Below are 72089 nucleotides of genomic sequence, written 5' to 3' on the forward strand. Positions count from 1 at the left end.
TTAAAGTAATTTTAGAAAAATCGCAGATCCATCGGTTTGCTGTTCACACAAGTGAAGCGAGTCTTGCCAGGTTCCACACTGAGAAGGCCTGACAATATACTGTCGTCACCTGCCGATGCGCCCCGCACATGCTGGCAAATGCGCCTCCCTCCTCCACTCACTCTGTCCTGAACTGTCAAAAGCCGCAACTCATTTTAAACGCACTATAACTCTTCCCCAGATAACAACAAACTGACTGCAGACAAACAGCCTCATACCAGCAACACAATGCTAGCAGCTGGTATCACCTGCAATCTGTCAATGTCTCAGCTCCAACAAATGAGCCATTTACCAACCAACTTCAATAAGTATTTCTACCAACACCATTACATCGAGGTCTACAGTGACCAATAGGGACAATGGCAGTTGATCTATGGATATCAAACAATGACAAAGGGGTGAAATTTACTAATCTTATTCTGAGACACAGATCCTGCTAACTAAATATCTGCTATATTAGGGAATACATTTTTGATTAATTCCAAATGTTTTACATATATGTGTCCTCAATTCTTGTTACATTACAATTCCTGCTCAACTTCAAGTAGGACCTACTTACATTTGCACTTTCCAATCTGTTACCTCATATGTTACTATATCAGTAGCAAAACATAGCAGGGACATTTGGTTCCCACAAGAGTTGTGAATCTTAGTACAGTGAGATTATATCAGGCGAAAAGGGATGTGAGTAGACTGTGGCCTAACTGTAGAATATGTACCATTTTTATACTACCTGAATAACTACGAATTTCAACAAAGTTCTCACTACAAGTAACCATTCTGAAACAAAACCTAGCACACATGGGACATTACCACATCCGCCTCCTGCCCCCCCCCCCTCCCCTCAATCCAGCAACACCGCACCCAGAAATATTCGTGGTAGTAATAATACTAGTAGTAACAGACTAATCTGTAGTCTAGCCAAATGTTTTTGTTCGTGCCATATTTAACACATTTTTCGTTACAAAAGAGTAAATTGCAAATTCAGGAAACCCATATTAAACACTGGATATGGCTTGATGAATATTTTTATGCATAACACGGGTCGACAGAAGCGTCCGATCCCACGCGTCGGCTTTGACCCGTGACGTAAGGGTGTTGTGTGTGACCTCATGACGGCGCGGAGTTTGGTTTGAGTGTGGCTGTCTCCAGTTCTGTTTTATCTTATTTTATTTACTTTTCTGATCTGTTCGTTCTATCCCGTGAGATTTTTTTTTTAAGACAAAAAACACTAATCAGCTACTGAAGCATCTTTATCTTCTAAGGGTTGCAGGGGTTACGACCCCTGGGGAGGTGGGTGGGTATTCATGCATGGCTCTCTTCACTTACACGTTGTAGATACGCAAGGCGTCTAAATTTGTTTATATTTAGTTTGCCCCCCACCCAAAACACCCCATTTCCCGCGCTTGTCCCGTTAGCGTCATTAGGCTGCTTGTGGAAAGTGTGTGTGTTTGTTTTTGTTTCCACCATATTTGTGACGTCATGGGTCAAAGCAAACGGGCGGGATCGGACGCTTCCGTTACATAACATTTACTATTATTGTCTGTCTTATGAAACCCAAACTATTTATGAAAGCAATGCCTTACTGTAAACGCATTACAGGTAACTTCATTCTGTACATGAATAAATGAATTCTTAATCTTTACGAAAATCCGCCTAGTTCACATATTCAACCTCATTTCCGCTTAAGCGAAATTGAAGACCACATGCTGTTCGAAACCACTTGGCTGTAAAATTAATGATACCGATTACAAGTTCGCAAGGAAGGCCAACAAAATAACTATTGTTACCTACAAAAAAAATTGCATCAATATTACCTTTTCCGTATCCTACTATCAGGACGCACAACTTCCTTGAGCTGACATACATCACATCATCTATAGTAACTATTACGAGCGACAAAGCGCAAACACACTGTCTCGTTAACGTACCATAATCTTGCAGCGGACGAATCTATAATGTATTTCATGCAGAATGCTAAAGTAAGTTCTCGCATCAGAGAAAAATCCTTTGTAGTACGACTACAAAAATTAGGACTCAACTGTTTCAATGACTGACGAACTCAACCACCAGACAAATGAACGGCAAACAGTAACTAATTTTCGGCTAGTCAAACCGAGTCCCAGAATACAAATGAACACCGATGACTACGAAATGACAGCAGTGCCTGCAGCACCGCGAATTGCTTCAACTTCTTTCCGGTATGGTCGAACTTATAGGTACGTCTTTGGTTCTTTGTTGCGGTCTAACTCTTAGTTTTTATTGGAATTTGCGCAGCTGAATAAGTATTAAGGAGAAAAAAAGGACATTTTACTAATAACTATATTTGCACATTCAAACAAACAAAATTTACAGCGAACACAACAGAATAATTAGCGCACACAAGGAGTGTTAGACAAAGACAAAGAGGTCTATTTTACACAGTGCACTTTGCGCCGTAACACACGAAATATATTGTTCACACAATTCAAACACTCCTCCTTGAACTTATATTTTGTGTGTTGCTTCCACAAGATAAACCAAATAGTCCCACAATCTTCTCAAACTTCTCCCTTTCCAAGGGTTTGGTCAGAAGGTCAGCTAACATGTCTTCTGTGCACAGATAGTCCACGGCAATGTTCTGTCGCTCTATGTGGTCCCGAATGAAATGGTGCCGTATATCAATATGCTTTGTCCTAGCACTAGTAACATCATTTTTAGCTAGGTTTATGGCTCCCTTATTGTCACAGAAGATGGTTGTAGGTTCCTCAATTAAATTGGGTTCTATTTCACTTATTAATATTCGTAGCCGTAATGCTTCCTGTGTGGTGTAGGATAGTGCCATATACTCGGCCTCTACGGTGCTCAATGCAACAGTTTTTTGCTTTTGGCACGACCATGATGTGAGGCCCCCCATTAATTTAAAACAGCAGCCAGGGGTGGAGTATCTGTCTCCCAATTCACTCCCCCAGTCCGCATCGCTATATGCCTCTAGTTTTGCATTATCATCTCTATGGTATTTTAACTCATAGTTTGAGGTTCCTCTTAGGCATCGGAATATCCTCTTTACATCTTTCCAGTGCTTTTCCTTTGGGTCTCTGCAATATCTGCTCACTGCATTGGTGGCAAAAGCAATGTCGGGTCGTGACGTTTGAGACAAATATAACAGACTCCCTACTGCTTCTAAATAAGGAACATTCTTGTCACATTCCACATCAGTCTCATTTACACTTAACTTCATTCCTGCTTCCATTGGAGTACTTATGGGTTTGCAAGCACTCATGCCAAATTTCTTTAATATTTTTTCCGTGTATGATGATTGACTTATGCTCAATTCTTGTCTTTCTTCAACCTTAGTAATCTGCATACCTAAATAACGTTTGACTTCTCCCAAATCATGCACCTTAAACTTGGTTTGCAGCTGTTTCTTGAAAATTCTCATTTGGCCTTCACTTTCAGTCAAGATAAAGAAATCGTCCACCCATATCGCCATTATTATTATTTCTTCTTTTCTCCCTTTACTCCCTTTATAGTAAATGCTGGGATCTGCCTTGGATTGCTTCATATTCATATTTATTAGAGTTTCATGTAGACATCGATTCCAGCAACGTCCACTTTAAGTCCATAAATACTTTTTCTCAAACGCCAAATCTTTTTACTTTCTGACCTGGTTTTATGGCTTCCCTTGGTGGAATGACATATATCTCCTCCTCCAATTTCCCATTTCAATATGCCGTTTTAACATCCATATGATGAATTATTAAATTTCGTTTTACTGCCAAGGCTAAAAGATATCTCAATGATGCATACTTGACTACAGGTGAAAAAGTTTCTTCGTAATCTACCCCTTGTTTTTGTGAATATCCTTTTACCACAAGTCTTGCTTTGTATTTTGGTGATGAGCTTTCAGAGTTCTTCAGATTGAATACCCATCTTGCCTGTAGTGGTTTCTTATCTCCTGGCATATCTACCCATTCAAAGGTTTCGTTCTGATATAAAGATTCTAATTCTCTCTTCATCGCTTCTTTCCATTCTTGAGAGTTTGGGCCACTCATTGCTTCTTCTGCTGTTCTTGGCTCATCATTAAAAGACTGTGCTGTATACATCTCAAAATATGGATATTCCTTCGGTTTTGGTACGCGAGAAGAACGCCTTACATTGATTTCTTCATTTTTTTCATCCTCTAACTCGTTGTCATCATAAATTGTATCCATTTGTCCTTGGCTGTCGTCTTCCTCTTTTGCACTTTCTATTTCCTCACACAAGGTTTCACCTTCTGAACTAGGTGCAGTTGACTTAGTGGTTTTGCTCTCTTTTGAGTCCTTTCTATTTTCAAAGAATATTACATCTCTACTTGTGACAATCTTTTTAGTCAATGGATCCATTAATCGGTAGCCCTTTGAATTTTCACAATAGCCTACAAAAATATACTTTTTAGTTTTCGGATCTCATTTTCCTCTTAGCTGTTTTGGAATATGTGCCATTGCAACACACCCAAAAACCCTTATATTGCTTAGATCAGGTTTCTTTCCTATCCATATCTCATTAGGGGTTCTATTCTTTAATGCTTTTGTAGGTGATCTATTGTTCAAATATACAGCTGTTGACACTGCCTCTGCCCAAAAATCTTTGGATAATTCAGCGTCAGTCATCATGCTCCTTGCTTTCTCAACAATGGTCCTATTAGCCCTCTCAGCAACCCCATTTTGAGATGGGCTGTACCTTATGGTAGTTTGATGCCTGATTCCCTTTTCTGCCAGAAGTTTCATCAATTTCTGGTTAATATATTCTCTCCCATTATCAGACCTGATGATCTTGATCTTCTTTCCCATCCACCTTTCAACCATATTGCAATATTCCTCAAAGATATCTCTCACTTGGTCTTTCGAACTAAGAAAATAAACATGAGTATATCGTGAGTAATCATCAATAAACGTAAGAAAATAATTACTCCCACCTATGGATTCACACTCCATAGGACCACATACATCTGTGTGGATTAACTGTAAGACTTCTGTGGATTTACTCTTACTAGTCTTGAAGGGTAACCTTGCTTGTTTTCCCTTTATACATGCCTCACAAGGATCCTTGGACACACTAAAATTCTGTATTACCTTTACCATATTCTTTATTATAGACATACTCTTTCTATTTAGATGTCCAAGCCTCCGGTGCCATAAAAAACCTTCTGCTGAATATACTGAATCACTAACATTATTATGTTTACTGTCAATGGTATCCAACTTAAAAATACCCCTTTCGTTACTTGCTGTAGCTATAACTTCACCACTTTCACTGATTACTCTTGCACCCTGCATGTCAAAGTCACTGTATTTCCTTTCTTGACAATTTCCCCTGCAGACAGCAGGTTAGTTGCCACATTTTTCACATAATGAACATTGTGTGCTGTACCCATATCTGATTCACCATTTACACTTGCATGTAGATCTAGTTTCCCAGCCAGGTAACACTGGAGCTTGTTGCCATCAACAGTAGATATTCCCATATGAGTATTATCTTTGATGTCATAAAGAAGTGATTTATCTTTAACAATATGCACAGATGCACCTGAGTCTCAAATCCATTCCATATCACGATTGCTCATCCCACCAAAAGAATAAAAACATGAGAGTGCCTTACCTTTGTTATTGGACCTTCTCTCTGGGCTATCAGTAACATACCTCTTTTGCTGAGTGTCTGATCTTGGGCTTACTTTTTCTTTGCACTGAGACGCAATATGTCCCATCTTCTGACATTTATAGCACCTCACCAATTTCTTCTCTTTGTTTTTTAAGTAGAGAGCAGATGCACCTTCCTTCTCCAATGTACAACAGCTTGGAGCACTCTTTACGTCCTGCAGGATTTTCACCTTAACACTGTCGCCTCTGATTTGTATACCCGAGCTTTCAAGTCCCATAATCATAGGTGCATACCTTTTGGGCAGTACTGCCAACAGCAATGTTCCTATCCATTCGTCAGCGATCTCGAATCTGATGTTTCTCAGTCGGTTCGACGTGGTTGTTATTTTGTTAACGTATTCGTCTACACTCTTACATTTGTCCAGACGAGTGGTAATTAACTCGCGTAATAATCCTACTTTTCTCGTAAGACCACCATCCTCGAATGCACTTCGTAAATTGTCCCAGACTTCTTTCGTTGTAGCAGCTTTTCCAACGTGAACATAATTCACCGAATCAATCAGTAATATCAATTTTGATTTTGCTTTCCTATCCTTACTTGAACAATTCTGATCTGTGAATTTCATTGTCCCATCTACCACGTCCCATAGGTCGTCTAAACGTAAATACACTTCTACTGCGAACTTCCAGGTTGCATAGTTTTCGCGACCTATAAGTCTTTCAATCTGTGGAATTTGTGCCGCACTCATTCTTAACGGTAACTTGCTTTTTATTGCCGTAAAGAACACCGAAAAATAATGCGGAAAAAAACTGCGATCGTCTTGTAAGGATAACTCGCACTTCACGTAAATTGGAACTTTTCCAATACTTTCTCCCTACCATTTTATTGATATACTTATTCCAAATGCACACTGGGCCCATAACCTATTGGAATTTGCGCAGCTCAATAAGTATTAAGGAGAAAAAAAGGAAATTTTACTAATAACTATATTTGCACATTCAAGAACAAACAAAATTAACAGCGAACACAACAGAATAATTAGCACACACAAAGAGTGTTAGACAATGTCAAAGAGGTCTATTTTACACAGTGCACTTTGCGCCGTCACACACGAAATATATTGTCCACACATTCAAACAGTTTACCAGTGAGAGTATTGGATGCATCATGCAAATTTAAATACATGTCTCCTGACAGCATTTACCCTGCAATATTAAATCACGACTTTATATATATATATATATATATATATATATATATATATATATATATATATATATATATATATATAATATACTTTCAGTTACAATATAGCCTCGAAGATTTAGTTCCATTTTAGCTACTTCCACATGTTATAGACATTTCACATTTTTTTCATAACGGATTTCAGTTGCTTATTAAAGAGTATTTAGACTGCTTCACCAGGTACACTCATCGTTGGTTTCACATTCATCTGTCTAGTGTAATAATTTCTCTATTAGGAGCCATAGTACTGAGATATCCAATTTATAAATGGAAACGTATTTTTCTTGCTGCAATCTTTATTTGCCTATACTCCACTACAGTTTCGCCTTTTAAGGAATCTTCAGTGGATTTATTCTCGAACTACACAGTTTTGCTTTTATACACGATACTGGTTGACCAGAAAATAGTAAGCAACACAATTTTTACATTAATGAATTGCTGCTTACAGTTGTACGTATTTCCAGCCGATATCTACGTCTCCTGTCATCTGATCACACTAAGTGAAGTGATTGTTCCCCTAACGTATAACGAGGGCAGATAAAATGCAGATTTTTGGCTGGAAAACAAATTTGTTGGTGTGTCTTTAATCCACAACAAATATATACTTATTTGTCTTAGAAGTTAGAAAGTCTTTTTCTTGCGGTATCTACGTATATTTGTGTTTAGACGCGTTTTACATGAATACATATTTTTGTGTCATATTTGCTACTGTAGGGTCTTGTACCATGGGAAGCAAGGAGAGGATGTTGCTTGGTAGCTGGTGTCCTCTTTCTATAACACAACTGCACACATATTTTAACAAGGTTCTTTATTCGTAAGAAGAAGGAGCTACTTATCTTTAACCAAGTTGTTGTGGTACAAGCTCTTCTGTAATAATCCACATTAGCCTCACTGCTGGTGAAGTACAAGTCCCACTATAAATGGTAATGTAAAATGGCAGATGCGAACCAGGATAGTGACTGAGCTAGTAACTGAGCTGGTTGTGACTGACTGACTTGGTTGGCCGTCTGTGACTGACTGGGCGCGGCGGCGATCTAAATACTGACGGTCGAGAGGACTTTGGCGGCGCATTGCTTGCGAGTCTGTTTTTCCCCTGTCTTCTGATAAGTGCGCTTGATTCATCGCCTATTATCGATCTTCTTGCAAACTCTTTGCCGATCGGTGTGCTGGCGACAGCTTATGCCAGCAACACATAGTGTGTATGTTGTCAGAATACAGTGCTGGAACAAGACTGCGGCACCCTCAGTGACAAGGTCTTTTTAATGATAAGTGAGATGATAGATAATTCATCACTGTAGCAGTATATGACAATAACTTCTGACCAAATAAAACACATATAGCACAGTAAAACGTGCCCAAACAGTCGCATCAATATGTGATCAAAAGTATCCGGACACCTGGCGCCCTCCATCGGCAATGCTGGAATTCAGTATGGTGTTGGCCTACTCTTAGCCTTGATGAGAGCTTCTACTCTCGCAGTCATACGTTCAGTCAGGTGTTGGAAGGTTTCTTGGGGAACGACAGCCTATTCTTCATGGACTGCTCCACTGAGGGGAGGTATAGATGTTGGTGGATGAGGTTGTGCTGGATTTCCAACACATCCCAAAAGTGTCTATAGGATTCACGTCAGGACTCTATGCGGGCCAGTCCATTACAGGGCTGTTATTGTCATGTAAGCACTCCGTCACAGGTCGTGCTTATGAACAGTTGCTTTATTGTGTTGAAAGATGCAATTGCCATCCCAGAATTGATCTTCAACAGTGGGAAGCAAGAAGGTGCTTAAAACATCAGTATAGGCCAGTGCTGTGATAGTGCCACGCAAAATAACAAGGAGTGCGAGCCCCCTCTTTGAAAAACATGACCACACCACAACACCACCGCCTCCAAAATTTACTGTTGGCACTACACACGCTGGCAGATGATGTTCACTGGGCATTCGCCATACCCACACCCTGCCATCGGATCGCCCCATTGTGTACCGTGATTTGTCACTCCACTCAACATTTTTTCACTGTTCAGTCGTCCAATGTTTATGCTCCTTACGCCAAGCAAGGCGTCATTAGACATTTGCCCGTTTGATGTGTGGCTTATGAGCAGCCGCTAGGCCATGAAATCCAAGTTTTCTCACTTCCTGCTTAGCTGTCATAGTACTTGCAGTGGATCCTGATGCAGTCTAGAATTCCTGTGTGATGGTCTGTATAGGTGTCTGCCTATTACACATCACGACCCTCTTCAACTGTCGGCGGTCTCTATCAGTCAACAGACGAGGTCAGCCTGTACGCTTTTGTGCTGTACGTGTCCCTTCACGTTTCCATTTCACTATCACATTGGAGACAGAGGACCTAGAGATGCTTCGGAGTGTGGCAATCTCGCGTACAGACATATGACACTGGTGACACCCAATTGCCTGACCACGTTCGAAGTCCGTGAGTTCTACAGAGAGCCCCATTCTGCTCTCTCATGATGTCTAATGACTACTGAGGTCGCTGATATGGAGCACCTGGCAGTAGTTGGCAGCACAATGCACCTAATATGAAAATCGTATGTTTTGGGGGGTGCCCATATACTTTTGATCAAATGGTGTAATGTACCCCTACTTGGTGAATGCACAGACGTGTACTCTTGAGTCCAAACTATCATAAAGGTGCCAAGCGATGTCCTGTGATAAACTGTGCTGAGCATCTTTTGCCTTTCGTTGTAATCTGGCAATGGTTCTTCCAGGCTCTGGAGAATCAGTAAGTTATTGCAACTGACTAGAGATGAGGACAGTTGATGCACATGACGAAGAGCACATTGCACCAAAGCAACCATACATTATCCTGCTAAAAAGGCACATCGTCTTCGTGTCGAAGAAATGGTCTATGCCTGTGCAATGTAATGGGCACTGGTTACTTTATCTTTCAGAAACACCAGATATGACCACTAACTTAAGTGATTGCCTCTCTCCCACCACTACCATCAACTCTGGAATGAGACGTATGTGTCATAGGTGACTGCACTCTAGAATAGGCAGTTCATCAGGTGTACAGCAGAAGTATGTCCATCGCTTGCATGTAGACAGAACCTACTCTCTAATCACTGAAGACAACAGCTCCATTCCACTCTACAGTCAACACTTTAACGACACCAGAGTGCTGGTAGCCATGATTAGTGGTGTCATGGAGGCTGTGGTATCCTGGCCAAAGATGCATGTGATCTTAATCCTGCTGCAAGCTGATGGTTCCCAATTATCCCTGACGAGACAGCAGATGCAACATGAGCCCTGATTTCGATCCTTCATGATGTTCGGCTGGCCACCACTCTTCACACAATGGGTCGACATTGACATTCATCTGTACTAAATCAAAGTCCAGAACATGGTCTACAGACGTGGAAATGTTCCACAGCCCACTGATGAAAGCAGCGACGCATTACCAATACATTGTGCCCAACATGTGTAGCAATCTGTCCATCCATCTTCCTGCTGGCTGTAGCTGTTCAGCACGAGTCTGCCCTCTTTGGTGAGGTACGGTTGTACGCCAGAACGAATGTTTCAAACACTTTTCACCTCTAAACTCGACACAGTTATTGCATGCTGAGTCAGAACCCAGGGTCCTCAAACAGCCCTACTGAGCATCAAGAATCTGTAACACTACAGCCCCTCAGTATGCGCATCTTATACGCTGTGTGTCTGAACACAGTTCTTGAGAGTGTCGGATTTTTTTTTTCTGGCAGTGTATTATGCTGCACAAAGCCTTCCGTACATGACCATCTGTGCCATATTCTTTACAATTGCCTCACTGCTCTTTTATGAACTACAAATATTCTGTTTTAATTTGGCAACATGTAGACTGCACTGAAGAGAATAGTTTGGGAAACATATGTCCACAGAACATTTTTCAGATAGCTTTGTCATCAACACACAGGCACGCTTGTCTAACACGTTTTTCAGAATACTGATTTAGTTCAATTATCAAATCACTGACTAGTGTAGCGACATCGACGTAACACTGTTGCTAATTGGAAAAAAAAGTAGATCATCCACTTTCAAACTGTTAGACGTATCAGTGGACGTATTAACACAGCCCATGGATGCTTCTGTTATAGGTACTATTCTTGTAGTTGATGCAATGATAGCATACTCGTTCTGAAGTACTTGTGCAGCGTTCTCTGCCTCTTGAAATGTCCTGAAACAAGTTTTTAAGCCTACGGTCTAATAACGTCACCAGCATATTAACAGTCAATGTGTTAAATGATTTCACTCTTTCACTGACTAATCAAGGAATCCAGAACACTTTGTCCTTCATTACTTGTCAAGTTGCTTTACAAGTCCGAAAATTTTGCAGCGTCACCTCATATAAGAGGTAAAATTAAAGAAGCAGTGATGTATGACTCACCCGAGATTGTTGTTGCTGCTATTTCAAAAGGTTCAAAAAGATCTATTATATTTTGTACAGCTAGGTAATTTTCTGCTGTGAGGGCAGTGCTTTTGAACTTTCATTGTTCACAATGCCAAGCTCACTTCGTACTTCCAAAATTCTTTCGAGCATGTGGCATGAGCTGTTCCATCGAATCAGCACCTCTTGCATCAGTCTCACTTCTTTTTTGTTTGCTCTTTTTTGAACGTTGCACAGTTTGTCACTGGCTAGTTTAGAGCTATGAAGGAAAGTCACAATAGCCTTTATTTTCAATAAAATTTTGGAAAACGTTTCTGCTTAGAAACAATCTTCACTGTTACATCTACATCTACATCTACCTCCATACCCCGCAAGCCACCTGACGGAGGGTACCTTGAGTACCTCTATCGGTTCTCCCTTCTATTCCAGTCTCGTATTGTTCGTGGAAAGGATTGTCGATATGCCTCTGTGTGGGCTCTAATCTCTCTGATTTTATCCTCATGGTCTCTTCGCGAGATACACATAGGAGGGAGCAATATACTGCTTGACTCCTCGGTGAATGTATGTTCTCGAAACTTCAGAAAAAGCCCGTACCGAGCTACTGAGCGTCTCGCTTGCAGAGTCTTCCAATGGAGTGTATCTATCATCTCCGTAACGCTTTCGCGATTACTGAATGATCCTGTAACGAAGTGTGCTGCTCTCTGTCGGATCTTCTCTCTCTCTTCTATCAACCCTATCTAGTATGGATCCCACATCGGTGAGCAGTATTCCAGCAGTGGGCGAACAAGCGTACTGTAACCTACTTTCTTTGTTTTCGGACTGCAATTCCTTAGGATTCTTCCAAGGAATCTCAGTCTGGCATCTGCTTTACCGACGATTAATTTTTTATGGTCATTCTATTTTAAATCACTCCTAATACCTACTCCCAGATAATTTATGGAATTAACTGCTTCCAGTTGCTGACCTGCTATATTGTAGCTAAATGATGAAGGATCTTTGTTTCTATGTATTCGCAGCACATTACACTTGGCTACACTGAGGTTCAATTGCTTTTCCCTGCACAATGCCTCAATTCATTACAGATCCTCCTGCATTTCAGTACAATTTTCCATTGTTACAACCTCTCGATATACTACAGCATCATCCGCAAAAAGCCTCAGTGAACTTCCGATGTTATCCACAAGGCCACTTACATATACTGTGAACAGCAACGGTCCTACAACACTCCCCTGCGGCACAACGGAAATCACTCTTACTTCGGAAGACTTCTCTCCATTGAGAATGACGTGCTGCGTTCTGTCATCTAGGAACTCTTCAATCCAATCACACAATTGGTCTGATAGTCCATGCGCTCTTACTTTGTTCATTTAACGTCTGTGGGGAACTATATCAAACTCCTTGCGGAAATCAAGAAACACGGCATCTACCTGGGAACCCGTGTCTATGGATCTCTGAGTCTCGTGGACGAATAGCGCGAGCTCGGTTTCACATGATAGTTTTTTTCGAAACCCATGCTACAGCGTAGATTTCTAGTCTCCATAAAAGTCATTATACTCGAACATAATATGTGTCCCAAAATTCTACAACTGATTGACGTTAGAGATACAGGTCTATAGTTCTGCACATCTGTTCGACGTCCCTTCTTGGAAATGGGGATGACCTCTGCCTTTTTCCAATCTTTTGGAACGCTACGCTCTTCTAGTGACCTACGGTACACTGCTGCAAGAAGGGGGGCATGTTCCTTGGTGTACTATGTGTAAAATCGAACTGGTATCCCGTCAGGTCCAGCAGCCTTTCCTCTTTTGAGCGATTTTAATTGTTTGTCTATCCCTCTGTCATCTATTTCGGTATCTACCATTTGTCATCTGTGGGACAATCTAGAGAAGGAACTATGATGCGGTCTTTCTCTGTGAAACAGCTTTGGAAAAAGACATTTAGTACTTCGGCCTTTAGTCTGTCATCCTCTGTTTCAGTACCATTTTGGTCACAGAGTGTCTGGACATTTTGTTTTGATCTTCCTACCTCTTCGAAGTAAGGATTTTCTGCCAAGTCAGTACATAGAACTCTACATTTAAGTTGATGCAGTGGGCAAAACAGGGTGAATGTCGAATCCTTAAAATTTAGACAGATTTTTCGTAATTGCAGTGTTGTCTGTAACCACTACTATTGTCTTATCACGGGTATTGTATTCTAGTAAGATTTGATCTGAAAATATGTAATGTTAATGTAACCTGCAAGTATGTCCGAAATTTTGCATAATATTGTCAAAAAATTTCTTTCTTTAGCGTCTTGTTATCTGAAAAATTACTTTCATACGTAAAAAATAATTCACATAAAAATTTGGCCAATATGTTATTTGTCGACGTTACATCGAGCTTCAGAGTCTTAGAAGCATGGGGAAAACAGGAAGAGCAAGAGGAAGAAGAAGGTGGTCGTAAGGAATAGGGATGTGAGAGGGGAAATGTTCACCGTTCAGCTACGCAATGTTGCTACGTTAGGTGTGCATGCTTGCTGATGAAGTGCAGCAGTTATGGTATAAACTGGACATTGGAATAACAAGGCTGAAACTGGGTTGAAGAGATCAAGGGTGGCTCCTTCACTCATGTTTTTTCTCGGTTGAGTTGACACTCAGTACGAAACAAAAGGGCCATCACTCTACTGCAGTGCTACAGCTGCTATATCGCAGAGATCGGCAGCACTTGTGATCTTAGTGCAGTTGACATAAAGCATGTAGCTTGTAGAAGTTTTGTTGGGTGTTTTGCCTTTCGTCGGGGGGAAACACACGGAGCGGTATAAAGAGCACGGTATTAATGAAGGATATGGTAAGGTGCAGCGAGAGACCGATGTATTCCTATAATATACCCGCGTTGCTCGAATTATACACTTGACAGAACCTGAGAGATAGCGTTTCGTCAGCTTCACTGCAGTGGCGATACGACAGCTTCCATTACTCAATAGCTCAGAGTTTACCATTACCACTGGTAAGTTTCGATTCGTTAGTAAGGCTTATATTTACAACTTGCTATGGTTAGTCTTTTATGGCAAATATATGTGTTAATTTTTGATGCCATTTTATAAGCACCGAAAGTTTTAATTCTTTCCAATTCGCTGACATAAGGGAAACACTTCCACATAAATCGCCACAAAAGCAAGTTGTTTATATACTCAGAAGACAGCAACATTGTAATTGTAATGCCACTGCAGCTGATTTTTCTATGCTATATTAACTTTGGTTCAGATCGTGTTGGGGTTACCATTCATTTCTCACTTGTTAGTCTGCTATTGCACGAACTCTCAAGAGAAAACTATGGGCGTGGAAGTAACAATATTTTGAGAAAGCGCATTACAGAGACATCTATGTTCAAATGTGTTGTTTATTTGTAGTAATGAATAAGAAAATATACTAAGCCTGTTGTAACACAATTACTCAATGATCTGTTGCAGCTGGCAGTGTCTAAACAGAACACAAATACACGATAACGTCAGATTTCTATCGACAAGATTGGCGAGTGTAGTGGGGGCGGGAGGGGGACGGGTGAAACTGCCAAGAAATATCTTACAAGTTACGCCGACTTGACTTATACCGACATGTACCGATCACAAGAACGAAACGAAACTCAGCATGGCATTGACAAGTTAAAGGAGGAAACGTTTTTAAAAAATGTTAGTTGCATGTGCATAGATTATGCCTTGTGTAGCCTGTAGTTTTTGTCACTTTTAATATGGGTGAAACTAATTTTTCGTTTATTATAGAGTGGCAAGTCAATGGCAGTATGAGTTATATGTGTCGCTTTTCCACATGTCTGTTATAACACTAAAAAATTACATTTTGTAAGGGCTTACTCCGATTTATTTTTTATCGCTTCTTATAGTTTTGAGATCGGTAAACATTTAAGTGTGGTTTTTATCCGCTGTCTAAGGCACAAACAATTTTTTTCAAGCATTGATGGTCGGAAGTTGTGTATGGCAGAATGTAGATAGCAGTCATTTGTGTATAAAGAGAACCAAGTTCTTTTTTTTACATTTGAACTGGCATCGTACAACTGTCTTGTGTTAAAATAATTGGTTGTAGAGGTTTTCGATGTTTTTGGTTGCACCTCTTGCACTTAATCTAGCTCACAACTCGATCCCTTCCCTTTCGCTTCTATTGCTAATTCATGGTTCCTAGTTTTCACCATGATTTCTTTTTAGTGGTCTCTTAAATTAGTCCTATTCGCTGATCATGTTTATTATCTCAAATGCAGATGGTACACTTTACAAACTGACTGTTATCCCTCGCTTTCTTGAAAAAATTCCACATGGATTATTGATTTTTACGGTTCATTTTCAGAACAATAAGACGCAGCTCTTACATAAACAAAAGCGCGGAATTTCCTCAGCCAACAGAGACTGTCGCTGGCACGCAAAAAGTACTGATCGCTTCATGTCGGCACCATTCGGAAAACTTCTTCGCTACTGTGCTCTTTGTCTCACTGCTGCCGACAGAGGTTGAACAGTTGTGGCACTATAGTTGCATGATCAATAATAATGTTGTGTGGCGTTTAAATAACGAAGTGAGTGACGAAGAAGCGATTGTTGGCATATTGTGGTCGCCCCCTATGGTACCTCGTAGAGCGAGAAGCTTAAGGGATAGAATTCTTTCTCGTGACGTTCGAAAAATTATTCATCAGGTTGCAGAAAGATGTAAACACGAAAAATGAAAAAAAATGGTGAGCTTATTCACCTGCTGCACAAATTTCAAACAAGGGGTTTCAGCATTAACGAGCAAGAGCTTAAGAAATATATACAGGATTTGGAGCTTTGCAAAATCAGCCGTGGACATTCAGTCAACTCTTGGCAAGAAGTGATTAGTTTTGTCTCACATCCACTAAAACATTCACATTTCGCCCGAATTACTTATGAATACGCCCTACAATGCTGTGAAAGCATATAGCATGTAAATACAGCTGTATATTTTAATGTTTGTGTCCAGCCATCACTTTACGTATTAATATGTACAACTGAAAACACTTGTAAGTGCATTGAGGACTCAGAAACAGAAGAGGGCAGTAGCAGGTGTGTTTACTTGATAACGACAATAATTGTATTTATTTTAAAATGCATTACACGTTACAATCAGAAACACTTAAAAAATCTTTAAAATGTCATATTTTCCTCTACTAACTGCGTTGTATTACAACAGCATTATTTACATTTGTATTCCATTTTACAAGTAAGTAAGCCCACACATTTGAAGATGAAAATCAGTATAACGCACATTCACAATTACGTGTTATTTAGCTGTGTAGTTTTCGCCATAAGCATCTGATCGGTACGAGACACACGACCATGAGTTGTCATCATTGGAAGACAAACAAGAAAATTAAAATTCCCTTTTTCACGAACCCCTCTCCCACAGCGAACAATCCATTAACAACATAGCTTATAAACAACTTAGACTGGCTTAGGCGCCACCGTATTTGTTGTTGATTAAATAGCACCATACAGTCTACATTTCCTCTGCACTCCAAACGCCATGGAGGTAATAGGAACCAACAATTTTTCAGGCGCCAATTACATTATAAAAGATAGGACTAACGATAGTTAAACCAGACTACCGATAGCGCATATACTATCGATTAATCGATACTCTGACGATGTAAGTAACACTGTCGAATGTTAAGATCATGCCCACCAGGATATTATGAAGGTATTCGTTACTCATTAGCTTGTTGTCGAAACGGACAGATAGGATTTTCGCAGACATAGGTAATTCATCTTTGGTCGCAAGTCCCCGTGGGATGGAAAGAAATGAATTAAATGTTATCAAGGCAACAGAAGAGTGGAAATTTGATTATTCTTTTTCTTGTGCCGCGGTATCTTTGTACACGTATGTTTGCGACAGGACCAAATGTGCATTTAAATGCATGCTTGTAGAATGTATTTAATGCGGAACTCTTAAAACTTGCCCACAAAAAGTCTAGGTCTAGTTTAGCAGGGGATACAACCCGTCGGCTTTGACCAATGGCTTCGGAATTGGCCAGAAATCATGTATTATAAAGATGAAAGAGCTGAGAAGAATGTTCAGAAACAAAGGAATGCAAGACAGAAAGACTGTACTTCACATATATAAGGGCTAGTAGTATTTTCACGTTAATGATATCGCGTGTTTGTATCTTAGTATTTCTCCGCAAAATACAATGGAAATACATGAATGAAATATATTACTAGCAAAGAAGACATCAAGTTACATGTACGTCAGTTGTATGTCGAAACTCTTTCGAACTGTATTGCTTAAGTGCAGTACGGGATACAAATTTAGCGTATGTCGATTTCTTAATTTCAACTAGCATTGCTGTCCTGTTGTTCACTTGAACTATGTATCCCCTGCTTCACTAACCATAAATGAAAAACCCGATACAAATTAAAAGCTCATCCGAAGTGTGTTGCTTAAGTACAGTACGGAATACGAGTTTGTCATAAGTCGATTTCCTCGTTTTCACCAGCATTACTGTCCTGTTCTTCACTTGAACGATGTATCCTCCTCTTCAGTAAACCCTAAGTGGAATACAGGATACAAATTGTAGATGTGTTGTTTATTTAGTCTATTACTAACAGTCTTTTCTTATGTACATATCAGTACCACTGATGACAGAAGGACCTACGTATGTAATATATGTATACCAGACTTCCGTTGACCTCTATATATGTACACTGGTGACGAAACGGTGGAAATAGACGTACGCTACATTCGCAACTGTACCTCAATTGTACTACACGGAGACAAGAAGACGACACATGTACAATTTGTATCCCGTACTTCACTTTGGGGTACAGTTTCCTTGTTGCCTTGGAAGCTAATGGTATCCCATTCGTTACTTGAGCTATATAGCTATACGCAACATTTGTATCTTGCTCGCCAATTGACATATATAGTGTCAGTTAAAGGCGAAGTGAAGGATGGGATACAAATTTTCGTTGTGTCGTCAGTGTTAATGCGAAGTGAAGGACATGATAGAAATTTTAGTTGTGCCGGGGGTTTAGCCTGTAATATAGCAAGTACACATTCGAAAATGTCGTACTGATACTAGTGCTGGGAAACGAAAGAAGATCGACAGCTGAGAAATTTCTATTACGTACTTTACAACACGAAAATACACATATTGGTGGAATAAAACAGTGAAATATGTCAAAATAGTGAAATACAGTGAAAGAAGCAAATGGAAAAGTGAACTTACCACACGGAAATATCGAGGAATAACCGAAGCTCACCTAGACAGACAGTAACGAAAGTTCCATACCCACAAACAAACAAATCCATTCCTATAAACGAAAATAAGACACTAAAAATTTTTCTACAATAACAAACTAATACTCCAAATTACCTCAATATCATTACGAATAATTATTTTAATGTACAATGATAGCGCTTATCCAGGACACAGAACTGTTTTATTATCTATGCCTCGAAGTGAAGACATTACTATCTCTGACTAATGCATGACGATTGACGTTATTGGTCAAAGCCGACAGATTATATTCCCTGCTTCACTAGACCAGAAGTGCTACGCTTGTGACCGGCTTGACGATAATTTACGTCTTGTAAGCGTGTGTGGTCGGATGTGCTCGATAAAATTCAAAACAAAATTGTGATACTTAAATGTCTACTGGGGTCAACAGAAGCGTCCGATCTTACCCGTCGGCTTTGACCCGTGACGTAAGCGTGTTGTGGTGTGTGACGTCATTACGGCGCGGAGTTTGATTTGCGATTGTGGCGTGTTTGTAGATGTCTTGTTTTTGTTTGTCGTGCTCTCTGGTGGTGTGTTCATGGTTTTCGTTTGTTTCGTGTGGTGGGGTCAGTTTTCTGTTGCTCAGGTGTTGGATTTGAAGCGGAATTTCTATTAGTGAGTTAATGGTTAATTTAATGCTCATTGCTGTATCCGATCTCACGCGTCGGCTTTGACCCGTGACGTAAGGGACCTACACATTGATCTGTAGCGTAGCCCTGAATACGAGGTTAGGTTGGGAGTTTTTTTTTTGGAATGCGGCCGCGGCAGCGGCCGCCTATGATTCGAAAATATTGATTTGACACTAATGAACATGTATACGTAATATGAAGCAATTTGATGAACATATTGATCTGTAGCGTAGCCCACTTGAGGTTAGGTTGGGAGTTTTGTTTTTGGAATGCGGCCGCGGCAGCGGCCGCCTATGATTCGAAAATATTGATTTGACACTAATGAACATGTATACGTAATATGAAGCAATTTGATGAACATATTGATCTGTAGCGTAGCCCACTTGAGGTTAGGTTGGGAGTTTTTTTTTGGAATGCGGCCGCGGCAGCGGCCGCCTATGATTCGAAAATATTGATTTGACACTAATGAAGCCTGTGGGGGGATGGGGGGGCACTGCAGACTCCCCCCACCGCATAACGACACATGATGATCAAATTTTGAAAAAAAATGAAAAATTTTTTCCGTACCTGCTAAACTGCATAAGTGCCGATGTATGTAGGTGTAAGGGAAGCTTTCGTTTCTTAGTTTTCTATTGGGGGATGTGATCGGTAGGTTCTGTTGAGCTATATAGGTTAAGGGAAGTGTCCGATTATGGATAGGAATGTGTTTTTTGGTATTTGGTCAGTTTTGTGATGTTGATTTATTTCGTTGTTTTGCGTGGTTTTGAATGGCTACATTTCTGTATATTTAGTTTCTCCGCACCCAAAAACCCCTAATTTCCCACGCTTGTCCTGTTACAGTCATTAGGCTTTTTGTGAAACTTGTGTATTTCAGTGTTTACAATACGTATGCGATGTTTTTATATCCGCCATATTGGAATTGTTTATAGTCGTTTCCGCGGTATTTGTGACGTCATGGGTCAAAGCCGACGGGTAAGATCGGACGCTTCTGTATTTCCGAAATCACAGTACCACATACCCTGTTGCTGAGTTACTACCACAGTTCCATGCAGCATGTACCACTTCGATGAAAACAATAACAAACACAGATCTTTCGGCCCGCCAAAAATTTCTTCTACAAAGATAATACTCGCAACGCCTTCAATTGGATGTGGTAACTTGTGTGAACTACGTCACTTCCCGTGTTTCGCTGTCGCTAGACTAGAGGTGGGCCAAACGGTTATTCTGGAGTAACCGTTAACACAGTTCCAGTTATTCTTTGATAACCGTTATCTTTAACGGTTATTAATAACTGCCAAGTTATTTTTCGCTAGCGAATACCGAATACTCCGACAGTTAAATAACGACATAGTTGGAATCCATCAGTTATCAGTATAACTGCGAGTAGTGTGAAATAGCAGGAATGTCGTATGAATCGTGTCATAACCTTAGCTTATGAACTCCGGGTACATTTTAGTTGATGTTAGAACGATTATTAGTGTTTCATATTATATGTTTGTAGGTTATCGGTCGCTATTAGAAATATTATCTTCGCAGCTGCGACAGAAAGTACGGGGAACTTCGCCAAAGCACTGTTCAAGTAAAATGTTAACAACGTGCGTTTTTAAGTATGAAGTAGTATGTAAACTGAGTACTGTAGGTTAAATTCGAAGCTTAATTTCTTGTGCTGCTCACATAATAGAATAAAGTGTACAGCCTTGTAATACAAAAAAAAAAAAATATACGTAATGTGACAGATTCGTTTACTCTTGTGCTGTAAAAGCTAGACCTATTGGGGAAAGTGTGAGTACGCTAATCCAAGTTTTATGTCAAATTTGGAAACTGCTCGATTTCTCCAGCTACAGCATGTTTATAACATATGAAGACATGCAGATCGAAATGGTTGACAGTGTTACAACTCGATAATAAATTCAGTTGGGAAGGGCATACCACATTTTTTCATTCTATTATTTCATAAGGGAGCATATTCTGTGGTAACTTATCAAACGTAGCAAAAGTTTTTCGCATGTAAAAGCGTGTAATAAAAATTGTTTGTGGTATCAATTCAAGAACATCATGTAGGAACCTGTTCAAGGAACTTTGTATTCTAACCACTGCTTCCTAGTATATTTATTCCTTAATGAAATTTGTTACAAGTATTTCCAACCAATAGCTTAATACATAATATCAGTACTAGAAATGGGAACAGCAATCTACATAAAGACCTAAAATCACTTACCTTGGTCCAAAAGGGGTCCAGTATTCAGGAACATGCATTTTCAATAAACTGCCAGCAAGTCAGCAACCATTAAAAACTTGGTTTCAGATAAAGCACGGTTTACAGTGTGTTTGAAAGACTATTTGATACAGAAGTGTCTGATTCCACCCGTCATCAATATGCCGGAAATGGCTATTTTAAGTGTGTCTATGACGTCACTACATACACATGGCAACAAACACGAAGATACATATAAATAATACAATAACATTTCTCACCAAAAATACAATCAAACCAATGGGACAACTGCGGGAAGTTGGGGGTTTTAGGGTGATGACAAGCTAGTAAAAAAAAACACACCATGATCCCAAAACACAAAATGAAGAACAAAAAGAAAAAATACAGCATTCTGCTACACCAAAAAAAATCTGCAGGAATCGGACACTTCCCTTGAACAATATAGGTCAACTATAGGTGACTATACCAAAACACCAATACCCACAACTAAAAGTACGAAAATTGGAATCGGACATTTCCCTTGACCTACATAGGTCAACCTCAGATGACGATACTAAAACATCAACACACACAACTATGAAAATGGGAATCGGTCATTTCCGGTGACCTATATAGGTCCACCACAGCTACTGATGCCAAAAAACCAACACCTACAACTGCGAAAAATAAAACCACAATCCCAAAAGTCCACAAATCAATCATCCCTACATAAATTAAATCACATTCAATACTTCATAAATACACAAAACATCACAGCTAGAAAAAAAAAATTAATTACCACCAGCAAATTCCGGCACTGCAACCTAGATCGACAGCCCCCCCCCCCCCCCACACACACACAGACAAAAACCAACTCATAAACACCGTGCCGTAACGACATTCACACACCACAACACCTTTACGTCAAAGCAGACGGGTGGAATCAGACGCTTCCATTAACCCCTCCTTCTATTCCGTAGATGAATATCGCAACAGAGGCTGATAGACCAGCTTAGGTAAAAATTCTGCTATATTTCAGTTTTGACAGCACTTGGTTGCAACAGTCAAGATCGGGTATTCTGTGTACAATAAATTTATTAAAAGTACGTAACTGTGTTTTATTCTGTCAGTGTACCAATTCTGTAAATATTAGCAGTTACTGTGATATATTCACATATTTTGACAATCTCCTGACAAATGATGAGGATAATAATTATTATATTCCACTGTATTATGTTATACTTTCTGACATGTTATTTGTCATTCGCGATGGCCAGCAGCTATTTCCGGAGAAGTACGTAAATATTTGTTCGCTCCAGTAACTATCGTCTCTGTAATATCACCGGGGTCTAAGACTGGAGTCACTGTATCAGGGAAACAGACACACAGTTATTCCGTTACCAACTTCCAGGTTACTTGTAATGGTAGTGCAATAACTGCCAGAGAGCGAGAACTGTGAGCCAATAACGATAACTGCCAGGGGAAAATATTTTTTTTTTTTCTTTATTGTGATTTCATGCCCCTGCCCCATATGGGCAGGGGAGGGCTGTCAGCAGCACAATCCGCCGCTCTTCAGCCGAATGACATGGCAACTAAAACAAGAATAAAATAATACATACATAAGGAGGTAAAAAAAGGGGAACATAAAACAGAGTAAGGGGAGAAAATGGAGGTAAAAATCACTGACATGTAGAAGTTCATGGGGGACAGTTAAAATAGTCACCAGAAAGTTTAAAAAAAAAACACAGTCTGCGATTCTTAAAACACAGAGAAGACACTGGATGCGCATGCACAGTTTAAAAGTTGGCCACAGTATTAAAAACACTCCGAAAACAACACACTTAAAACCCACTCGGAGCACACACGACGAAGAGTAAAACTACCAGGCGGGACCTGCCGAGGGAGAGGGCAGAGAGGATGGAAAAGGAGGGGAGAGCATGGGGCAGCTTGGGAAGCGGCGGGATGAAGAGAGGAGGGGCAACCGTGGGTGCACGAAGAGGCAGGAGAAACATGGGGCGGGAGAGGGAAAGGGAAGACAGGGCAGGAGGGAGCGCAGAGACACTGAAAGAAGGCACAAGAGATGGACGGGGAGTAGGAGGGGAAATCCGCTCAGAAGGAGGGAGGGGGAGGAGAGGGAGCCCTGAGGAGGAGGCAGGAAGAGGGGGTTAGAGTTGGTAGGAAGGGTAGATGTCAGGGCGAAGCTCATCATCCGGGAGTGGTAGACAGTGGAAGTTGTGTTGGGAAAGGAGATGGAGGGTGTGGAGATGGAGAGAGGGAGGGACACAACGGTAAAGGCGCGGCAACTGGTTGGGAGTGGAGAGGAAGGGAGACACCAGGGGGTGAGGGGGATCAAGGCGGCGGACAATATATAGTGTGCGGATGTGTTCAAGGAAAAGGAGAAGGTGGGGGAAGGGGATGAGGTCATAGAGGATGCGCGTGGGGGACGGAAGGCGGATGCGGAAGGCAAGGCGGAGTGCATGGCGTTCGAGGATTTGGAGGGCTTTATAGAACCGGGGAGGGGCGGAAATCCAAGCGATGCTGGCATAACAAAGGATGGGGCGGATCATGGATTTGTAGGTGCGAAGGATGGTGGAAGGATGCAGACCCCACGTCCGGCCGGACAGGAGTTTCAGGAGGCGGTTGTGAGCTTTGTTTTGGATGGTAAGGAGATGGGGAGTCCAGGTGAGGTGGCGGTCGAGTGTGAGGCCAAGGTATTTGAGGGTAGGAGTGAGGTGGATAGGACGGCCATAAATGGTGAGGTAGAAATCATGGAGGCGGAAGGAGCGGGTGGTGCGGCCTATGATGATCGCCTGGGTCTTGGAGGGATTAACACGGAGGAACCACTGGTTGCACCAAGCGGTGAATTGGTCAAGGTGGGTTTGGAGGGTACGTTGGGACCGTTGAAGGGTAGGATAAAGGGCTAGGAAGGCGGTGTCATCAGCGAACTGGAGAAGATGAACAGGAGGGGGAGGTTTGGGCATATCAGCAGTGTACAGGAGATAGAGGAGAGGGGAAAGGACAGAACCTTGGGGCACGCCGGCAGAGGGGTAGAAAGTACGGGAGTTGGAATTGTGGATAGTCACATAGGTGGGACGATGGGAGAGGATGGAAGCAACGAGACGGACGAAGTTGATGGGGAGAGCATAGGTCTGGAGTTTGAAAAGGAGCCCGGGATGCCAGACACGGTCATAGGCGTTCTGGAGATCAAGGGAAACAAAGATAGCAGAGCGACGGGAGTTAAGTTGGAGGGAAAGAATATGGGTAAGGTTAAGGAGCTGGTCGTCAGCAGAGAAGGAAGGCCGGAAGCCACATTGGGTAAGAGGAAGGAGGTGGTGCTGGTGAAGGTGGCGGTGGATACGGCGAGAGAGGATGGTCTCAAAGACCTTACTGAACACGGAGGTGAGGCAGATGGGACGATAGGAAGAGGTAGCAGAGGGGGGTTTGTTAGGCTTAGGGAACAGCAGGACACGGGAAGTCTTCCACAGGTCAGGGTAAAATCCAGTGGAGAGGAGGACATTGTACAGCGTGGCAAGGACAGACAGGAAGGATGGAGGGGATTCCTTGAGGTGACGGTAGGTGACGCCATCATGACCAGGGGCGGTGTTGCGTTTGGAGCGGAGGACGAGTGTGATGTCTTGCATGGTGATGGGAGTGTTGATGTCGGAGGGGGGTAGCCGATCCAAGTACTGGAAGCTAGGGGCGAGCGGGGGGACAGAGGTGTCAGTGCGGTCAAGGACAGTGGGGAAGAGGGAGTAATCAAAATGGGGATCGTCAGGAATGGAGAAGACCTCGGACAGGTGAGAAGCAAAATGGTTAGCCTTACTGAGGTTGTCAGGAAAGGGTCGATCGTCATGGAGGATGGGGTAATGCGGGGTGGGATGGCTACCACTAAGGCGGTGGAAGGCTGACCAGTACTTGGAGGAGTTGACAGGGAGGGTGGAGTTGAGGCGTGTGCATGTCTGTCGCCAGTCCCGGTGTTTCTTTGCTGTAAGGAGGTTCCGGATATGTCGCTGTAATTGCCGGTGGCGGGTGAGAGTATCCCGGTCACGAGTGCGGAGGAAGGAGCGGTAGAGCCTGCGGGATTCACGGAGAAGAAGGACGGCCTGTGGAGGAAGCGTAGGGCGGTGAGGGTGGATGAGTTTGGTAGGGACGTGAGCCTCCACAGCGTCAGTGATGGTCTTCTGAAGGAAGGAAGAGGCATGGGTGATGTCATCAGGGTGGTGGAAAGTGAGGGGGTGGCTTTCAACCTGTAAGGCAATGGATTCCCGGTAGGCATCCCAATTGGCACGGTGGTAGTCATGGACAGATTTTGGAGGGGCAGGTGGGTGGGTGGCTGCAGTGGCAGGACGGGTAGAGGAGATGGTGAGAAGGACAGGGAGATGGTCACTACCGACAGGATCGAGGACATCAACGGCAATGCGACCAAGGAGGTTGGGGGAAGCGAGGATAACATCGGGGGTAGAGTTACTTTCAGGACGGGTGTGCTGTGGGAGAGGAACAAGGTCACCATGGAGGGTGGCAAGGAACTGATGCCACCGCCGAAGAGTGGCAGGGTCACGGCTGTGGATGTTGAGGTCAGCGGCGATCACATAGGTGGAGAAGGTACGGTCAACATGGGAAATGAAGTCAAAGGGGAGAGGAGCTGCAGGGCGAACATAGATAGTGGCACAGGTGACGGTGAGGGAGGGAAAAAAGAGGCTGAGGAGGAGGTGTTCGGTTGGGTCATTGAGGAGGGGTTGTGGCCGGACAGGGAGATGCCGGAGGTGGCCGATAGCGACCCCGCCTCGAGCTAGGGGAAGGGGATTGTCGGTGCAGTGAAGGAGATAAGGGGAGATGCGGACTACATGGTGGGGTTGGAGGAAGGTTTCATTAAGGATGAAGGAGTCAACCTGGTGCTGGGAGAGGGTATGCATGAAGAGGTATTTGTTTGCAGGGAGGGAGCGAATGTTGAGGTAGAGGAGACGATACTGTTGACGAGCCATGGCGTTGGGTGGGGGAAGGGTGTGGGAAGGGGAGAGAGGGGCTTAAACGAGGGTTCTAGGCGGGTGAAGGTAAAGTGGGCCTGGTTGTGGGAGTATGTGGCGTAGGTGTTTAAGTGGAAAATAGAGCGGGCAGCGAGGGAAATCTGCTGGAGAGTGTGGGGGCGCTGGAAGGGGTGGATGTTCTGCAGGACGACGGTGAGGAACCGGATGATGTCTTCTGCTGTAGGGGGAGGGCGGAGGGAATTGTTAGGGTGGATAGGTGGGTCAATGGGGCGAACGGGGACAGTGAGTTCAGGGTTGGTGGGAGGGGGCTTGGCTTTGCATTTGGAGGAATAGGTGGGGTGAGGTTCATTGCAGGTGTTGCAGGATGGGGGGGAGGCGAGGTTGGGACACTGTTTGAGGAAGTGGGAGGCTTTACAATGGGGGCAGGTGGGTGGGTTCTTGCAGTGTTGGGTGAGGTGGTCATTGTACAGAAGACAACGCTGGCAGCGGTAGGATTGAGGAGGGGAACGGGATGGGTCAACAGGGTGGCGGCGGTTGAAAATCAGGGCACCCTGCGTGAGGAGGTGGTCGATGGAGGAAGCGGACTCTGTAAAGATACGCATGAGGAAAGTAGGACCAGAGGAGTTGTAAATACGGCGGGCAGAGCGGACTTCCAGGGAGGGGTGGGCATTCAGTTCCGCCAACACCTCAGCCTCCGTGACCACAGGGCTGAGTTTTGTGATGACGGCAGTGAGGGTCGGCGGACGACGAGGTGGTTGGGGTTGACGAGGAGAGGAGGATGTAAGGAATGGGGTGAGGGATGCGTGGGGCCCAAAGGTGATGCGGGGAAGGCGCCGGAGGAGATCAGTATGGAAGGACGGAGAGGGAGACTTGATGAGGACAGAGTCTCTGCGAGGGATAAGTTGGATGATGGGTGCACTGGGGGTGTACTTCCGGATTTCAAGGGTGAGGGTGCGGGCATCCAGGAATTTCGGATCAGGGTTGGCTAGGACAAAGGTATACAGGGAGGGGGCTGGAGAGGAGGGAGGTGGGGTGGTATCCATAGCGGGGTCAGTGGGAGGTGGGGCGGGCAGTGGCTTTTTGGAGGAAGTAGTAGAGGAGAGGTCGCCACTGGGCCGTTTGGAAGATTTTTTGGCGGGCGTTGCCTGGGAGGAGGGATGAGGGACGGGATGGATGGGGACGTGGTGGGAGGCAGGGCCCTCCTGTGAGGCAGTAGCACCGGATGAGAGGGTAGGGCGCTCTGTGGCGGCGACTGTGGCGCGGCGGGCGGAGACTCTGGCAGGGGAAGCAGCGGTAGTCGCAGGGGGGAGAGGGGGAAAGTCGTCTCGGCGGGCGACAGGAGGGGTAGGGGGGTTGGGAGCAGGGACAGAGGCAGGAGTGGGAGAAGCAGCAGGGGCAGTAGCAGGAGTAGGAGCAGGAGTGACGTACAGGTGGGGATACATCGATGGAGAGGAGATAGATGGGGAGGAGACTGTGAGGAGGGGAGGTGCATGAGACGGGTGAATCCCAGAGGAAGCACTCCATGACGTGACAGTGGGGGCAGGTGAAGGAGAGGTGTAGATGATGGTGGTAGTTGGGGCGTCCATGATCGCAGGCGGCAGCGAACACCGAGAGACGGCGGCAGAAGAAGCGGCGAGCACCAAGAGACGGCGACAGCGGCGGCGGCGGCGGCGGCTGAAGAGGCGGCGGCGGCTGAAGAAGCGGCGACCAGGTGGCGGCGGCGGCTGAAGAAGTGGCGACCAGGCGGCGGCGGCAGAAGAGGAAGCGGCGAGCACCGACGGACGGCGACCAAGCGGCGGCGGCGGCGGCGGCGGCGGGCAGCAGCGACGGCGTGCAGCAGCGACGGCGTGCAGACGGGCAGCAATACGACAGGCACGTTGGGGGCTCTTCCACGTCGAAGATACACCCTGAGTGTAGCCCAGGCAGTGCGAGTCCTCGATGAGGAAGTGAGGGAATCCAACCCTCGAATGCCAGGGGAAAATACCGATCTCTGACAGTTATTTCCATAGTCGCTCGAATTCCTTATGGTACCTCTCTTTATACAACCCGTCCAAGCTAAATTGACATATGAGGCGGTGGCTTAAGGGAACGACCGTACTTGTTAATGCCTGTACTGCAGCTCCTATCAGCCACCACTCGGACATTAACCTTATTTAATTGTTTGTGCTAAAAGTAACGAAGGCGCACGATATAGTACACAGTTCTTATCAACAGATGGCGCGCAGTCTCACAGTTATTCCCATGGCCTATTGAACGCCTTCCAAATGGTCTACCCTCTCCTTAGTTCCTAGCCAGATCTCCGATGAGTTGACGGGAAAGCATAGTACGATCTTCTGTCAACAGATGGCGCGAGGCATTGTTGACATTAGACAGTTATTGAAATAACTGCCTGTATCAGAGGAACGGTTATCGCAGTAACCGTTACTTTTCAGTAACCGGTTATTTCTATCAGTTACGTTATTTTTTGCCACCTCTACGCTAGACTCCTGTCTAGGAGGTACAACAATAAAAAAAAAAAAAAGAAAAAAAACGTGTGCTGACAGTCCATTATTTGCCAAAGAACAGCATTCTGCAAGTTCCTCCTCAGCTCTGCGCATGCGCGTGGGGCCGCATACGACTGCTTAAGCGAACCCAACCGTACACCGCCAATACGACTCGTTTCCGGCCAATGGCGACCTCTAGACGGCGAGAAGAGACGGCGTTAAACGGTTCGCCATATTTTCAAAGGTGGCGTGTTGAGCTGACATCTGTTGGCAACACGGAGCAACACAGCAGTTTTCGAAGCGCTGCTAAGTTTACTTCGCATTGCAAAGTTTAGCAGGAAAATATTGGAAGTAACAAACATCTTCACAGGTATATCAGTTACTTATTTCTAGTTTGCTAACGAAATAGCAATAAGCGCCCACATCTTCTGACTATTTGAGAAGGATGTGCTTCATACCCACGAAGATCGTTGGTAAGGTGTTCCTTAAATGTGTTACCATCTTCAGGAAAGTTTCACATCTCCGGCGGTACACCGAAAGGTTACCGCCCTTCGATGGTGCAATTTTCGCGCTAATCGAAGTGTTAGGGGTTACAGGTGCCAGCCAGCCAGCCAGCCCAGCCCAGCCCAGCCCAGCCCAGCCCAGCCCAGCAGCAGCAGCAGCAGCAGCAGCAGCAGCAGTTCCCGGTCCCGGTCCCGGCCTGCAGCAGTGGTCCCGCCGCCAGCCAGCCAGCCAGCCAGCCAGCCAGCCAGCCAGCAGCCCTCCGGTGCCAGCAGCAGTCCAGCCAGCAGCAGTCCAGCCAGCGGCAGTCCAGGCAGCAGCAGCAGCAGCAGCAGCAGCAGCAGCAGCAGCCGCAGCCGCCCCGGCCCCGTCCGCGGCAGCAGCGTTCCTGCCTCTCGCCGTCGCCGTTCGCCGTCGCCGTTCGCCGTCGCCGTTCGCCGTCGCCGTCGCCGTCCGTCGTCCCCCAGTGTGTGTCCTGTCCTTTTAGTGCTGTGTTTTTTCTTTCTTCTCCTTGTCGTCATGTCTGCCCCCACCACCACCGTCACAACCACCACCACCGCCATCGTGTATACGTCCCCTTCCGCCGCCTCCACCACTATCACTTGGTGTGCCCAGTCCCACCCCCCTCCTTCCATCCCTCCCCTCCTCTCTATCCCTTCGCCCTCGCTTTTTGTCGCCCCCTCTCCCGCCTCTTCCTCTCGTTCTGATCCCTTCCCCCCACTCCCCCAGCCTGTCACTGCCGCTCCGGCTCGGGTGGTGGCCCGTCGGGCCACTGCCCACGCCCAGCTCTCCCCGTCGCCATCGCCGTCACCGCCGCCACCACCACCACCGCCATCTTCATCGACTTCACCGTCGCCGTCACTGCCACCTTCGCCTGCACCGTCACAGTCATTATCTCCGGCGCCGCCTACTGCATCCATGCCGGGACCTGCCCCTTCCCACCACCTCCCCATTGTTCCCGTCCCTCATATCACCACCCGCCCATCTGCCGCTGTCAAACGCCCTAGTGCCGCCCCCACTCCCTCTGCTCCTAAAAAGGCTCCACCCCGCCCCCCATCCCCACCCCAAAATGCCATGGACGTCTCCCCACCAGGCCCCGCTCCCTCCTCCTCCTCCTCCTCCTCCTCCTCCCCCCCCGGTCTCTACAAATATCTCCAGTCCCGTCCCGATCCTTCATTCCTCGAGGCCCGGAATCTCTCCCTCCTCCTCCGCCAACATTTCCCTGGCGCCCCCATCTCTCTCCTTACTCCCAGACGGGATTCCGTTCTCATCTCCTCCCCCAGCCCAACCCTCCATACTGACATCCTCTCCCGCCTCCCCATCACCCGTTTTGGCCCTAACGCCTCCCTCACCCCTGCTCCCTCCCCATCTCCTACCCGCCAACCCCAACCCCCGCGTCGCCCGCCGACCCTCACCGCCGTGATCACTCGGCTTAGTCCGTCGATCACGGAGGAGGAGGTGTTGGCGGAGCTGAAGGCCCATCCCACCCTGGAGGTGCGGGCAGTCCGCCGCATTTTTAACGCGACCGGCCCCACCCGCCTTATGCGGGTGTTCTCTGAGGACGCCCCCTCCATTGACCGTCTCCTGAAGGAGGGTGCCCTCCTCTTCAATCAGCGGTACAAAGTCGACCCCTCCCGTTCCCCCCATCAATCCCTGCGCTGCCAGAGATGTCTGCGCTACAATGCACACACAACAGCCGAGTGCCGCGAGGCCCCCACATGCCCGCATTGTCGCCAAGCGCACTTCCTCCGGCAGTGCCCCAACCTCCAATCCCCTCCCTCCTGTAATACCTGCAGCCTCCCCCACCCTACCTACTCCCAAAAGTGTAAAGCCCGGCCCCCTCCCACCACCCCTGAACTCACCGTCCCTGTCCGTCCCCTGGACGCCCCCACCCCTCCTGGCAATTCCCTTCGTCCCCCTCCCACTGCTGAGGACATCATCAGGTTCCTCACCATTGTCCTCCAAAACGTCCATCCCTTTCAGCGCCCCCACACCCTCCAACAGATCTCCCTCGCCGCCCGTTCCATATTCCACCTTAAAATGTACGCCACCTATTCCAATAACCAGGCCCATTTCACCTTCTCCCGCCTTGACACCCTCGTCTAAATCCTTATCATGGCACGACAGCATCGTATCCTTTTCAACAATATCCGCTCCCTTCCCGCCAACAAGAACCTTTTCCTGCACACCCTTGCTACCCACCGTGTGGATGCCTTCCTCCTCAATGAAACCTTCCTCCAACCCCACCACTCCATCCACACCTCCCCCTATCTCCTCCACCGCTCCGATAATCCCCTCCCAGTTGCGCGTGGCGGAGTTGCCATTGGCCACCACCGCCAGATCCCCGTTCGGCTCCAACCTCTCCTTCCCGACCCCACCGAACACCTGATCCTTAGTCTCTTCTTCCCTGGCCTTACCATTACCTGCGCCACCATCTATGTCCGCCCTAACGCCCCTCTTCCCTTCGACTTCCTCTCCCACATTGACCGTACCTTCTCCTCCTACGTGATCGCCGCCGACCTCAACATCCATAGTCGTTCCGCCGCCCAGTTACGGCGGTGGCATCGGTTCCTCTCCTCCCTTCAAGGCGACCTCATTCCCATCCCCCAGCACACCCGTCCCGAATCCAACTCCACTCCTGATGTTATCCTCTCCTCCCCCAACCTCCTTGGCCGCATAACGGTGGATGTCCTGGAACCTATTGGTAGCGACCATCTCCCTGTCCTCCTCACCGTATCGGACGGTCGTCGCCCTCGCCCCGACCCTCGTACTGATCCTCCCCCTAAGTATGTCCACGATTATTCCCGAGCCGACTGGAATGCCTACCGGGATACCCTCTCCACCCAGGTCGATAGCCACCCTCTCACCTACCACCACCCTGATGATGTCACCCATGCCGCCTCCTTTCTCCAGCAGACCTTGTCTGAGGCCGTGGAGGCCCACGTTCCTACTGTCGCCATCCACCCCCACCGTCCTACCTTACCCCCGCAGGCCGTTCTCCTCCTCCGTGAATCCCGTCGTCTCTACCGTGCCTTCCTCCGCACGCGTGACCCGGACACACTACGACGCCACCGGCAACTCCAGCGACACGTTCGTAATTTGCTCGCGGCTAAGAAACGCCGGGACTGGCGACAGACATGCACCCGTTTAAATGAAACCCTACCAATCAACTCGTCCAAGTTCTGGTCGGCCTTCCGTCGCCTTACCGGAACTAAACCCTCCCCCTACTATCCTCTTCTCCACGATGATCACCCCTTCCCTGACGCCCTTAGTAAGGCCAATCACTTTGCCTCCTACCTCTCCGATGTTTTCTCCATCCCCGATGATCCTCAGTTCGATTACTCCCTCTTCCCGGATATCCGCGATCGAACTGACACCTCTGTCCCTCCCCTCGCTCCTGGTCTCCAGTACTTGGACAACATTCCACACACGGAACTCAATACCCCTATCACTACACAGGATCTCATTGATACACTCCGCACAAAACGCAACACCGCTCCTGGTCACGATCGTGCCACCTACCGTCACCTTCGTGAAGCTCCTGTCTCTTTCCTCTCCACCCTGGCCAGGCTCTACAATGTAGTCCTGTCCACCGGTTACTACCCCGACCTGTGGAAAACCTCCCGCATCCTCATGTTCCTTAAACCTAGCAAACCGCCGTCCGCCGTCTCCTCTTACCGTCCTATCAGCCTTACCTCGGTCTTCAGCAAGGTCCTGGAATCTATCCTCACCCGCCGCATCCACCAGCATCTCCGCCAGCACCGCCTCCTTCCCGTCACCCAGTGTGGCTTTCGGCCATCCTTCTCTTCCGACGATCTTCTCCTTCGCCTCACTCATCTCCTTTCCGAACAGCTTAATTCCCGTCGCTCCGCCATCTTCCTCTCCCTTGACCTCGAACGCGCTTATGACCGCGTCTGGCATTCCGGTCTCCTCTTCAAGCTCCAAACCTTTGCCCTTCCCATTAACTACGTCCGTCTGATCGGTTCCTTTCTCTCCCGCCGTCCTTCCTATGTCACCATCCGTAACACAGATTCCTACACTTTTTTTCCCTCCGCCGGTGTGCCCCAAGGCTCCGTCCTCTCCCCCCTTCTGTACCTTTTGTACACGGCGGACATGCCGCCGCCGTCACCCCCCGTCCACCTTCTCCAGTTTGCCGATGACACTGCCTTCCTTGCTCTTGCCCCCACCCTACAACGCTCCCAACGCCTTCTCCAATCCCATCTTGACCGCTTCACTGCTTGGTGCAACCAGTGGTTGCTTAAGGTCAATCCCTCCAAAACCCAGGCGATCATTGTCGGCAAAACCACCCCTTCCTTCCGCCTCCTTGATTTTTATCTCACCGTCTATGGCCGTCCTATCGCCCTCACTCCCACCCTTCAGTACCTTGGCGTCACCCTCGACCGTCGACTCTCCTGGACTCCCCATCTCCGGACAATCCAAGCCAAGGCACGTTCCCGACTCCGTCTCCTCAAGCTCCTTTCCGGCCGAACGTGGGGTCTGGACCCCTCCACCATCCTCCACACCTATAAGTCCCTCATCCGCCCTATCCTCTGTTACGCCCATCCCGCCTGGATCTCCGCCCCCCCCTTCCTTTTATAAATCCCTCCAAATCCTTGAACGCCATGCTCTCCGCCTTGCCTATCGCATCCGTCTCCCCTCCCCCACGCGGATCCTGTATGATCTTATCCCCTTCCCTCACCTCCTCCTCTTCCTCGAAAGGATACGAATCCTCTACACCTCCCGTAAACTCGATCCTCCCCACCCGCTCGTCTCCCCGATCCTCTCCCACCCCCGCCCGCTGCCGCGCCTGTACTCTCATGTCCCACCCGGTCTCCATCTCTCCACCCTCCTTACCCTCTCCCAAGGTGGCTTCCGCCAGCTCCCCCTCCCTGATGATGCCCTCCTCCCCTCCATCTACCCCTCCTACCAACTTTGATCCTCCCGCCCTCCTCCCGTGCTTGCTCCTCCGGGCACCCTCCCTCCCTTCTCTTCCTTTTTCCTCCCTCCTCCTTTTCTCTCCCCTTCTCCCCCGGGCCTCCCCTCCCCTGTACCTCTCCCTCTTGCCCCCGTCTCCCCCGCCGTTGGCATCCTCTTCTCCCCTCTCCCCCCACCTCCCCCCTGTTCCACTCTTGGCAGGTCCCCGGACTCGCACACGCTACGTGGACTTTCGCGCGCCGGAGATCGCCGCCATCAGTGTCTTGTGTGTGCCGTCGTGTTTCGTGTTCAGTGTTTCCCGTCACGCTCCGTTGTTCACCAGTGCCATCGTCTTCTTCAGTGTCTGTGCGTCGTCTCCACAGTTTGAAGTGTGGTTTATCGTCAAGTGTGAACGGCTCCGTGTTTGTCTCTTTGTGTCTCCTATTTTATCGCCCACCATTTTGTGACTTTTCTGTTTTTCTCCTGTTTCTTGTGCTTCTGTCGCATTTGGCTGAAGAGCAGCGTAGTGTGCTGCTGCCAGCCTGCTTATTGTATAGGCATTAAAATGACAATAAAGTAAAAAAAAAAACAGGAAAGTTTCATCCTGTACACCTCACGTAAACTTGATCCTCCTCACCCGCTCATTTCCCCGATCCTCTCCCACCCCCACCCCCACCCCCGCCCGCTGCCGCGCCTGTATTCTCACGTCCCACCCGGTCTCCATCTCTCCACCCTCCATACTCTCTCCCAAGGTGGCTTCCGCCAGCTCCCTCTCCCTGATGATGTCCTCGTCCCCTCCATCTACCCCTCCTATCAACTTTGACCCTGCCCCGCCCCCCACTTCCCGTGTCCTTTCCTTTCGGCACCCTCCCTCCCTCCCTTCTCTTCTCTTCCCTTCTTTTTCCGTCTCCCTGTCCCCTCCCTTCCCCCTCTTCCTCCGGGCTTCCTCTCCCCCTTCCTCCCTCCCCCCTATCTCCCCTGCCCATGGCATCTCTGCTCTCCCCTCTCGCTCTCCCACTCCCCTTCCTCCTCCTCCCCTCTTGGCAGGTCCCCGGACTCGCACACGTATAGTGAACATTCGCGCGCCGGAGATCGTCGCCTTTTGTGTCTCATGTGTGTGACGTCTTATAGTGTTTTTGGTGTCCGCCGTCCCACTCCTACGTTCACTTGTGCCGTCGGACTCATCAGTGTTTTGTGCGCCGTGCCGACGTGTTTTCAGTGTTGTTATCGTCACATGTGAACGACTCCGTGTTTTTTATGTCTCTGTGACCTCTCTCTTTTGCCCGTCACTTTGTTCATTGTCATTCACCATGTTTTATACTCTTGTAAAACGCTATGGCTGAAGAGGGGCGTAGTGTGCCGCTGCCAGCCTACCTGAGTTGTACAGGTTTTTTTTTTAAAAAAAAAAAAAAAAAAAAAAAAAAAAACAGGAAAGTTTCGAAGCCAGCGTGTTGTTTCGTGGTTCTTATTTCTATATTTCGGGGGCATGGATAGTTAGTAGTAAACGTACGTGTGCCCTCAGTCATCGCTAGTGATGGGCTAAACTGCGATTTTGCGATATCAGTGATTTCTGTGAATGCTACTTTTCAGTATCTGTTATTCTTAACTGTGATTTGTCGCAGTTAAGAGTCGCAGTTAAGGAACCTAAGTCGCGTATCCCTCCGCCACTGCTACTTCTGCTACTTCCGCGATTTCTGCGACTTTTGCTACTTCTGCGATTTCTGTGACTTCTGCTACTTCTGCGATTTCTGTGACTCCTGCGATTTCTGCGACGTACCACCGTATGAAAAAGTTACATCTGTCCACACAGAAAATTGCATCTCAACAAACATGTCATTGGTAAGTATGTTTTACGTTTATTCTTCCATTGGCTTTAATTTTGTATTAAAGAAACAACTGTGAAAATATTAATAGTGTAATTAATATGTAAGTAACCGCATAGTACCGTAATAGTTCGTGTTTAGAAAATGAATTCTAACATATTGTTATGTTCATAGGTACCTGAACTACATTTCAGTCACTCAGTAAAGAGATAATTCGAAGTATCATTGTCAACAGATCTGAAGAAATTGCCAGTCTTTAGACCGTTTTCGTCAGACGAGAGGTTAGTTTCTAAGCGTTTTGATGGACTTAATTACTTCAGTGAGATCGTTCTTGCAAATGTGATATAGCAAATATTAGCAAATGTAGTATAACAAATATTAGCAATCTACTCTGTCAATTATATTGCTAGTAATTAGTGACAGCAAAAATTGTTTAATAATCCTTGTGTTTTTGCAGATGCAGTTCTGACTGATTACTGGTTGCTGTACATATCTATCCACATCAAGGCTGTTGAGAGAGACTCGTGAAGATTCAAGACAGCTCTTAGAGGATTTGCAGTTTAAAAGTGAAATAATTATGAAATAAGTGTGTGACTGATTAAAGTGTTTTATTGAAGTTGTTGTGCGATTTTAAAGGAATAATAAATGTTAAATACATTGAGTGAATAATAAAAATCTCATTTTCCACATGTTAAGCCGTCCTATACCCGTAATTTTCCGCCACTTATTTATTGGTAAACACTTGTTGGAGAGTGACTTGCCGCCCCCCCCCCCCTTTCTCCACAATCTTGGTGTGACTCTGACCTGTAACATATCCCGAAGTCTACAATATGCATTTTGAGGCTGTTGATATGAAAGTGGGAAGTACAGATCTTCCAGTTAAATCAGGAATAGCTTAAGTGCATTACTTGAAAGTGACACAGGAAAAGCTTACGTATGTAGGTGGTAGTAGTGTCGGCAAAAAGTTCTTGTGTGTGAAGTTGCCATGTAGAACACCAGGTGTAAAACTTTTCTCCCGAGTCTTGTTTTCGTAATTAGCGTTAAATTGGCCCTATCCAATAGTCAGCAGGACGAAAGCGAACCAATATTAGTTAGGAAGTGCAGAGAAAAATGAGTCGCTAATTTAAAGCTCTATCTCGACTTACTTCTTGTTCTTGCTACACCATATTACGAAAATTCATCCAAAATGGCCAGTACTGCCTGCTTTGCACTTACGAGATCTTTCTCACTGTGCTGGCCCACAAACAGGGCAGACAGCATACTTCTATTCAAATACTGATTGTGCACGTTTGAGGAATGCGCATAAAATACAGCAGAAGACATCGTTAAGTGCTTCAAGAGTGACTGCAGATTTTTGGCTGGTTTAAGATACATGGGCAGGAAGAGTATGTTATGGCAGTGCTAAAAAAAATGACTGTATTCCAATCATGGGATGGTAAGCGAGTCGTGCTCGAGTAGCTCAGTCGGTACAGCACTTGCCCGCGAAAGGCAAAAGTCCCGAGTTCGAGTCTCGGTCTGGCACACAGTTTTAATCTGCCAGGAAGTTTCATATCAGCTTACAGTCCGCTGCAGATTGAAAGTTTCATTCTGGATCTCTCATCTGGCTGCAAGCGACATCTCCTTGTCATCTTCAACTGGATCTGGTGTGATGGCGTCTTTACATGGCAGTGGCGGGAGGGCACCATTATTCCGGTGCTGCAACCAGGTGAAGACCCGGTTGACGTGGAGAGCTATCGGCCCACCAGCCTCACCAGTTGGCACTTGGGCTGGGTCCTGGAGTCACGTGGCTCCACGTCAGGGCGGCTTCCAGCAGGGTCGCTCTACCACTGATCATCTCGAGTCTGCCATCCGAACAGCCTTTTCCAGACGCCAACGCCTGTTGCCGTCTTTTTTGACTTACGAAAAGCATATAACGTGACCTGGTGACATCATATCTTTGCCACAATATACGAGTGGGTTCTCCGAATATTATTACCACCAACTTTCAAATTGCGCAATGGTGAGCGTTCAAATATAAGGGAAAAGCATTCAGAGGGAGAGGTGATGTGTGAAAAGAATCGAGGAAAAAGCGCTGAACACACGACATATAAGAAGCTGTGTGTCATTGGCTGAATGTGTTACAAGTGGCTCATTATACCTTATTCTAAACGTATGCACAGTGTATTTTTGATGAGGTTTCCAGGACAGATGAATATTCAGTATTTCTTCATCGCATTCACGTTCGGATTGCTGGAAGTTATGCAGTCAAAAGAACTTGATGGAATATTTCCTCTCGACACGAGAGTTCAAGTGGGAGTCCGGCAGAAATTTTCACGTGTCACTAATAGGTATTACATTTATACCTAATACAGCTGTTGTCTAATAGTTCACAGTAAGCGAATAAGTTCTGGATAACTGAATATATTATAACAAAACATTCAACATTCCACGCAGAACCACAAAGTACTTTAGTTTCATACTTTAAACAGTTTTGGTTTTGAAAAAACGTAAACAACTCATCCAAAAAATAGTGTCCTTGGACGTGTAACAACACTGAACGTGAATTGTCTCACGCAATGAATGTTTTTGAACTAACCTGACGAGTGTTCGAATTGATGCTCGGCAGTGAAGTTAGATCCGGTGAAGGAACTGCGGACTGCAGTCTCAACAGCGAGGTGCGGGTTGCAGCGAGTTCTTTGTTAGTGTGAGCAATGCGTTGTTTCAGCTCGTCATTCTCCCGCCAAAGGTGCACCGGTGAGTCGTATTCTGAAAGTAGGTCAGTGACACAGGTCACAATCTAGCCCACGAGGGCGCAACTCTCGCGAAGTAAATCCCACGTTGTGGCGCAAACAGTACGAGGAGTATGGGTGCTGGAGCACGGTATCTGAGTGTTAGAGGGGGTTGTAACACTGAACTACGTCCAGGGAGAGCTTGGAATGGGACAAAAAAATCCATACCCAGAATTGGTTCGTCGATGTTGGCGATGTAGGAGGTTCACAGGAAATGGAGAGAAGGGGATAGCTACACCATCACTTTCAAGGAACTGACAGTTTGTAACATTGATGCGCTGACAGCTCGTAGGAGAGACTTCGTCAGTGAAAAGTTGGTAGGAGCCAACGATCGAGGTACGATAGACACGTCAGCGCCAGTGTCAAATAGGTGGACAGACTGCGATGAAATGTCTGTCACGTATAAACGACCGCTCGGCCGAGGTGACGAGTGCAGTGTTGGGGGACGCCTGTGAAGTTCCCTGCAGGACTCGGAGCCACCTGCGGTCGCCAAGGTAACCTGCAGTTCTCGGCCTCGGCCCCAAAACTCTAGCGGTAGCAACAGCACGGATGAGCCGGATGTGGCGGTGGCGGTGACTGCGACAGCGCGGGAGGCTCGTCCTCGTAGATGCGTCCTGGGATGTAAACCGGGACGTACGGAGCGTGGGCGAGTGTCGAGTGCTCGGAAAGAGGAGGCAGCAAGCGGGCACTGCCTGGCGGCGTAGAAGGCGTGGGAGCGGAACTGGCCCTGCCCCTGCCTGCAGACGGCCGGTAGACAGGAGGTGTGGCGTCACACAGCGATGGGGGTGAGCTGCGTGTTTCTGGCGCAGGGGCGCATACAGCTCGTCTGGCAGTGCGTAGGCGAGAACCGATAGCCTCCAAAGAGTGCGGCGGTAGGTGCATCTGTGGGTCGGTAGGTAACTTGGCACACAGTGTGGTCTCGCTTTGTGTGTTCAGTCACGAGTAACCTGAGGCGGGGCCAAAGTTGTGAGGGACTGCGGTCACCCAGGTGCTCCTTGAACAGAATCTTGATTATCAATTCCGGTGGCGAGCAGGCAAGTCGGTCCAATATCGTTTTCTTAGCGAACTCGTCAAGATGAATGAGACAGGTGAAATACCCTCAGACTTCAAGAAGAATATAATAATTCCAATCCCAAAGAAAGCAGGTGTTGACAGATGTGAAAATTACCAAACTATCAGTTTAATAAGTCACAGCTGCAAAATACTAACGCGAATTATTTACAGACGAATGGAAAGCTGGTAGAAGACGAACTAGGGGAAGATCAGTTTGGATTCCGTAGAAATTTTGGAACACGTGAGGCAATACCGACCTTATGACTTATCTTAGAAGAAAGATTAAGGAAGACAAACCTACGTTTCTAGCATTTGTAGACTTAGAGAAAGCTTTTGACAATGTTGACTGGAATACTCTATTCTGAAGGTGGCAGGGGTAAAAAACAGGGAGGGAAAGGCTATTTACAATTTGTACAGAAACCAGGTGGCAGTTATAAGAGTCGAGGGCCATGAAAGGGCAGCAGCGGTTGGGAAGGGAGTGAGACAGGGTTGTAGTCTGTCCCCAGTGTTATTCAATCTGTATATTGAGCAAGCAGTGAAGGGAACGAAAGAAAAATTCGGGGTAGGTATTAAAATCCATGGAGAAGAAATAAAAACTTTGAGGTTCGCTGATGACATTGTAATTCTGTCAGAGACAGCAAAGGACTTGGAAGAGCAGTTGAACAGAATGGATAGCATCTTGAAAGGAGGCTATAAGATGAACATCAACAAAAGGAAAACGAGGATAATGGAATGTAGTCGAATTAAGTGGGGTGATGCTGAGGGAATTTGATTAGGAAATGAGACACTTAAAGTAGTAAAGGAATTTTTGCTATTTGGGGAGCAAAATAACTGATGATGGTCGAAGTAGAGAGGATATAAAATGTAGACTGGCAATGGCAAGGAAAGCGGTTCTCACGAACAGAAATTTGTTAACATTGAGTATGCACGTAAGTGTGAGGAAGTCGTTTCTGAAAGTATTTGTATGGAGTGTAACCATGTATGGAAGTGAAACGTGGACGATAAATAGTTTGGACATGAAAAGAATAGAAGCTTTCGAAATGTGGTGCTACAGAAGAATGTTGAAGATTAGGTGGGTAGATCACATAAGTGATGAGGAGGTATTGAATAGGATTGGGGAGAAGAGGAGCTTGTGGCACAACTTGACTAGAAGAAGGGATCGGTTGGTAGGACATGTTCTGAGGCATCAAGGGATCACCAATTTAGTATTGGAGGGCAGCGTGGAGGTTAAAAATCGTAGGGGGAGACCAAGAGATGAATACACTAAGCAGATTTAGAAGGATGTAGGCCACAGTAGGTACTGGAAGATGAAACAGCTTGCACAGGATAGAGTAGCGTGGAGAGCTGCATCAAACCAGTCTCAGGACTGAGGACCAGAACAACAACAGTGAACTCGTACTTCAGTAGCGGTGGAGGCAAAAGTAGGAGCTCACAAATTAAATCTTAGTGGTCGTGAAGGTGTGTGACCAAACGTAGGAACTTGGAGTTGTCATCAGCCACTCGATGGAGCTCGAAGAGGTGCTCCACCAGTGCGAACCGTGGAACAGGATCGGCCTCGTACAGGGGAGGCGGCTCGGGTAGGCGGCCTGGAGCTGGAGACGGAGGTGGCTTCAGCGTGTCTCGGAAGGCCTGCACAAGAGTTCGTGCCGGGATCCGGCATCACCGGAGCGGAAATGTTACTAGCCCACACGTTCAGAACGACGGCTGCTTGCAATGTCTCCGAAGACGCCCGAAAACACGACACGGCAGGCACGGTACGTACCGTGGGAGCGAACAGGCGACTGGCGCGTAATGAGGGCCCGTAAACTGGACCGGAAATTGTAGGAATAGCATTGACATTGTCCAACTCGGAAATGACGCTGAAGGCCGGCACGTCAGATGCCGGTGGTACTGTGGAAGCAGCGAGCGGTCGTATGGCCGGAATCGAGGCCCCCCGTGGGTGAGTGCGGTTAAGGGGGGGGGGGGGTGGCCTCAAGCTTAAAGTGGCAACAACGAGAGTTTTCCGCGCACACTGGCCACGCACCCTTCGTGGTAGGGCCAAAAACGCCGGTGAAACCCGCCGGTGGTCGCAGTGTCGCAGTGCAACGTTGCTGGGCAAAGAGGCCGTGTCGGGTGCAGTCGGTAGCCACCTGGTCGCCAGACTGGGCCGCCGATCCGGTGGTTTGTCCTGGCGAACTGGATGCATAAAAAATGTCTGTTGCTGATTTGCGAGGAAGGCGAGGCTGGCGTAGCTCGGTGACAGTTGACTGTGTGTGCGTTTTGCACAAATGGCGGCATTGCACACGGCTCTACTGTAACCGACGTCATGGCGCGTAGAGGATCAAAGCACGTGTGCGAATTTTGGTCCCTTTGAACTTTGTACGAGTGATCAATCGTCACACTATTTAGTAGACCGTCCACTTCACTTCTTGTTGTGCGTAATCTGGCGAAATAAAGCCCGAGTCCATTGCCTGAGGTAACTGCATAACACTCGGTGACTGTGGAGTTGCTAAAGCAGAGGTTATCCTCGTCGAAGATCGTAGACCGTTGTCCGTTAGCTGTGAAATAACTGACGGCGGTGGGATGTGTTGACCTGGTCGTAAAGAATGTTCGGTTACGTAGCCGTGGCGTCGGACGTGAAACCTGTCGATTCTATACGACCGGCGCGGAGGACGTACAACTTTCTGTCCGGGGTCACCAATATGGGATACTGGATACGGATTGTAAAATACGTAATAAACAGTTCCCAAGTTTTCTATATACACACATATTTTACCATAAAGACTGATAGACATGAACAGTGCATGAAGTACAAAGGCAGACTGAATTAAATATGGCGGCTCGTCAGAGCAGTTCATGTTACAAGGTTTGTAATTCGTGTGGTTGAAGTGACCTATCGGCGCCACAGAAGGAAAGCATTCATTGAATTCCATCAAGAAAGCCTCCAGAAAGTTATTGAAATTTTCATTTACTGAGGACTTGACGGTAAATGGCCACGAGGTGAGGCTGACGACCATTCCTATATTTTCATCTCTAAAATTTCTGATTTTCTTATTTTTGTGCTTTGACAAGCACAGACTAATGGCACTAATGGAGAGCACTGTGGTCTGAGGTCCCTAAGCTTACTGTACATTTCTCTGTCACTCTGTAGATTCAGCTACTAGCAACGTTATCTACGCAGGATGCCGAGTAAGCAGTTACCCTTGTCATTTCTACAAAATTTAGAATAAAACCGTGTGTGGACATCAGCTCCTTCATCTTCAAGGCAAATTTCTCATTTTTTCTCACATCTATATTACAATCAGCATAAATAACCATTTTTTTACGTAATTTTTCAGTTTTGAGTTGTGGAGTAAATTTCAAGTTTGACCAGAAAACTGCAGTAGATTAATTAATCAGGAGTACGATATATGCTGAAAATCAGCATATTGTAGTCCTTAAGTTCTACGCAGCAACTCTCAAATGTGCATTCTTCATTTCAATTATTGAAATTTTGCTTAATTTGGTATTTTACTGATGAATGAACCAGAATACATGAACCATCATACCCATTGTCTCTACAGAAGCTAGCTGCTGCTTCATAATCGGTAAGTTTGTTCAATAAATTTATATTTTCATCTCTAAGCCAATGTTCACTTAAGCAAATAACCTTTACAGACCATATCCTTCTCTCTAGACATATTTCTGTCATAAAGCTTACTGACCAGATTAGCTGATAAACCTCCAATATCCGAATGCATAATAAGATTATTATTTGCTATACTAGATGTGATGTCATCAAAATTATCTACTCTAAACTGACCAGACACAACTTTTTGCAGATTACTTATCTTAATGTTTTTTTCCTCCCAGTTTCTACTAAAAATCCTTAAGATGGCACGGAGGTGAAGTTTTTCTCTTGTTATGAGTGGCTCCTATTGATTCTTCTGCTGTTGTTTCTTCTGTTGATGTTGTTGGTTCTTCTGTTGTTCCTTGTTCATGTGGTGATGATAGTCCTGATTCTGGCACCACTTGTAATAGTGGCTCTGTTGCAGCCTCTTACGATCGCGGTTCTGCTGACCATCGAGATTGTGCTGAATCTGAAGTTGCTGCCACATCTGATGAGGATTGTCTTGCTTCAGTCTTTGCTGGTTTTTCTGCCGCTGGTGAGGGCTGTGCTATATCAGCTGATGATGGTGGTTTTGTTTCTGATATTGATAGTTGTTTTGTTTGTTTTTTTTGTTGCTGTAGTTTCGGATGGTTTCACTGCTGTAGTTGATGGTGGTTGTTGTACTACTATTTGTGGCTGGCATGGTAATCTCGGTTGTGCTGTTACCATCAACGTATCCACAATTTTAGACCTGAGAAGTCTCTTTCCCTTTCCATTAAAGAGCATACCATGTTTTGTAAAACTGCCTCTCTCTCGGTAGTCAACAGGAAGAAACTGAGCGTTTTCATACGTTTCGAATATGTTCTCGAACTGTTTGTTGGCTTTCCTGATTTCTTTATTTACACACGAATCGTTTATGAGTTCGTGTCTGTGCGGAATTCCAGTGATGGTCATCGTTTTACTGTGATTGGTATCCAGTGTTTCCTTTAACTTTTCGACGGCACTCGATAATTCATTTTTGTATACATCATTGGCCCCCCCCCACCATCACTGTAATTCATTTGCATTTGATGAAGTTCCGGCTTTTATGGTTTTCTCCTAATTTCGTGCATAGGTGCCCCTGGTCTCACGTAACTAGATGCGTTTGTACCATGTCCATAACTTAAAATTTTTGCGAGTCGACGCCCAAGGCTATCCGAGTGTATGTTTACTTTCGGAAATTTCGTTCCTACCTTTCTCATCGTAATTATAGACACAGTTTTAGTTGTGTATTGATTTGCATATAAGTCATCTGGTCTTTCGTCTGTTTCTAAAACCCTGAAACTGTTTTTTAATATTTCGAGCAAATATTAAGTTGTCAAATGGTGAAGCATATAGTCGGCTAATCTGATCACATGTTGTATTCACATTGTAAATTGGGAGCTGCAGACAGAGATGCTGGTTCTTACCGACAGTCACTTTGTAGGTGCATCTTCAAGGCATTAAGAATTCTAACAGCACCTTCACAATATATACGTTTACTAATGTAGTTTGACATAAATAAACCATTACAATTTCAAAAGAATAGCGATTTCTTCCACTCATTCATGACATTCTGTACAAAACACCAAGGACGAGAACATACTAGGCTATGGAACAACGAAAGGTAGACATTAACAGAAGATAACCAAATACTGCTTAAGCCATCCACTATATTAACACTAGTGCTGTTTATGCCAGTTAAATGTGTTCTAGTGAGTTAGAAAGAAGACTGCTGCTACTTCAGTTACATTAGGTAGCTGCAGGTTGTCTTATCAGAAACTTAATATTTACTTCATTAATCAAGTATTTTTCCAAGAAAATTGTAGCCTAAATATGTAATTTCACTGGACTGGCTGAGATAACCAATTACTTGCTGTATATTGGATGGGAGCTTCTCAAATATCTTCACACCATAGTATATAACTTTGTTAAATCTTACGTAAGAATACAAAGTTTACACAAAAGTTATATATCTGTGTTGTATTGATAGTGCAGATCACAGTTCAGCTTGAACTGCTTTTTCACAACCACACTACTCCTTGTCTAAAATAACTCTGTGTTTGTGGCAGTGGCTAGGAGTCAGCCGACTGCAGTTCTTTCCTGACACCTATGAGCCCACTACAACGACTGACTTTCTGGGCACCACGCAGATTTCTCAGGCACAGCAGGACGCATGAGAAGGGGACAGCCGACCGTTGCCCTATTCACCACCCCCACTGATGTACTTCCCACAACTGCTGACAACGACAACAATAAAAATAATCTGAATGTATTTTTTGCTCTATTTGCATTGCACGTGCAGCTCTTGCTCGTTCTAAGTATGTGGAATAATGTATACAACCAGCAACCCTGCGCCGCCACAGTTGGTTATCAACTACGAAGTAGTTTTGATCCAAATTTTGAAGAAAACATAATAATCTTTTATCACTAAATCTGCCAAAGCCTCATGAAAGCGTTCAACATTACCCACAAAAGTTTCGTATTGTTTTCCCACTAATATAATGTGACAGGTGCCAAAAAATTTTAAAACTTTTAATATCTACCCAATATATTTGTGGGACACTGTAACTGTGATGGATAAAGGTCTCCAGAAATTGCTTTTGTATTATTTTTCAATCTTTATTTACCATGACCAGTTTTGAATCACTATAATCAGATGGTACATATTTATTGCATCTTTGCAGCATTGTTGGAGTTTCACAGCTGTGGCCAGACGTGAACTGTACATACTTCTCACCACATTCAGTGCGTACACGTTTCGTTCTCTTGCCGCAGCTACATGAGGCACAACAATGCTGCATATATGTAATACATATGTAACACCTGATAATAAATCACTTGTCAATTCAAAACCAGTCACGGTAAATAGAGGGGTACATGGCAGGGGCCTCCCCGAAGATCGCAACATGGGGAAGATATGACAAACAATACTGTTAGCGATCGGGCGGACCCCGGGCAATGTTGGGAGCAGTTCCAACGGCACATCCTTCGACCACCAGGACATTACACCATCTAGACACGTATAAATAAATAAAAATTATAAATAGAAACTGAAGAATAAAACGAAAGGCGACTGGCTGCTGGAAACCATCACACAATTTTAAATCTGAACTGAAATTGCTTCTTCTGGCAACTTCTGCTCTGAAGATGGATATTTAACAAAAACCTTGTGGCATAAAAGACTGAAATGATTGCTTGTGCTACTTAGAAGTAGATGTAAACATTCCTCAACAGTAACATGAGCAGTGATAGGTCAATGCGTTCAGTATTATTACTTTTCAGCCAGTGGGCTGGCTGTAAATATGTAAGTAGCTAGTATGCAGCCTTAAACACAAAGAAGACAGAGTGTAAAATCAATAATCTACACCATTTTGAAAGAAACAGACCAATGATCCTTGGAACATAGCATTATTTTTAATTAGTCAAAACAGACACAAACTATATGTGAAGAACAAAATCAGTCTATATAAAGGGATCTACCGCTCTAACTATTATAAAAGCTAGATTGGCATAACACAGTTGTGACTCTACTGACTGGTTTTGACCAGTAATGTCTCCAACGTGGTGTACACTTCCGTTTCAAACACATACATCGTAGTGATCACGACGACACGTCGTCACACCTGTGAACAAACATAAGTGACATGTGAAGTATTTAAGTCCTGCAACAGAATGAAACTAACAGGGTAACCGGATGAAGAAGATGGTTTCGGGCACACACAAGCTAAATATACGACAGTAAGATTAATGACATCACTGTAAAACAAATATTGACCCAAAAATCAAGCACACAAAATCCTCAAAATTTAACACAAAAAAATCACAGAAATGAAAACTATCGGTGTTATAAATTTCGTGTGACCTCTATATCTCAAATGAAAACCACAATACCAGTAACCCACACACAACTGAAAAACTCCAACACCACAATTTTCACTTGACCTACATAGCTCCAACAAAGCCCCTGATACCAGGAACCAACATAAAACTCTAAAACATGGCGTTGCAAATTTCACTCCACCCAAACAGCTCAAGCATAGCTCTAGATATCATGAACTTGCAAGCAAATCCAAAACCCAAGGACAAAAATTTCACTCAATCTATACAGCAGCAAAAAAAAAAAAAAAACGAAGGCCACAGATAAAACATCCAACACACTCGAATTGTAAAACCCATTATCCACATTTTCACTTACACTGTCTAAAGCAGACTCCACAGTACAACAAAGCAAACCAAGCTCACATGACTAACATCAGAAATGTATCCTAACGAACGACAGCACATCAGTGCCCACAATACTTACTAATAACAATCCAAAACAATTACCAGTAATTTCCAAGAATGTTTACCTATCGAAGCCGCAGGGTGCAAACGGTAGATACCGAACGTGCGATTCTAAATCGATGACACGACTGTGGTGGCAGGCGTTATGAGCATGCTTATAGTGGTCGCTACAGCAACGACAAAAGAGCGTTGCTGAAGTAGTTGTAATTACAAAGGCAACGACTGACCTCACTCGTCGTCAACGTTGTCGTCATTAGAAAGTCCATACGATGTGTACACTACGGGAAGCATTCCCTTTTTGCCATAACCTGGGTAGGCTCTGCCAGTGTCTCGTGGACATATGGGTACAGTGTCACATTTCTGACAAAAATTCAAACAATTTTCTACATTGCATAAGCATCGAATTAGATTCTTCAGCGGTAGCCAATTGGCCGAAGAAAAATCTACAATACCAGACACCCCACTCACTACTGTCATTAATCGTTTGGGTTTTCCTAGCATCATCATCATCATTTAAGGCTGATTATGCCTTTCAGCGTTCAGTCTGGAGCATAGCCCCTCTACAAAATTCCTCCATGATCCCCTATTCAGTGCTAACATTGGTGCCTCTTCTGATGTTAAACCTATTACTTCAAAATCATTCTTAACCGAATCCAGGTACCTTCTCCTTGGTCTGCCCCGACTCCTCCTACCCTCTACTGCTGAACCCATGAGTCTCTCGGGTAACCTTGCTTCTCCCATGCGTGTAACATGACCCCACCATCTAAGCCTGTTCGCCCTGACTGCTACATCTATAGAGTTCATTCCCAGTTTTTCTTTGATTTCCTCATTGTGGACACCTTCCTGCCATTGTTCCCATCTACTAGTACCTGCAGTCATCCTAGCTACTTTCATATCCGTAACCTCAACCTTGTTGATAAGGTAACCTGAATCCACCCAGCTTTCGCTCCCATACAGCAAGATTGGTCGAAAGATTGAACGGTGCACAGGTAACTTAGTCTTGGTACTGACTTCCTTCTTGCAGAAGAGAGCAGATCGTAGCTGAGCGCTTACTGCATTAGCTTTGCTACACCTCGCTTCCAGTTCTTTCACTATGTTGCCATCCTGTGAGAATATGCATCCTAAGTACTTGAAACCGTCCACCTGTTCTAACTTTGTTCCTCCTATTTGGCACTCAATCCGTTTATATTTCTTTCCCACTGACATTACTTTCGTTTTGGACATGCTAATCTTCATACCATAGTCCTTACATTTCTGATCTAGCTCTGAAATATTACTCTGTAACCTTTCAATCGAATATGCCATCACAACTAAGTCATCCGCATATGCAAGACTGCTTATTTTGTGTTCACATAACTTAATCTCACCCAGCCAGTCTATTGTTTTCAACATATGATCCATAAATAATATGAACAACAGTGGAGACAGGTTGCAGCCTTGTCTTACCCCTGAAACTACTCTGAACCGTGAACTCAATTTACCGTCAACTCTAACTGCTGCCTGACTATCCATGTAAAGACCTTTAATTGCTTGCAAAAGTTTGCCTCCTATTCCATAATCTCGTAGAACAGACAATAACCTCCTCCTAGGAACCCGGTCATGTGCCTTTTCTAGATGTACAAAGCATAGATACAATTCCCTGTTCCACTCATAACACTTCTCCATTATTTGCCGTAAGCTAAAGATCTGGTCCTGACAACCTCTAAGAGGCCTAAACCCACACTGATTTTCATCCAATTGGTCCTCAACTAATACTCGCACTTTCGTTTCAACAATACCTGAGATGATTTTAGCCACAACGCTGATTAAAGAGATACCTCTGTAGTTGTTACAATATTTTCTGTTTCCATGTTTAAAGATAGGTGTGGTTACTGCTTTTGTCCAGTCTGATGGAACGTGTCCCGACTCCCAGGCCATTTCAATTATCCTGTGCAGCCATTTAAGACCTGACATTCCACTGTATTTGATGAGTTCCGACTTAATTTCATCCACCCCAGCTGCTTTATTGCACTGCAATCTATTGACCATTTTCTCCACTTCCTCAAATGTGATGCTATTTCCATCATCATTGCTATCCCGTTCTACCTCGAAATCTGAAACATTACTGATCGTATTTTCACCTACATTGAACAACTCTTCAAAATATTCCCTCCATCTGCCCAAGGCATCCACAGGATTCACCAGCAGTTTTCCTGACCTGTCCAAAATACTTGTCATTTCCTTCTTACCTCCCTTTCGAAGACTGCTAATTACACTCCAGAATGGTTTTCCAGCAGCTTGACCCATAGTCTCCAACCTGTTTCCAAAGTCTTCCCAAGATTTCTTCTTGGATGCTGCAATTATCTGTTTGGCTTTGTTTCTTTCTTCAACATAACTCTCTCTGTCTACCTGAGTTCTAGTGTGTAGCCATTTTTGATACGCCTTCTTTTTCCTGTTACAGGCTGCCTTAACTGTGTCATTCCACCAAGCTGTTTGCTTCATCCTACTTTTACACACTACTGTTCCAACACATTCTTTAGCCACTTCTAGTACTGTGTCCCTGTACCTTGTCCATTCCTTTTCCAATGACAGTAATTGACTACATTCAACTAACTGGTACCTTTCTTCTGAGATCGCTGTTATGTACTTGTGCCTGATTTCCTTATCCTGAAGTTTCTCCACTCTTATCCTCTTACATATGGACCTGACCTCCTGCACTTTCGGCCTCACAATCCCAATTTCGCTGCAGATTAAATAATGATCAGTGTCATCAAAGAATCCCCTGAATACACGTGTGTCCCTCACAGCCTTCCTGAATTCCTGATCTGTTATTATATAGTCAATGACAGATCTGGTTCCCCTGCCTTCCCAAGTATACCGGTGAATGTTCTTATGTTTAAAAAAGGAGTTTGTGATTACTAAGCCCATACTGACACAGAAATCCAAGAGCTGTTTCCCGTTCCTGTTGGCCTCCATATCCTCTCCAAATTTACCCATAACCTTTTCATACCCTTCTGTTCGATTTCCAATCCTGGCGTTAAAATCACCCATGAGCAGAACACTGTCCTTGTCCTTTACTCTAACAACTACATCACTGAGTGCCTCATAAAAACTATCCATCTTATCTTGATCTGTCCCTTCACAATGCGAATATACTAACACAATCCTAATTTTCTTGCTAGACACTGTCAAATCTATCCACATTAGTCGTTCGTTTACATACCTTACTGCAACTACGCCGGGTTCCATTTCTTTCCTGATGTAAAGCCCTACACCCCATTGTGCTATTCCTGCTTTGACTCCTGACAGGTAGACCTTGTATTCTCCCACTTCCTCTTCTTTCTCACCCCTTACCCGAATGTCACTAACAGCTAAAACGTCCAGCCCCATCTTACTTGCAGCCTCTGCCAGCTCTACCTTCTTCCCAGAGTAGCCCCCATTGATATTAATAGCTCCCCATCTCATTACCATTTGTTTGCCAAGTCGTATCTTAGGAGTCCCTGGTTTGTCAGTTAGAGATGGGACTCCGTCACCTCCAAAGGTCCGAGGCATTTTGCTCTGATTGTTGCCAGCATCATATTTAAAGTACCAGGGAAGCAGGTTGCTAGCCTTACTTGCCCCGAGTCCCATTGGGTTTTACCCCTAACGGTTGAGGGACTAAATGGTGGATTTGGTAGTCTTAGCCGTATGAGCACAAAGGTGACCACGACTCAGAATATGTCCGAGATGCCCAGCCTTATTCCAAAGTAACTGGTATCCCGACTGTCGGGACCACTTACTTGGTCGCTCATATGTTGCCCGTGGTTTTCCTAGCATCTCACAAATAATTTACCATAACGCCTGACAACACAGTCCCGTGATCAGTTTAGAATCGCGCGTTGAATATATAACGTTCGAACCCTGCGGCTTCGATAGGCAAATGTTCTTGGAAGTTACCCAATTAACAAACACTAAAAAGGCAACACCGTAAAATTCATGAAAAGTTGCATCGTCACCAATTTCATTATAAACAAACTATAATCAACAAACTCATACTATACATAGAATATAAAACAAAAATCACAGAAGTACTTAACCCCCCCCCCACACTCCCACACACAAAAGTAAAAAAAAAATAAAATAAAAACAATCCACCATGTGTCCGAGTAACTGTAGAAGCTTTATCACAACCGTCGTATCGTCTCCCACTGCAACCAGCAATGGCCTGTTCACAAATATCTGTATCTTATTCACAACTGAGGAAAAAGAAAAATTAATATTAAATCTTCGACCATAAGCAACACAATAGTCCCAAACATAAAAATGAATCAATCAGCCGTAATATGTAAATTCAAAGTATCCCACCAGAAAACCAGCACAAATTCTTCCAATAGGAACCTGAAACATTCAGTTAATGTCAAACAACTCACTAACAAACATCCAGCACAAGAGAGGGCCACCAAATGCTACAATACACCATCTACAAACACAAACAGAGTCGAAAACATCAAATCTCAGCATGATATCACACACCACATCATGGTTACGTCACGGGCCTAAGCAGATGGGTGTAGCATCAGCACCTGACCGAGTGCGAATAACCTTACGCTATCCCCTGATAGTAAATGGTGACAATGACTGCCAATTGGCAAGAAAACAGCACCAAATTATCTAGAATGAAGCTTAGTTACTGTTGGAACATTTGTTCAGAGTGTAAGTCTTTTGGTACAACCGAAGAATGTCAGTACTGCCTGCTTTGCACTTGGAAATCTTTCTCACTGTACTGCCCCACAAACAGGACTGACAGCATAATTTTATTCCAATCTGTCCTCCAGCATTTTCTTTTTAAGCAGCGCAGCTAGAATCTAAAAATTGTCCATTCTTACACTGAAATTCTTATACTTACATCCTAAACCATTTACTCCCTAACTGTGCTTGTGACTAATAATAAGGAGTGAATTTAGTACACATTGATTTGATATACGAATTTTCTGAATGTCACTCGAGACATTCGTATAGACACTTACCTGGAGGAGAAATAAGTACCACCACGTTTCCGACTCTGATAAAGGTCGGATGGTAGCCAATCGCGATTGTGGTTTATTGTATCGCGACACTGCTGGTCACGTTGGTCGAGATCCAATGACTGTTGGCAGAATACGGAATCGGTGGTTTCAGGAGGGTAATAAGGAACTCCGTGCTGGATCCCAATGGCCTCGTATCACTAGCAGTCGAGATGACAGGCATCTTATCCACACGGCTGTAACGAATCGTGCAGCCACGTCTTGATACCTGAGTCAACAGATGGGGACGTTTGCAAGACAACAACCATCTGCACTAATACTTCGACAACGTTTGCAGCAGCATGGACTATCAGCTCGGAGACCGTGGCTGCGGTTACCCTTGACGCTGCATCACAGACAGGAGCGCCTGCGATGGTGTACTCGACGACGAACCTGGGTGCACGAATGCCAAAGCGTCATTTTTTCTGATGAATCCAGGTTCTGTTTACAGCATCACGATGGTCACCTCCGTGTTTGGCGACGTCACGGTGAACGCACATTGGAAGCGTGTATTCGTCATCGCCATACTGGCGTATCACCCGGCGTGATGGTATGGGGTGCCATTGGTTGCATGTCTCGGTCACCTCTTGTTCGCATTGACGGCACTTTGAGGAATGGACGTTACATTTAAGACGTGTTACGGCCCGTAGCTCTACCCTTCATTCGATCCGTGCGAAACCCTACATTTCAGCAGGATAATGCATGACTGCATGTTGCAGGTCCTGCACGGGCCTTTCTGGATACAGAAAATGTTCAACTACTGCCCTGGCCAGCACATTCTCCAGATCTCTCAACAACTGAAAACGTCTAGTCAATGGTAGCCGAGCAACTGGCTCGTCACAATACGCCAGTCACTACTCTCGATGAGCTGCGGTATCGCGTTGAAGCTGCACGGGCAGCTGTACCTGTACACGCCATCCGAGCTCTGTTTGACTCAATGTGCAGGCGTATTGAGGCCGTTATTACGGCCAGAGGTGGTTGTTCTGGGTACTGATTTCTCAGGATCTGTGTACCCAAATTGCGTGAAAATGTAATCACATGTCAGTTCTAGTATAATATATTTGTCCAATGAATGCTCGTTTATCATCTGCATTTCTTCATGGTGTAGCAATTTTAATGGCCAGTAGTGTATTTGCCTCCCAGAACGTGGATGTATATAACATTTCTTATTCTCTCTCCAACAATTTTGCGTTCCGCTTTTCGTCTCTTAGAAATCGGTTCAGTACAAAGCCTATTGCTGTGTTACTACTACAGTTCAACGCTGCATCAACTTATCTCGACGAGAACATTAACAAACATTGATCTTTCTGCCCGCCAAAAATTTCGTCTTCAAAGATAATACTCACGACGCCTTCTACGGGATGTGGTAACTCCTGTGAACAACGTCACTTCCCGTGTTTTATTGCCGCCAGCCTTGTCAAAGACTCTACGTCTACGTTTATGTACATACTCCGAAAGCTACTGTAGAGTGTGTAGCGGGGGTTACCCTGTACCACTACCAGTCATGTCCTTCCCTGTTCCACTCACAAATGGAATGAAGGAAAAGCGGCTGTCTATATGCCTCTGTACGAGCCCTCACGTCTCTAATCTTATCCTCGTGCTCCTTATGGGAAATGTATGTGGGCAGAACTAGAATCTTTCGGCAGTCAGCCTCAAGTGCCAGTGCTTAAATTTTCTCAACGGTGCTCTCGAATAGAACATCACCTTCTGTCCAGTTAGTCCTATTTGCTTTCCTGAAGCATCTGCACAACACTTGCACCTAGCAGCCCGCCTCCGAGTTGCTCAGAAGTCTTCCTTTAACCTGACCTCGTACGGATCCCAAACACTCGAGCAGTACTCGAGAACTGGTCTCCTTTACAGATGAACCACATTTTCCTAAAATTCTCCCAGTTAACCAAAGTCGTCGATTCGCCTTCCCACCTACAGTTCACACACGCTCGTTCCATTCCATACTGCCTTATGTCCAGATATTTAAAGGACTGTGTCAAGCGGAACACTATTAATTGTGTGTCCGAACGTGAAGGGTTTCTTCTTCCTACCCATCGCCTAATCTACTGCTCAGGGTACGTTGACTTCAACATAGGCTTTTTTTTTAATTCTTACTGTGCAGTACTGTTATGTAGCAATTCCCATCAGGTTCATGTCCATGCAACGCTACAGAAAGCTAGTAAGAAGGATTACGAATTTCTAGCAAAAATTAAAAATGTAATGAGGCAGTTGCTCATGTATACCAGATCTAAGGATAATAAGTTATTTATGACAGATTGGCAGGGAGGGGGCTAGACGTTGGCATATGAGAGTATTATTGATATCTTCGAAGATAAATGACGACTTGTAAGTAGTCATAAACGGTTCCAGCTACTGCCGTGTTAATAAACCTGCACAATACCGACTTTTAGATCATTTTCATGACAGAAATTCACCTGACTACGCTATGTCCCCCCCCCTCCCCCCCTTCATTGTATTTCAGTTCCCCATCGGGGTGGGCTGGCAGCAGCATATGCGCTGCTCTTCAGCCGAAAGGCATAGAACAAACGATAGAAGACATTTAAAAAAACAAAGGAGAAAAGATGGTGAACATAGATATAAAAAAGGGGAAACATCATGGAAGACAATAGACAAAACAGGGGCGACTGTAAAATGGAGATAAAAACCGTAAAAGAATAGCGCACACAAAAAACCACACACTGGGACAATTAAAAGAACACAAGGTACCGTATGACCAGCGCGTAGTGGATCCCCCTCTATGGGTATCAATATAAAGCCATGTGAGGAGCTACAATGGTAAAAAAAAAAAAAGTGTGCTGCCAGTCCGTAATTTGCCACAGAATAGCATTCTGTAAATTTCACCTCACCTCTGCGCATGCGCGTGGAACCGCCGGCAACTGCTTAAACGAACCTAAAACCGTACGCCGCCAATAACTCGTTTTCGGCCAATCACGAACCGTAGACGGCGAGAACAGACGGGGCTGAAAGGATCGCCACATTATCTGAGGCAGCGTCTTGGGCTGCCATCTGTTGGCAACACCGAACAACACTACAGTATTGAAGCGTTACATATTTTACATCGATTCGACAAGTTTAACACGAAAACATTGGAATTAACATACATTTTTGCAGGTATATCACTTGCTTGTTTGTAGTTTGCTAACAAAATAGCAATAAGCGCCCACGTATTTTTATTATCTGTGAACAATATACTTCATACCCACAAAGTTACTTGGTAAGGCGTGCTTTAGATAAGGTAACTTGCGCGTATGTGTACATCTCCGGCGGTACACCGCAAGGTTACCGCCCTTCGATTGTGCCTTTTTTGCGCTAATCGAAGTGTTAGGGGTTCCAGGTGCCAGCCAGCCAGCCAGCCAGCCAGCCAGCCAGCAGTTCCCGGTCCCGGCCTGCAGCAGTGGTCCCGCAGCCAGCCAGCCAGCCAGCCAGCCAGCCAGCCAGCCAGCCAGCCAGCCAGCCCGCCAGCCAGCCAGCCAGCCAGCCAGCCAGCCCGCCAGCCCGCCCGCCCTCCGGTGGCAGCAGCAGTCCAGCCAGCAGCAGTCCAGCCAGCAGCAGTCCAGCCAGCAGCAGCAGCAGCAGCAGCAGCAGCAGCAGCCGCCGCCGCAGCCGCCCCGGCCCCGTCCGCGGCAGCAGCGTCCCTGCCTCTCGCCGTCGCCGTCGCCGTCCGTCGTCCCCCAGTGTGTGTCCTGTCCTTTTAGTGCTGTGTTTTTCTTTCTTCTTCTTGTCGTCATGTCCGCCCCCACCACCACCGTCACTACTACCACCACCGCCATCGTGTATACGTCCCCTTCCGCCGCCTCCACCACTATCACTTGGTGTGCCCAATCCCACCCCCCTCCTTCCATCCCTCCCCTCCTCTCTATCCCTTCGCCCTCGCTCTTTGTCTCCCCGTCTCCCGCCTCTTCCTCTCGTTCTGATCCCTTCCCCCCACTCCCCCAGCCTGTCACTGCAGCTCCGGCTAGGGTGGTGGCCCGTCGGGCCACTGCCCACGCCCAGCTCTCCCCATCGCCATCGCCATCGCCATCACCGCCACCACCGTCATCATCGTCACCATCACCATCACTGCCACATTCGCCTGCACCGTCACAGTCACTATCTCCGGCGCCGCCTGCTGCGTCCGTGCCGGGACCTGTCCCTTCCCACCACCTCCCCATCGTTCCCGTCCCTCCTGTCACCACCCGCCCATCTGCCGCTGTCAAACGCCCTAGTGGCGCCTCCACTTCCTCTGCTCCTAAAAAGGCTCCACCCCGCCCGCCATCCCCACCCCAAAATGCCATGGACGTCTCCCCCCCAGGCCCCGCTCCCTCCTCCTCCTCCTCCTCCTCCTCCCCACCCGGTCTCTACAAATATCTCCTGTCCCGTCCCGATCCTTCATTCCTCGAGGCCCGGAATCTCTCCCTCCTCCTCCGCCAACATTTCCCTGGCGCCCCCATCTCTCTCCTTACTCCCAGACGGGATTCCGTTCTCATCTCCTCCCCCAGCCCAACCCTCCATACTGACATCCTCTCCCGCCTCCCCATCACCCGTTTTGGCCCTAACGCCTCCCTCACCCCTGCTCCCTCCCCATCTCCTACCCGCCAACCCCAACCCCCGCGTCGCCCGCCGACCCTCACCGCCGTGATCACTCGGCTTAGTCCGTCGATCACGGAGGAGGAGGTGTTGGCGGAGCTGAAGGCCCATCCCACCCTGGAGGTGCGGGCAGTCCGCCGCATTTTTAACGCGACCGGCCCCACCCGCCTTATGCGGGTGTTCTCTGAGGACGCCCCCTCCATTGACCGTCTCCTGAAGGAGGGTGCCCTCCTCTTCAATCAGCGGTACAAAGTCGACCCCTCCCGTTCCCCCCCTCAATCCCTGCGCTGCCAGAGATGTCTGCGCTACAATGCACACACAACAGCCGAGTGCCGCGAGGCCCCCACATGCCCGCATTGTCGCCAAGCGCACTTCCTCCGGCAGTGCCCCAACCTCCAATCCCCTCCCTCCTGTAATACCTGCAGCCTCCCCCACCCTACCTACTCCCAAAAGTGTAAAGCCCGGCCCCCTCCCACCACCCCTGAACTCACCGTCCCTGTCCGTCCCCTGGACGCCCCCACCCCTCCTGGCAATTCCCTTCGTCCCCCTCCCACTGCTGAGGACATCATCAGGTTCCTCACCATTGTCCTCCAAAACGTCCATCCCTTTCAGCGCCCCCACACCCTCCAACAGATCTCCCTCGCCGCCCGTTCCATATTCCACCTTAAAATGTACGCCACCTTTTCCAATAACCAGGCCCATTTCACCTTCTCCCGCCTTGACACCCTCGTATAAGTCCTTATCATGGCGCGACAGCATCGTATCCTTTTCAACAATATCCGCTCCCTTCCCGCCAACAAGAACCTCTTCCTGCACACCCTTGCTACCCACCGTGTGGATGCCTTCCTCCTCAACGAAACCTTCCTCCAACCCCACCACTCCATCCACACCTCCCCCTATCTCCTCCACCGCTCCGATAATCCCCTCCCAGTTGCGCGTGGCGGAGTTGCCATTGGCCACCACCGCCAGATCCCCGTTCGGCTCCAGCCTCTCCTTCCCGACCCCACCGAACACCTGATCCTTAGTCTCTTCTTCCCCGGCCTTACCATTACCTGTGCCACCATCTATGTCCGCCCCAACGCCCCTCTTCCTTTCGACTTCCTCTCCCACATCGACCGTACCTTCTCCTCCTATGTGATCGCCGCTGACCTCAACATCCATAGTCGCTCCGCTGCCCAGTTACGGCGGTGGCATCGGTTCCTCTCCTCCCTTCAAGGCGACCTCATCCCCATCCCCCAGCACACTCGTCCCGAATCCAACTCCACTCCCGATGTTATCCTCTCCTCCCCCAACCTCCTTGGTCGCATTACGGTGGATGTCCTGGAGCCTATTGGTAGCGACCATCTCCCTGTCCTCCTCACCGTTTCAGACGGCCGTCGCCCCCGCCCCGACCCTCGTCATGACCCTCCCCCTAAGTACATCCATGACTATTCCCGTGCCGACTGGAATGCCTACCGGGATACCCTCTCCACTCAGGTCGATAGCCACCCTCTCGCCTACCGCCGTCCCGATGATGTCACCCATGCCGCCTCCTTTCTCCAGCAGACCTTGTCTGAGGCCGTGGAGGCCCACGTCCCTACTGTTGCCATCCACCCCCACCGTCCTACCTTACCACCACAGGCCGTCCTCCTCCTCCGTGAATCCCGTCGTCTCTACCGTGCCTTCCTCCGCACGCGTGACCCGGACACCCTACGACGCCACCGGCAACTACAGCGACACATTCGAAATTTGCTCGCGGCCAAGAAACGCCGGGACTGGCGACAGACATGCACCCGTTTAACTGCTACCCTCCCTATAAACTCGTCCAAGTTCTGGACCGCTTTCCGTCGCCTTACCGGAACTAAACCCTCCCCCTACTATCCTCTTCTCCACGATGATCACCCCTTCCCTGACGCCCTTAGTAAGGCCAATCACTTTGCCTCCTACCTGTCCGATGTGTTTTCCATCCCTGATGATCCCCAGTTCGATTACTCCCTCTTCCCAGATATCCGCGATCGAACTGACACCTCTGTCCCTCCCCTCGCTCCTGGTTTCCAGTACTTGGACCACATTCCACACACGGACCTTAATGCCCCCATCACCACACAAGATCTCATCAATACACTCCGCACCAAACGCAACACCGCTCCTGGTCACGATCGTGTCACCTACCGTCACCTTCGTGAAGCTCCTGTCTCTTTTCTCTCCACCCTGGCCAGGCTCTACAATGTAGTCCTGTCCACCGGTTACTACCCCGACCTGTGGAAAACCTCCCGTATCCTCATGTTCCTCAAACCTGGCAAACCGCCGTCCGCCGTCTCCTCCTACCGTCCCATCAGCCTTACCTCGGTCTTCAGCAAGGTCCTGGAATCTATCCTCACCCGCCGCATCCACCAGCATCTCCGCCAGCACCGCCTCCTCCCCGTTACCCAGTGTGGCTTTCGGCCGTCCTTCTCTTCTGACGATCTTCTCCTTCACCTCACTCATCTCCTTTCCGAACAGCTCAATTCCCGTCGCTCCGCAATCTTCCTCTCTCTTGACCTCGAACGCGCATATGACCGCGTATGGCATTCCGGTCTCCTCTTCAAGCTCCAAACCTTCGCCCTTCCCATTAACTACGTTCGTCTGATCGGTTCCTTTCTCTCCCGCCGTCCTTCCTATGTCACCATCCATAACACCGATTCCTACACCTTTTTCCCCTCCGCCGGTGTGCCCCAAGGCTCCGTCCTCTCCCCCCTTCTGTACTTGTTGTACACGGCGGACATGCCGCCGCCGTCACCCCCCGTCCACCTTCTCCAGTTTGCCGATGACACCGCCTTCCTTGCCCTTGCCCCCACCCTGCGACGCTCCCAACACCTTCTCCAATCCCATCTTGACCGGTTCACCGCTTGGTGCAACCAGTGGTTGCTCAAGGTCAATCCTTCCAAAACCCAGGCGATCATTGTAGGCAAAACCACTCCCTCCTTCCGCCTCCTTGATTTCTATCTCACCGTTTATGGCCGTCCCATCGCTCTCACCCCCACCCTTAAGTACCTTGGCGTCACCCTCGACCGTCGCCTCTCCTGGACTCCCCATCTCCAGACAATCCAAGCCAAGGCACGTTCCCGACTCCGTCTCCTCAAGCTCCTTTCCGGCCGAACGTGGGGTCTGGACCCCTCCACCATCCTCCACACCTATAAGTCCCTCATCCGCCCTATCCTCTGTTACGCCCATCCCGCCTGGATCTCCGCCCCCCCTTCCTTTTATAAATCCCTCCAAATCCTTGAACGCCATGCTCTCCGCCTTGCCTATCGCATCCGTCTCCCTTCCCCCACGCGGATCCTGTATGACCTTATCCCCTTCCCCCACCTCCTCCTCTTCCTCGAAAGGATACGAATCCTATACACCTCCCGTAAACTCGATCCTCCTCACCCGCTAGTCTCCCCGATCCTCTCCCACCCCCGCCCGCTGCCACGCCTGTACTCCCACGTCCCACCCGGTCTCCATCTCTCCACCCTCCTTACCCTCTCCCAAGGTGGCTTCCGCCAGCTCCCCCTCCCTGATGATGCCCTCCTCCCCTCCATCTACCCCTCCTACCAACTTTGATCCTCCCACCCTCCTCCTGTGCTTGCTCCTCGGGGCACCCTCCCTCCCTTCTCTCCCTTTTCCCTCCCTCCTCCTTTTCTCGTCCCTCGTCCCCCGGGCCCCCCCCCTCCCCTGTCCCTATCCTCCTGTCCCCGTCTCCTAAGCCATGGCATCCTCTTTTCCTCCCCTCTCCCCCTCCTCATCCCTGTTGCCCTCTTGGCAGGTCCCCGGACTCGCACACGCTCAGTGGACATTCGCGCGCCGGAGATCACCGCCATCAGTGTATCGTGTGTGCCGTCATGTTTAGTGTTCAGTGTTTACCGTCACACTCCATCGTTCACCAGTGCCATCGTCTCCTTCAGTGTTTGTGCGTCGTCTCAACAGCTTGCAGTGTGGCTTATCGTCGAGTGTGAACGGCTCCGTGTTTGTTTCTCTGTGTCTCCTGTTTTATTGCCCACCATTTTGTAACTTTTATGTTTTTCTCCTGTTTTTGCTGATTGTACCTTCTATGGCTGAAGAGCAGCGTAGTCTGCTGCTGACAGCCTGCCTGCTGTCCAGGCTTTAAAATAACAATAAAGTAAAAAAAAAAAAAAAAAAAAAAGCGTATGTGTAAAACGGAAGTCCTTGTCGCCACTTTTGTGGCGGTAAATTTTTGGACGGCTCTGATGATCATATCGGAGCCTGTTGGTTTAATTCAATCGTTAGCGTCATGGAGGTCCCCGTGCATCAAAAGCAACGCACGGGATGACAGTAGTTATAGCAGTGGAATTGCCGTACACATAACTTTTCGGTTCTTCTCTCCATTATTGATATGTCTATTTTTTCGTTCGCCTAGGGCGTCAGACTGTTCATTGCGCTCAGCATTTTTTTTTTTTTTTTAGGTTAGCGTGAACGCCACCGCGACTTTCAAAAATTGTGAGCCAGAAGGTCGCGCTTTTTTTGTAATTTATTTATTTATTAACACTGCAAATAACATCTTTACAACAATACATGAACAGAAATGTAATTGTGAGTGCAGGCCATATTATACAGAATCGAAATCCCTTAAAGAAAACAGAAATAAAGACAATTGTAAACTGTGACTAATTATTCACTTGGTAACAGTCCCAAAGATACGTGTATGAGTTGTGAAATTTAAACGAATTGAAATAAGTGTATCATACAGTAAAGTAAAGAAAAAATGTACAACTCTAATGAAAAATGGGAAACAAAATGGATACTTTGGAAATCCAAGCAAGCAGAAGACGGCAGGAGGTGTAATGGCGGAGATTCGAACCCGTCCAGCTGCACGTAGTGTACAGGATTGACGCGAGAGAGCAGCACAGTAGCCAGACCCGCGTAGCACAGACTGCCACCGACAGATGGTAGGCGCGAGCCTCAGAGCTTGAATCTCCGTATTGGGAAAGTATGGCCGCCTGCTAATACATTGAGTGCTGCAGAGTGTTTAGCCGTGGCCCGTGTTTATTAAAGAAGTACACTTAGCTCTCTAATGCAGTGCTAAAACTGATCAGTGGCTTCAAACGGAACATGTCGGATATTTTGCAACAAAAAATCTCAACAAATTAAAGCTAAATGAGTCGAAAAGCATTTGTTGTGGTGAGCATAACAGCTTTTTTTGCCTGCTATTCTTTATTAATAGCGAATGCAGATTTCGCAGTTCGTGATCCGGTATCGAGTTTTAACACCTGTTTTCGTAATTAGCGTTAAATTGGTCCTATCCAACAGTCGGGACAAAAGGGAACCAATATTAGGTCGCATGTGCAGGGTAAAATCAATCGCTTATTTAAAGCTCTATATCAACTTACTTCTTGTTCCTGCTACTCCGTAGTACGAAAATTCGCCCAATGTCTCTTTTGTTATACGAAATAAGGCATTGCATATTACGCATGCCTGCCTCACAAAATATTTTCTGCATATTCTTCATGGCATTAGGAGAATGATTACGAAAGTATCAGAGAATACAATATGTTTAAAATGTGTTCAAATAAAACTAGTCCTATGATTAAAAGTTGGCTGTAGGAAACAGTAACAACTCTACTCTTATTAGTATACTACAGATCTTCGGCAACGTTGCACCACAAATAATACTCTCCCAGTAACGTTAATGTTCACTGAATGTAAGGTTGTACTTGCATCTTGCATAATTTTTTTTTTTTTTTTTTACTTTATATTGTGTTGAAGAAAGTACAATTTATTGCTGTGAGCATCCTAAATGTACGTTTAAACAACAATCTACAGTCAGTCAGGTTACATTTTTACCAGTCATTACGACTTTGTACGGTCCCACTCACTATTTTTGTTTTATCTGCTAGCAGAGGCAATTTTGTCTCTAAGACTTCTATTTTGTTTTTAAATTATTATTAAACCATCCTATTACCTCTTCTGACTTTTCTTTGCTGTTCAAATGGATTGGAAAGCAAGTAACAGAAATGTAAAAGAAGACAAAAGGCCAGAAATGACTAAAATTAACTGAATGGTTAAGTCGAGTTCCGGCAATCTTTCCCATTGGGACCAAGATAAACCCAAAACCAAGAAAATGTATAAAAACTCTAGCTGCAGTGTTCAGACATTGAAATTGAAATACTGAGCCTGGAATGCTCCTGACAGTAGCATGAAGTTAGCTGAATTAGGTGTAAACAGCAGTCTCACAGGGAACTTATAAACGTCATTCCTGTCACTACCAATAAGGGAACATGGTTCTAGGCTTGCTGATAGAATTCTTCACTAAATTTACATTTATCTTTGAGTATGGCTTTCACATAAATATGTCATTACACTGTATGAAGGTAAATCATACGCAGGAAATGTCACTGTAGCAGATACGTAATGCAAGTATATCTCGTTTAAAATAAGTTGCAATTGCAGGATCAAGAAAGGGGAAAAGAAATAGGTTTTGGCTTCAAAGCTAAGGTGGAGTCTTGTACTGTAAAGACAGTGTATTAACAGAAAAGCTGAATCTCGCCCAATACCTGTTAACAGAAAGTGGCGTGGTCCATAATAGCAGTGAACATCTACGCTAAATAAGTGAAAATGTTTGACGGAATGTATTTAATATATGGTATTACTTAGTGTTGTTCTACTTTGAAGACAATGTGTGCACTATTATTTGTAACACGTGTTATCAAAAATATCCTTAACGAATGTGTTATTTTTTCATTTACAACCCCTGAGCCTAAAAACTGTTAATAACAGGTCTATATAAATATCTTTAAATTTCAAAGTAAACCTGTGTTACTGAAATAGAACAATTTATTTAGGCTTCTTATTAACCACCGATTTACTTTTGGAATGGCTTAAAATTACCCAGAGTATTTTATGTAGGTAAAATAATGTGTTGTCCAAGACTGACATAAACTTAGCCGGAATAGCAGAGCAACTTTTATAAATATTAAAATATAACAGCAAACAGTCAATTTGTCTATATTTTTACTATAAAAAATGATCAGTAACTGTAACTACAACATGTGTTGCAACAAGTAACATCTTTTGTGGGCAGTATTTTCAAAAAATGGTCTAAAGTGGGGCAAAGTTCCCCTAGTTGACTGCATTTCCATTCACATATTCCCGGTCTTCAACACAAAATGCTAAATTTTGATAATAAATAAAAATAGCAGTTACAATACAAAATATGCACGACATTTACTTGTAATGACATTTACTTTTTACCGTGATTGGAAACAAGTATTCTTCAAAAAGTATTCTTCAGCAGATTTTGCATATGTGCTATTTCATTCTGAGCTAGAAAAGAGTATAGAGTACAAGCTAATGTTCTTACTGAGTGAATGTATACTTTTTTCCTCTCTACAATATTATATAAAATATAGGTACATTGTATGTATAAAAACCTATTAAAATCCAGAGAAAAAAATAAACGACATAAATGAAGCACAAGGAAGAAACAAAGTTGGTGGCAAAGCACAGAAGTCAAATATGTACACAGGTCGGAAGGGTGAAGTTTTTATTTATATATGCATCAATCTGAAACCTGGAGAGCGACATAGTTTACTTGCAAATAATATACGAATTAATAAAAACACTCCATACCTAGAAAGAAACATAGAACAAAAATTTATAAAAACGACTGTGATTTAAACAAAAATGTGACCACTTGAAGAGAAAATGGCAACCAAATGAAGTTTGGATGTCAATTTTTCAAATCATTTACTAAAGAGTGATTTTGGAAATCACAGTTTCTGCAGTAACTTTCTCATGGCCTGCTTCTACTGCCTTGTGTCACTACACCCTGATATCTTTTATTTCCCTCCCTTGGAACCAGATGAATTCTTGTTGCCAGGAAACTGAATTATTTTCTCCTGTACACTGTGGCAGGCTGGGAAAACTACTTTCTCCTTCACTGATGCAGGCACGGCAGTGGCTACATCAGAGACCAACAATTCACTTGAGAGTAATTTCTTCTTGTTGCTTCTCAAACACATCTCTGCCTTTTGCAACACACTGAAAAACCTCACTTGATGGCTCAATAAGTGAGGTATCTGAAGGACTTCAGACGTAAAAGCACGTTCACACACATACAGAGATTTTCTTTGCACGCTATTAGTCGCTCCTCGCAAAATTTGCAAAGTGCGTGACGCTTCATAACTTGCCTAACAGTGTGGCCAGGTAAATAGTATAGAGACTGGTGCTCACCATCACACACCATGTTACAAAGTGGCTCACCAACTTCCTCAGCACACTTGTCATCATCTTCTCTTACAGATTCCCCCAGTAGTTCTGCCTGGAAATTACTGCTTTCATTTCCATAATAATCAGTGGCAGTGTTAAAGAACTGAGAAAGAGTAATAACCCTCAGTGCTGATTTCTATTCTCGTGGTGTTGGTACTGGATGTTTGTAGCGGACAATTGAAAACAGATTTTCTAAGCCATCTTGTCAGCAGAAATTTAAATTTCTTCTCATTCAGGAATGTATCCTGCGACTGCAAAATACCTCCAGGTGTCAAAACTACACCAGCCAGGGTGGCCGAGCGGTTCTAGGCGCTGGGGTCTGGAACCGTGTGACCGCTACGGTCACAGGTTCGAATCCTGCCTCGGGCACGGATGTGTGTGATGTCCTTAGGTTAGTTAGGTTTAAGTAGTTCTAAGTTCTAAGTGACTGATGACCTCAGAAGTTAAGTCTCATAGTGCTCAGAGCCATTTTTGTCAAAACTACACCAGGCACCCTTCAGCCCAATTTTCAAGTTTTGAAATAAACACAGAGTGTCCTTAAGATGACAGAGAGCCTCACCGCATGTTTGTTCATCAGAACGACTCGGAATCATACTTAGAGCTCTGTATGTTATGAGGCACAACCACTCACGAACGTGCTTTAGAAACCGTGCTGTGGTTAAAGTATTTTGCTGCAGTTTCTCTGTCTTGACAGCATACTCACTGGCTGCCGCAGTCTGGCTGTTAATTAGGGCAGTAGGCGAGCCAACTTTCATTTTCTCGTAATGGTTTGGAATCAAACGCTTCTCACGCAGTTGTGGTGCCAGTTAAAGACTTAAACCACTGTCCACCTCAAGCAACTGTTCTACACGATTTATTTGTACCTCATTACGAGGCAGATCACGTTCCTCGACAGCATTTTGTCAAAGGAAGACTCATTGCCCATTGAATAAGTGGTTCCTCATATTTTTCAAAATGTGTGGTGTATCTGCGAGGAAAATTAGTTTCCTATTATCATTGATTGATTTTTATTGTTGTAGAGACCTCAGAGATCATCTGAGGCATTACAAAAGTCAATAGTACACAGTATAAATGTTACACAAATAATTACAAAAACAAGAAAAATATTACACAATATAAATATTACACAAATAATTATGGTACCTTCACACAAATACAAAACAGAGAAACTTCTGGTACAAATTGATATTGCATAGTAAATTTAGTCACTTACAGACTTACTCATATATAGAAGCACATAAAAACTGATCACAAAGTGTAGTCATACCCTATTCTTTGCCTCCCTTAAAAATTCATCAGTTTCATAAATGCTGAGCTCAAGAAGAAATTCTTTTACTTTTTTTTTTTTTTTTTTGAATTGTTGAATTGGAAGATCCCTGATATGTTGGGGTATGGCATTAAAAATTTTGATGGACTTGTATAAGAAGCACTTTTGTGTTTTTTTTATAGTTACAAGTCCATAAAATTTTTTAATGCCATACCACAAGATATCAGGGATCTTCCAATTCAACAGTTCAAAAAAAAAAAGGATACTGGTAGAAACTAATTTTGAAAACCTTTCGACAACAATTCCAAATTCTTGCTATTCAGCTCAATTTTGCCCTGCCTTATCTGACACCATGCAGTGAACATTGTTCGAGTGCCCGAGATTGTCTAATAATGTTTATAATTATGTGTTTGACATGAGAACTGGAAAAAAGATGGCCACGTGTAATGGTAAAATGGCTCTAAGCACTATGTGACCTAACATCTGAGGCAATGGTAACCTATGATTTGTTTCCATCTTGAGGTGATACCACCCAGCATAAAAACTAATACATGAGAAGCTATAGTAGTTGCAAGGGCAAGATTTGATGGAGGTGTGTCATATCATTACCAATGAAGCAGCCATTGCTTCAATTGTATTCGAATGATGGAGTGATACTAACTTCATCCATCGTGGGAGCACGATGTTTCTCCACTGGTAACATGAGGGCAAGCTCTACTTTCAGGGAACTCATTAGCTCCTTCAGCACACCAGGTCTAAATTTCACATTCAGTAGTGAACTTCTCAGGGTTCTGTCTGAATGAAATGGAAATTTATTTTCCAGCAGGACTTTGTACCCCATACTACCACAAGGTGGTCTATTTTTTAGCCCTTTCTGCAGTGTTTCCACTGACCATTTGCTACCCTTACATGTCCCCTTTGTTCACACTGCAAACTGTTCTGCACCGAATAAACCATGCACACTGGCGAGGAGGTTGTCTTTTTCTGAACACACTCCTCTCTCCCTTTTCTGAGAGAGGACGAGTTTTCTCTGTAAAGCTTCAATTCCAGCCTGAAGCTGTTGTACTGGGTTCTTCAGGATGGTGACTTCATCTTCTGTTGCGTCCAAGTTCTCTGCAGGACTGATGTCATTGGGCACATTTGAGGGCTGTCCAACATCTGGAACATAAATCTGCAATATTGCAATCTTCAAAAATAAAAATTATTTAATACTATAATATGTTTTTAAGTAGCCCGTAATTGATTCTCAGTAGGCTGTGGTATATGACTTGAAGATTCATAAGGTGTGAAAACTTAGTTTCGAAGGACAGAAGCAAATTATGAAAATCTGAGTGGTAATATTCCAGGTGTCCTCTTACTACGTTGTAATGGAAAGTAATGCCATATACTAAACTGAAATTGTGGGTGACCAATTATATTTAATTCCCAGCAAACAATACCATAGTGTTTCCAAAAATCTGTACGATCTTTGCTAGCCACCACATAAATCTGACTGCAATAGAATGTAACACAGCTTCACCGTGCAACACTTCAATAGCAGTGGAACACGTGAGGCTCGAATACTTGACTTACAAGAGCTGTGAGAACAGTGGTACTTACCGATGTGGGTGGTAGTGCGAGTTATTTTTAAGTGCAAATAAATATTACTTACAATAAAATATTAAATAATCACGACCAAACCTAACCACAACATTAGACGTATTAGCACCTGTTGTACCACATATTGCCAACTAATCCTAAGCCCTGTATGCAGAGTTTTAAAAACATAAATGGTACAGAAAAGCCACTGACTTTGAAGTAAACTTTAAACGGCTGTGGTAAGAAATCAAAGTATCTATTTTCTCAGATAGGTATAATGTTTAACTGCAAATTAGAATACGGTATATACAGTGTCCAATGGAAAGCTGTAGAAACGATGTAGCTGAAAGGTATGAGAAAAGACATTGGTTTTTATTTCCATCAGATACCAATACAAGTGAACTGTTTATGTAAGAGACTGAGCCGTTTCTGGCTCGTGTTATGCTTTGCGTTAAACCTCGGTCACTATTCTGTGATTAGTCTCCCGCCGTTATTGAGACTGTGGTGTTATCCCCTCTCTCCGCAAAGTGGCAGCAGCAGCCTGTAGTGATATTCGCAGCCTCGTAATATCTTTGGCCCCGCGCTTACAGTTTCCAACTGGGCCACGTGCGGGAGTCGGTCGGTTGACGAGGAGCGTCGAGGAAGTCTCCGTGGTGCGTGGTTCGGCCGGGGCCGCTGGCGGCGTCCACAGTGTGAGGGGCTGCTCCAGTTGCTACGAGGGCCGTGGCTCACCGATCCCGGACACGAAAGTTGAGTCTTTACTTAATTTACCCGCCAGCCCCAACTGTTCACATTGTGTCGCTTGAATTTCATTGTGGGCTGTTAGGACCTTCCCATGAGCAACAGTGTGTGTTTTCGAGTTGGCGAAATTCTAGCCCATCCTTCTGTGGAGTTTAACTTAACTCGATTATTTTGAATCGAAGTGCACCAGCGGAATCTTCTGCATTGTGGCCGTTAATGTTCCAGTTACCTGCCCTGGCCGTAGACGTAAATTCGGGCAGTGCATTTTCCTCGTCGTGTCGTGGCTGTCCAGCACGGCGTGTAGTTTGACAGCTGAATGTGTAATTCGTTGTGGGCGCCAATAACTTCTGCGTTGTTCCATTGAACTCCTCGTCGTGTGCTGGTCAGGTGGAGTGTAAGTTATCCTAACACTTGGTCCATTGACTGTCTGTCGGTTGGGTTGCCGACAGATTGAGAATTGTTGGGCTGACTGCCTGTCTCACCTAAGCGAGCGTTAGTGTTTGAATTCCATGCCAGCCCTTGGAAACTTCTGAGTGCAGTTTGATGTACTGTCTTTCCTTATTTGTTCTTGTTCTTTGTTTCTGTATGGCTTCTAGCCCATTTTAAGTTAAAGTTGTTTGCCCTTAAGGAGTGACGTTGTTTGGGCCTTCAGCCTGATTTTAAGAAATGCTTTAAGATAAGACCTTCTGCCTTTGAAATTCAAATTCCTGTTTTTGGTTTTAAGTTATTGGCTTTCAGTCAGTTTTAAATTAAACTTGTTTTTCCCTTGAGGGAATTGAATGGCTCATTTATTGAGGAATTAAGTTCTAAAATAAATGTTTGGCTTGGTCTGTATTTAATGTTTTCTTTTTTATTGTAATGTTTGTCAAATCAGTAAAGTACTATGTTTGATTGCAACTGATAGCCATTCATTTTGGCCCCTTTTCCACAAATTAAACTATCTGTCCTGTCCTGAGGGTATAGCAGAGGATTTCAGAGATGTGGTCCCATTCGCTAAATTACCGAGTGACAAAGTATTTTGTTCCCACCATCAACAGAGCCTGGACAAGTCAGTTTGAAAAATATACAGCTGTTATAAATGAAATGTTTGAGTCTGCTTCTGTACACAACTGATGCTTAGAATGGGAGTACGATATATAATTTCTAAAGAAGAAAGTCTAAGCTACATATTTAGAACAACTTTTAAAAAGTATTTGCTTATTGTACTCAATTTACAAAGTAGATCCTGCGACAACTTCTACATTACAAGTAAGTCCACTGTTGGCAAGAATAGTGCTCTGAAGGGAAATTCTGTGTGTCCTGCGGATGAAAACAATAAATGTGAACTGTTAGCAGTCACACAAGATGTTCAAAGTGCGATAATTCAGCAGCAAGTGACAGCATACCGCATGTAGAAATCTGTTGAAGCAGGGAACCTTATTTTCTAGTTTCATTCCAGTATGTTTCTCTAGTAGGCCAACAGGTTTCCTCTCAGCAGGACCTTTACGTACCACCGGTGGCTTGTGATCACCAAAAATGGTTGGCACAGCATTTGGTTTGCGTTTTACCAGTCCACCAGCTCTGCTGGTTTCAAACTGGTCTGGAGTGAAATGATTCTTGTAAACAGAAACAGTACTATCAGTCAATTTAGTTACAAACTTCCTTATTTGAGCGATATAAAAAATTTCAAAACTATACATTATAACTATATATTATAACATAAAATATGTTTTTGTTGTGGTCTTCAGTCCAGAGACTGGTTTGATCCAGCTCTCCATGTTACTCTATCCTGTGCAAGCTTCATCATCTCCCCATACCTGCTGCAGCCTACATCCTTCTGAATCTGCTCAGTGTATTCATCTCTTGGTCTCACTCTACGATATTTCCCCTCCACGCTGCCCTCCAATACTAAACTGGCGATCCCTCGATGCCTCTGAATACGCCCTACCAACCGATCTCTTCATCTAGTCAAGTTGCGCCACATATTTCTCATCTCTCCAATTCCATTCAATACCTCCTCATTAGTTATGTGATCTACCATCTAATCTTCAGCATTCTTCTGTAGCCCCACATTTCACAAGCTTCCATTCTCTTCTTGTCCAAACTATTTATCGTCCATGTTTCACTTCCATACACAGCTACACTCCATACAAATACTTTCAGAAACGACTTCCTGACACTTAAATCTAAACTCGATGTTAACAAATTTCTCTTCCTCAGGAACGCTTTCCTTGCCATTGCCAGTCTACATTTTATATCCTCTCTACTTCGACCATAGTCAGTTATTTTGCTCCCCAAATAGCAAAACTCCTTTACTACTTGAAGCATCTCATTTCCTAATCTAATTCCCTCAACATCACCCGAGTTAACTCGACTACATTCCATTGTCTTCGTTTTGCTATATATAAAATATATGCAATATCAATAGAACTGAACACATGCTACTTATAACTACATACAGTGCAAGAAGCTCAGAAACCTATGAATTAGATACTGTAGCTATACACGAACATTGTAACACTCAGCTTTTACCAGCAAACTTACTGAAAAAATTTCATTTTACATCACATAACTAACATCTTTTAGGTAATGTATCTTTATACAAGCTTAATTTTCATTAGGTTCAGGTTTCCTGTGTGACAACAAGTATTGTGTGATGCATGTAATCTAGGCCTACCTACACTATGTGATCAAAAGCATCAGGACATCCCGAGAAACATACGTTTTTCGTATTAGGTGAATTGTGCTGCCGCCTACTGCCAGGTACTCCATATCAGCGACCTCAGTAGTCATTAGACATCGTGAGGGAGGGGAATGGGGCACTCCGATGAACTCACAGGCTTTGAACGTGGTCAGGTGATTGGCTGTCACTTGTGTCATATGACTGTACGTGATATTTCCACACTCCTAAACATCCCTAGGTCCACTGCTT

The 72089-nt window shown here is 45.4% G+C and overlaps 1 protein-coding gene across 1 annotated transcript; it reads left to right on the plus strand.

Annotated features, from left to right (window-relative positions):
- The first annotated feature begins 16794 nt into the window (after positions 1-16794).
- On the plus strand, positions 16795-45663 carry LOC124741174 (ataxin-8-like). The gene is made up of 3 exons (XM_047248682.1): positions 16795-16800; positions 29495-29758; positions 45556-45663. Exons 1-3 carry the CDS (start codon positions 16795-16797, stop codon positions 45661-45663), a joined length of 378 nt encoding a protein of 125 aa, XP_047104638.1.
- Positions 45664-72089: the final 26426 nt, after the last annotated feature.

This window comes from Schistocerca piceifrons, unplaced genomic scaffold (assembly GCF_021461385.2).
Source record: "Schistocerca piceifrons isolate TAMUIC-IGC-003096 unplaced genomic scaffold, iqSchPice1.1 HiC_scaffold_1880, whole genome shotgun sequence".
NCBI lineage: Eukaryota > Metazoa > Arthropoda > Insecta > Orthoptera > Acrididae > Schistocerca > Schistocerca piceifrons.

Bases quoted from the DNA above. Each gene is read 5' to 3' on its own strand.
- LOC124741174 (XM_047248682.1), top strand. The intron at 29,759-45,555 runs GTTCGCCGTCGC...TGTTTGTGGCAG, and splicing joins CGTCGCCGTTCGCCGTCGCC to TGGCTAGGAGTCAGCCGACT.